This window comes from Salvia hispanica, chromosome 4 (assembly GCF_029641045.1).
Source record: "Salvia hispanica isolate PSC_SH4W2 chromosome 4, Shi_PSC_v1, whole genome shotgun sequence".
Lineage (NCBI taxonomy): Eukaryota > Viridiplantae > Streptophyta > Magnoliopsida > Lamiales > Lamiaceae > Salvia > Salvia hispanica.
Genome location: NC_142695.1, coordinates 3,043,170 through 3,104,117, shown reverse-complemented (window position 1 = coordinate 3,104,117; position 60,948 = coordinate 3,043,170). Strand labels below are relative to the sequence as shown.

Here is a 60,948-nt window from a genome sequence, read left to right as displayed (position 1 = left end):
CATATCAATTTCAATTATTGCCCATAAGTTTTGCTCCTATATTATTTCATATCATAATCACCTATAAATCTACGTACTTATTATATATGGTGTGTTTCTTTCTCTATCTATCAATTTTTAGGATGACATATAAAAATGAATCGAATTAAACCAAAATACTTATTAGGATTCTTCGAATTTTCGCATGGATTGATTTTTTTTTTTTTTTTTTTGTCGCATTGATTTTTTCATAAAACAAAAAAATCTAATCATATATAATAGTACTACTATATAATATTATTTAAACAAAATTTTATCCAGAAAATATTTTAGTTAAATATTATGTCCATATATTTTGAATCTTCGAATTTCTTTTGGATATTTTTTAATATTTCAATTTTTTGTGTGGATTTGAATTTACGCCTATTTCCGAATGGCTTGAATTTGAAAGTCAGATCTTTAGACAGGTTTGGCAAAACTCTAATCCAAAATCCGGTAATATAAAGGCTATCTCATTTTTAATTAATCTTTGAAAGTCGAATTTTATTATATTATTTTTTGAAATGCGATATATAAATAATCGGATCATTGAAAGTCGAATTTATATTATTTTAAGTATTTTTAATCTTTTTAGATACAAGACATAAATTATATCGCGATAAAATATGAATAGTATTCTAGTGAATATATAAAATTTATTCGCATAATTATATTTGTGCTATCAAAATGAAGGCTACTTCATGTCCACTAGATTTTTCAGATTTTATTAATTGGACCACAAAAGTAGATATCACATGAGATATCTGTGAGTGATGGACCAAGGGAATTAATTTGCAGTCTTGCAGATATATTTGTGTGTTTATTTATTTTATTTTATCTAGTCGATCTCATATCATACTATCTCTGTCTTATTTGAGTTTTATCTTTTGAGTTCAGATACAATTTTTTGTTGATTTAGTAATCTTTCATGCTAGCCGTACAAAATTTTTAGATAAAGTTGAGATATTATGATTTGATTGTGGCCGGAAATCGTGATTATATTTGATAATCTGCATTATTTATTAAACTTCACAATTATGAATGTGATTATTCTAGTAAAATCTTTGTTCCTTTGTAGATGGTTAGGCAATGGACCTCGCTATATAGAAGAAGGTGAGATCTAGATTTTAGTATCTTAATTTTCTGTGTTGTCAACTCAAAAAAATTATTGTTATTATTGATTATTTCTATTTTTGTATAAGTGCACGTAGTAAAAGTAATAGTAGAGTACCTATTGCTATTATTATCACTAGTGTAGAAACTTACCTAGAGCCACATGCCACTATATACAACAAAAATAGGCACAAGAAAATCTTAAACATTGCTGTGAATTTTTGCAAGAATTTTTTTTGTTGAATATTTTCTCAATTTTTGAATTCATTAGATATACAATAAAAATCAAATACAATTGAAGAAGAAATGAAAGAGCTACAATTTCTTACCTCTATCACATACTCCATAGTGTAGCTAGGGCCAATTTAGATAGATTTTATGACTAAATTTGACTTATACACATAGCTAGGGATGTCAATCGGGCCAGTCCACCGGGTTTCAAGCCAACCCTATTCGGGTTGCGGGTCAATCGGGTGCAAGTTAATCGGGTTGTATTTTTCGGGTTATAAAAGTTCAACCCTAACCCTAAAAGCTCGGGTTTCGGGCTCGCCCAGCGGGCTAATCGGGTTGCTACCGATAAAATTAACATGCGATTAATCCAATAAATAATGGTGAAAATTAGTTATATTTATGAAGTGTAGTAAAATATTTAATTATGATATATTTGAGATATATGCTTAAACTCAAACATAAACACGATCATATACTAATATCTGAGATTTATGCAAAATAAAACATAAACATCAAGAAATTTTAAAGCAGTTTTTAGAAATCGAAATATATATTTTTAGTGAATTTGAAGTTTCTAATTTACATATCTATTATTATGTTAATAAAATTTAATATATAATTTATCTATTTAATATTTAAAATTGAAAGTAATTTTTTTAGTAATCTATACCATAAAATAACCAATGAAGTGTCGAATTAGAGTCAAACAAATAGAACGGTAGAAATTTTATCGGGTTTCTGGGCCAGCCCATCGGGTTTTCGGATCTGACCCTAACGGGTTGCGGACTAATCGGGTGCGGGCTAGTCGGGCTGTAATTTTTATCGGGTTAGAAATTTTCAACCCGAACACTATAAATTTGGCGGGTTATTCGGGCCGGCCCGTGGGCTACATCGACATCCGTGGAGATAGCTATAAATGATTTAGGGTCCTTTTGCAACATAGCCACATATTTATGAGAGTGATGAGTGAGTGACTATCGTCTATTGCCTCATGGTTGGTAGGTGAGGAGAGTACTAGAATCTCAGCCACTCACACGCCGCCACGTGTCGGAATGATTCCGGACATTTTTTGGATCCACCTGTGTTAAATTCGCATCTCCTTTCTCGATTCTCGGCATCTACTCTTGATCATCGCGCTATTAAATCAACGGCCCAGATTTCCCGTCTACCACTATAACATACTCCCACGCAACAGCTTCACAAAACCACCTTCCCTTGAGAAAAATGGAGGCCGCATTGGATTCTCCGCTGGAGGCGCTCGCCTTCAATTACCTGAGCTACGGCCTCCTCACCGCCGTCAACAGCATTTGGGCGTGGCTCGCCGTCGTCACCGCCGCCGTTAGCTTCTGGCGAATTAGGCTTTTATCGACTCCAATCGCCGCCGCCGCCGCCGTGCCGGAGATTGAATCGGAGGAGGAGGAGGAGGCGGCTCCGGCTAGATCGGCGCCGTTTGTGGCGGCGGAGGGGCAGGGGATCACGAAGATGAAATTCAGTTTGTATTATGCGGAGGAGGAGGTGAATTTTGGGGGGGATGACGGCGGCGGCGAGAGGGAGGAGTGCGGCGGCGGGGCGGCGGGGAGTGTGGGGTTTGGGGGGGATTGGGAAGGGGTGATTGCGATGAGAATGGGGGATATGGGGTGGTACAGGTGGCAGGATAGGACGGTGTTGAGCGGCAACGTGGTGCGGCTGTGGGAAGGGCGGAGGAGGAGGAGACACGCGGCGGCGGAGGCGGTGGATGGTGGCTTCGTGTGGTAGTGGGAAAATGATAAAAACTGTAAATATATTTTGTTTTTTGTGATTTAAATTAAATTAAATCAAATAAACTAGTATTTTGGTGTTACAGATTTGAAGAATTGTGAATTGCTAGTTAACGTTATCATAAAATATGAATAAAATAAATTAGTGAATATTTGATGCATACTTATTATGTGTAATAAAAAACAACTAACAAATTTAATCTGTCTAATAAATTTAATGGCGGTGTTATTCGTCTATTAATATGTTTTTACCAACATATTACACACTAACACGTTCATCCGTGGATAATTAATCCTGCTTTTCTTGTAGTTAATGTTTTGCATGGAGAGCAAGAGGATGATCAAATACTACTATTATCATGATTAAAGATTTGTATTAAGCTCAATTATCACGAAATCCACATTAGAGTTTAATCTTAGTTATCCAGTGACATATCAGAATTCATAGTTATGGTCGAGCGGGGCCCAGGATGACTCAAGTTCGAGCCAGACCCGTAATGTGTCGACTACGTCTGTTTGTTTGTCCTGATGTGATCTGGTTTGAGGGAGAGGTTTGTTGAGTACAAATTCATCCAACATCGGGAGTCTGAGGGAAGTTGGAATGTGTATATAATTCATGTCCAACCTCAATCAGTTCGAGGCCTTTTGGGAGTGACCCAAAAACAAAATCCGTGCGACTTAACCCAAAACGGACAATATCAAACTATTGTTGCAGTCGACAATGCGAACAAGTGCCACTTAAATTGAGAAATAGTAAGATAATTAATTAAAGTTGAAAAACGTTATATCAATAAATCACACGGTAAAACAATGTTTTTCTTAAATTTTCTTATGCATGAAAGATCCTAAATTGTAATCATAATAGTTGTGTCACTAAAATTGATTCGATGCACTGTACACATATAATAAGGATTAGAGAAAACTTGAATCATTTGAAATCTAGGCAATACTTGATTGGCAAAATATGGAATAATGTTATGCTATAACGTGTGATGTTAATTAACTATGAATTGAGTAATGTCTAGAAGCGGTGTACCAATAATTAGGGTGTGTATCAAGTAATGCCTATTAGGTAGGAGTAGGAAACATTTAATAGGAGTAACTTATTTTTCTTCACATACACATTAATCTACTATGGACATTAGGAGTATAAACGTTTTCAATCTATTGATTGAAGATATGACATAGTATCAATATTTATAAATTTATAAAGGAAGATCAAACAAAAAATTAACTATGATCAAATTAAATTATGCAATGCAAGGTGACTGCAAAAAAGCTCAAAATTCAGAAGATTGCCCAAGTGTCCATCGCAAAGTGTAATAGCATAAAATAACGTCAAGTCCGCTTAACTCCATTATGAGAAATATTCGATCGTGCAACTCATAACATATTCAACTAATTAGCATCCAAACAATGAGACACAATTAACTATTAGACCAACAAATTGATCGCAAAATAAGGAATCAATACATATGTATAAGATTCTAATGCATGATTATGACATGATAGGCTACACAAATTTCCAAAATTGAGATGGACTTTCTTCTATCTTTCCAGAACAAATAATTAAGTACTTTATCATCCATGATTTTCAAATGTCTAAAATGGGTTATTAGTGGGCCCATCTAATGTGGTAGACAGATCCAAAGCCCAAGCTTCAAAATTGAATTAAAATTTGTCAGAAGTAATATTGGATTGGGCTGGGCCTTTTTACCGATATTATTTTACGTAGTTTTAGTCCGTTAGTAAATCTGTCGAATAAGTATTCTTTTGTAATCAAAGGTATCTTCAATACGTCGATATATCCATTGGAAAAGCATATTTTTTATATTGATATGTATGTTAAAAGTAAGCGTTTTACCAACTGAATTGTGGTCGGTCACCATCGACTCGACTTCTTTATTCATAATTGGTAAGCATTACATCATTTAGAAAAATATAGAGAAATGACCTTTAACTTGACGTCATTCAAATTGAAAATGTGTCGGCATATTCATGAGTCTATCTTTGAGATTCTTGGTCAACTTTTACATTGTCATCAACTGTTAATGATTTGAGTGAGATCTAATATTTCACCTATCATCAATCTTAAACATTTTACATCCTATCCAATCAATTTATAGGCCTTTTTCCACCTCTCTACTAGTTGTAGTGGACCTAAGCTAGCATTTATTTTTTAGTTGAGAATGTAATGCAATCAAACTATATACCTTCTCTAATAAATTGGTACATACTCTATTACTATTGCATGTTATAATCAAACTCAATAACTTACCTAACTAAACAATAATGCTTCCGTGCCCGAGTAAAGCTTATATGGGTCTGAACTTGTCACGTATCAGTTTTGAAGTGTAGTCCTTCTGTCACGTCACAATGTGTGATTTGCAAGCTATTGCACATGATAGTAGATTTATCTAATGTACACTAATAAAAGCGATTGCGGATATTCATGAATACAAAAATGTTACAATCCTCAGTGTATAATTATTTATGAGATAAGTTAATTTTTTAAAAAAAAATAAAGGAATTTCCACATCAATTATGCATATATGAGAGTATGAATGAACATGGCAAATTATCTGGCATATATGTAAAGTATGGACCATTGTGGAATGCACATTATTTTATATCTTCAAATTAATTGGGGAAGGCTTTTTCTATAAATCAAATGGGACCCTTTGTCCCTATAATTATTTCCCCTTCAACGAATAATATCGTTAAACTCAAATGTGAATGATTTCATGACTTTTGATTGGCTGGAAATCAAGAAAAATAGTACAAACAAAGAAATTAAATGCCAACATAATTGGTTACAGGATGTAGCAATGCATTGTTGTATATTGACAGACTTGTCTCATGAACTTCCACATTCAAAATTAATTCAATTTACATATATAACCTTCGTAAAACAAACAACGTATGATCGATCATAATATGACTAAATAGCGCGATTTTTTTTCTATAACGTATGTTACAAAATTTTATCAGAATATAGCCATTGATAGTTTTTCTATTTGATATATAAAGCTATATATATCCCACAAAATCAGTAGTTGTTATGAACAAAAAATCATGAATATATTATAAATGACAATAACTTTTTGTTTCTTTTTTTTTCTTATATATAAGAATATTGAAGAGACAAACAGAAATATATTACAGCCTGTATTGCCACTCCCCACGTGACTGCTACATATGTTCCCATTAAAAATATTTTTCATTTTTAGTTTTAATATTTACAAATATATCTATTTATTATACACCATAAATTTATTTTTATATATTTATTGGAAATATAAGTTTCGACTTTAGAGTGGGCCTTGGTCCTTTTCAGAAATAAATGAAAGTGGCATGTGACAACCAAATTATCTCATTCTGTTGGATTTTGGTTGATAATTAAGATTAATAAACGTTTTTTTGTTTTTTTCATTAATTAATGAGGACAAAGTTTTATTTCTTTTTTCGTTCCTTGAACAATAATTTTAATTTGGATATTTTGCTGTTTTAGGATATTGTCATATATTGAGAATTTAAAACCTCCATTTTTGTCCTTTTTTGAATTAATTTCAACCAACTAATTAAATTTTTTTAAACCTTACTTGTGCTATACAAATTCGTAATTTGTGTTAAGTTAATCCATTTTTTCATTAAGAATGGGAAAATAGGAAAAATTAATCATTAATTACTTGTGCTATTACATGGTACAACTGGATCGTGATATAATGCAAACTTTATATATTGTACGAACTCCGAACGATGATCTGGATCGTTGAAATATGTCAACGGATGACAAAATAACAACAACAAAAAATATCAACACAACATTGCGTTGACACTGTGTTAACGCTTGCTGTTATTTTATCATCTGTTGACATTTTTAACAATTTAGATCATAATTTTAAATTTTTATAATATTTAGAATTTTCATTTGATTTATCCCTATCCCTTAGTACAACATGTATATATAGATATGAAAGTTTCTCAATTCATTTCACATTAAATGATGAGATGTGTATTTCTTAATGTGTGAGTTTGGTCTTCACAAAAATAGCTGATGATGTGTACCCATGAAAACAAATAAGCTCTCAAATTTTGGATCAACTTTAAATAGAGAATTTATAAAAAGGGTAGCTTAATTAATGGCTGGTAAATCTTGTTGTGTGGGATTTGAAAATCGACAAGTGTTTATAATCTATTGGCTGACAAATTATAGTTGTACTGCCACTGATTGCCCTCTCATGTTTTGCTGCAAATGTGAAAAATCTCATCAGCTCCTTCACATGAAATATTTAATTTACATATCTGCCCAAACTACCCACATTTATTCTATATAATGGCCATAGATTCAATACATAATTTAAGTTAGTAGAATGATTTACCGCCTAAAATGAACGAATAAAGAGATTAATTTTTTCTTTAATAATAGTAAAATTGTAATAATTTTTAAAACCAAAACAAGACCTTTAAAAAATTGTAACTAATAATCGCGTTTACGGTCAATCTTAAAGAAAAGATGATACGGATTAGATAGGACCAAGACCTGTCGCATATAATGATTCAAAAATCCCTATATACGAGTTAGGCAGCTCGGATCTCTCTCCATCATTTCCTTTTTCTTCAAAATAGTTCACCCATCAAATCAAAATGACATAGATTTATTTTTATTTAACAATTGTGCTAATTGGATCGTTATCTCACACTAAAACGATATGAGTTGGGTATATCATAGGAGTTGTTGAATATACTAATAATAAAAAATCTCATGGAGTATATAAATTAGACAACTTGGTTGTTTCTTTGTCAAAAATTAAGTCCTCTTGACGATTCGAGAGAGTCGACGACCACTGTTGTCCCAAACCACCTTACTTAGTAACACACTATTGCCTTAGAATCTGACTCACGGGTAAACCGTTGTGAGAAAATGAAATTTGATTAAATTTTTGTTATTTATATTAATTATCACATTGACTAGGATTGGAAAAAAATTGTGTATGACATTGGAGACAAAATACATTATCATCTATTCTTAGCTTTTATAATATTTTTCAAATTTAAATCCATATATCTCAACTTCCTTTCTATACTATAATTTTCCCTCAAATCTAAATCATTGATAAAATTTACTATCAAAATTACAATATTCTCCTACTAATCAACTACTCCCTCCGTCCCAGAAAGATTGTCCCAGTTTATTTTTTGTACTCATTTTGCAAAAATAATAATAAATAGTTAAAGTAGAGAGAAAGTAAAGTAAAAGGGAGAATAATGTAGAGAATAGTCTTACCTACATTATTCTTTCTCTTATTTCCTCTCTTTCAACTTTACCTATTTATTATTATTTTTATAAAACGAGGGAGTATTTTTCGAAGTTTCAAAATTTACTAATTTCGTGATTTTTCAGGCCATATGTCTCCATCTTAAACACCAAAACTTAACACTAATTAGGAATTGTCTCCCTATTAGTGTTATTATAGTAATGATAGGATTAATCATCACCTTAGACCTGCAGGCCCCACACTTAATAAGAAGATTAATTAAGCTAACTTCATCTCACTAATCACCCACACTTGTATAAAAACATCCCTTCCCCATTCCCCTCTTCAATTCACCACCTTCTCCAATTCAGTGCCCTAATTTCACCACAATCTCGCCGCCGACTAAAATGCCGACGCCGACGCCTCCTCTCCTCCTCTCTCTCCTCCTCACGCTCCTAATTTCATCCGCCGCCGCCTCGCCGAAGCACGATCTGGTGCGGCGCTCGTGCGTCCACGCGAGCTACCCGGACGTGTGCCTCCGCACGCTCTCGTCGTCGTCGTCGTCCGGCGCGGCCGCGACGCCGCGGGATCTGGCGCAGGCGGCGGTGCGGGTGAGCCTGGCGCACGTGCGGAAGGCGGCGGAGTACCTGGCGGCGCTGAGGGGGAGCGTCGCGCGGCGGGAGCAGGGCGCGCTGAGCGACTGCGTGGAGCAGATGGCGGACACGGTGGACGAGCTGCGGAAGACGATGGCGGCGCTGCGGCAGCTCCGGCGCGGCGGCGGCGCCGAATTCCGCTGGCAGATGAGCAACGCGGAGACGTGGGTGAGCGCGGCGCTGACGGACGAGGAGACGTGCCTGGACGGATTCAAGGAGATCGACGGCGAGGTGAGGGCGGATGTGAGGAAGAAGGTCACGAATGTGGCGAGGGTTACCAGCAACGCGCTCTATCTCATCAACCTCCTCGACGATTAATCGATTGATTCGTCGATTGATTAGTCGATTAGTCTCTCTCTCCTTCTCCCTCTCTGCATACATAATCCAGATCTAGTTTAATCGTTGGTGTTTTCTGCGTTTTTGTGCATATTGCTGTTGCTCATGAATTTCTCGTGAAGCTGGTTATGAATATATATAAATATTTATGCTCTACAGCAATTTGATGAAAAATGCGTAGTAATTTGTGAGATTTTGAAAAAAAAATTAGGAAAAAAGTGAACACAATGTTAATGACTTATCTAAAGAAAAATGTGGAAATGCTATTGGTGTGTTGAGAATTTTGGAATACAAAAAAAATGTTGAGATTTGGACTAATAATAGAGTTTTAGTGTTCGAGGTAAAAGTCCGAGTTTGAGTCCATTCTGACACAGCCTCTAACGAACATATCATGAAGAAGCCAACTAACAGCTTGGTCTCAACGATAAAGTTTCTAAAACATGAACTCGCTATAAGCAAGTTTTGACAAGAAATCGGCTGCAAAGCTACCTATGCTTCTCTATGCACATTACAAATCACAACGAACTCAAAATCATAGAGCAACTCATCATACACCTTTGTCGAGCAATTGTTCATGAAAATATAACTTTCTAATTTTAGCTTTAAAAAGCCACGCTAAAAGATTTTCTGACCAAATTAACCCTATAATATTTCATTATACTAGTATCATTCAAACTTTATGGTTAATTTGGTTAAAAATTGTAAAGTTGATACATATTTCTTTTGCAATTAGTTGAGATATTCTAGTATGAAAAGCTAGATCCGACAATAGTTATGTTGGTTGATGGAATATGTCGGCCAATTGAAAGTGAATATACTAAAAACTGGTGATCACGTGATTAGCCTAGTTAAATAGTGGTGTGATTTGTATGCTTCATTGCTTTGTGACTTCACTACAAAATTCTCCTAGTAGTCCTTGTGTATGACCTGTGTTTGTCTCCTATTTGTGATAGAAGATTTGCGTGGTGCATCCGCAATTATTGATTGGAGGATCAAGTTAGCACATTTTACTAATCGCACCAAAAACAATGAAAATTAATGTGTACGATATTGTTTACCTTTATGGATCCAGTATATAATAAATAAAAGAGTAAAGGCCAAAATTGGTCCTGAACATATGGCCATTTTATGTTTTTAGTCATAAACATTATCTTTTGGATTTTTTGGTCCTGCACATATGTAAATTTGATCATTTTGGTCCTCCGTCAATATTTTCGTTAAAAACTAACGGTCAATGGGTTTAATCCAAATTTTGACCAAATTAAACTTTTAATTCTGATTTTTTACTCCATAATTAATTCCCTAATTATTTTTATAATCTTACCTCAAAAATTAACTAGCCAAACTGACTCTCTGTCTCGGAAAAGCCTTCGAAATCATCGACCTCTTCATCATCATCGCAGTTTTCGTCGTCTTTGCGGCCGTGAATTTGGGGAAACACGATTTTATTGGCAGTATCGTCGTGGTCAGTGACATTTTTGTCGTCGTCCTCTTCCCGCTGGACCTCCTTCTGCTGCAGACGGGCTTCCTTGAGAATTTTAGCGCTAACGGCCGAGGGGACGAGCTTGTCCTCCAGCTGGTGGTGCTTCGGCGACTTGCTCCGCTTCTTGCCGGTGGAGAATGCGTCGGAGCCCAAGGGCAAGAACGGCTCCGGATTCGTGATTCGCGAGCGTTCCCGTTTCTTCGACATTGTTGCTGTTGATTCATAAAACTCCACCGCAACAATGTAGCAAGCAACTATGCAAGATACTCTCCACCTTTCCACCGCCGCCGTCAACCCCCTCCCCCTCCCCAATCCCAATTTCCCCTCCATTCCCCGCCACAAACACCTCCAATTTCCCCTCCTCCTTCAACCAAAACCATCTCCCTCCCTCCCCCAATCAAGTCCCCTGCTAATCCCATTCCTCCGCCGACGCCGCACACCTCCCAAATCCAAGAAATCATCCTCTACCTCGACTCCCTCGGCGTCGACTCCTTCCACTGCCTCCACTCCCACCCTCCCCTCCTCTCCACCCCCGTCTCCCAAATCCAATCCACCGGCCTCACCATCCCCGACCTCCGCCGCATCTTCCCCATGTGCTCCGACCTCCTTATCCTCCCAATCTCCCCTTCAATTTCAAATACCCCTTCGCCGGTTTCACAAAATTGAAAAAATTGATGATGAGTTTAGAATATTTATAAAAAGAATTAGGGAATTAATTAAGAAGTAAAAAATTAAAATTAAAAGTTTAATTTGGTCAAAATTTGGATTAAACTCGTTGACCGTTAGTTTTTAACGGAAATGTTGACGGAGGACCAAAATGATCAAATTTACATATGTGCAGGACCAAAAAATTCAAAAGATAATGTTTAGGACCAAAAACGTAAAATGGTCATATGTTCAGGACCAATTTTGGCTTTTACTCTAAATAAAATTATTTAAATATATAAATTTCATAACCAGCCTAAAAATCAAAGATTAAAAATATTAACAAAAAAAAAAGTTCAAAGATTACCTAACATAAACTTAACAATAAAATTGTTTAACAATAGTTTGACATCATGGAGTCGAAGTGTCATAAACTTATGAAGAGCTTGTGAAGTTTTAATTTAATCTTTTAATTCGAACTTAGAGGATGCGCAACGATGCTCTTGGCAAGAGCATCGTTCGTGCCGTCGGCAAGAGCACGGCTGTGCTCGCCGTGTGCTCTTGCCGACGGCACGGCTGTGCTCTTAGCGAAGAGCACCACCGTGCCGACAGCAAGAGCACGAGCAGCCGACGCGGCATGCCCTAGTTGACCAACATTGATTTATCATATTTTTTTAATTTTTATTTTCTAAAATTTCAAAAAAATCTGAAAAATTCAGATTTAATAAAAAAAATATTTTCCCAATTTCCAATAAAATATATAGTATATGTTTTCTCCACACTTTTAATTTATTTTTTCAATTATCTTTACCCCAAAATTCACACTTGCATCTATAAATACCCTTATTTCAACACAAAAAATCACACTACATCAAACAACTCTCTCACTCTCAATTTTTATGATTTTAATTATGTAATTTTTAATTTTGTAGGATTTTAATTGTGTAATTTTTAATTTTTTTGTAATTTGTAATAATATTACAAGTATTTTGAATGCATTTTAATACGTGGAAATATTTTTAGTAATTGAAGTATTTAAATTGAATAATAGAATGGTGAGACTCTTGAGCATGCTCTTGCGGAAGAACATGGATGTGGGTATTGTGCTCTTGCGGAAGAGTATAGAGTAAAAAATGAATAAAAGTGGGTCTGAACCTACATCCAAGAACAATCCAAGAGCATGGACACCCTTAAGTTGTTTAGACTCTTCATCATCTACTAAAAAAATTATGCAAAATGATATAAACAAAACACATATATAGGCATTCTTCTCATATCCTAGAATTATCTACTCTTTTCTTTTATAATTTATATATCTTCGTTTTTCTCTATAAAAATCTAATATGTTGTTAAATAATTATAGAGAATTTTACTATAAAATATCATAAATTTAGATGGTATCTAGATATTTCTATCATAGATACTTTCATCTTGGTTAATTAATGATAGAGTATTTCTTATTCTAGAATCAAGTTTATTCTCTTGTATAATGTCGATTCACCTTTTTTCCTCCATCATTCGTAGTTTCGTCTCGTATTCCACCAGTGTGTTAATTGGTTTACACATTTTTAACTTCTCTAGAATCTCTTTTGCATAACTTGTGTGATGAATTTTCATCTTCTAGTTGCTTCACTTGCACACCGAGGCTGTATGTTATGATCTTCTTGAATTCCATGAACATGTTTAGCTTATTTCGTGTAAAAATGAGATCATCCACATACAAAATACACTATTAAAATATCTTTTTCTAATGCTCGCTAATTTATCTTTGTAACAAAAAAGAAAATATGTTTTTCTTTACTTTTTCACATGGAACGCATGTTCATAAGGACATTTGGTGAAACCATCATCTTCAAGGTACTTCTCGATCCTGGTATTATGCGCCCTAGGTGTTTGCATTAGCTCGTGCAACACTTTCTACGATTGCAAGACTTTATCTTCTTGAATATTCACCAAGTAGTCATCGCGTTGCTTAATGTAGACTTCTTTATCAATAAATTCATTCAAGCAGACCGACCTCACATCCATTTGACAAATCTTCCATCTATTTTTAGCTGCAAGAGAGAGTATTTATAGTTTCTAAACGAGCGACGAAAGCAAATACCTTATCATAGTCGACTAGCTATATCCTTCGGTAGTGTCACTAGCTCCCACTTAAATTGCGATTGTTTTGAAAAGAGAGCGTGGATTGCCTTTTTCATGTGATTGTGTGATCAATTAGGAACACTAGAAACAAAACTGACTTTCAAGGTTTTATAACCAATTTGGTGACAGAGAAGAAACTGATCTACCGATGCTTAGAAACTTGGATATAGGTTAATGCCCTATTTTTCTTTTTGGGCCAAACGCATGATGAGTTAAGATGTACAAGTGGACAAGAGATATGAACACAAAGATTCAGAATATGCGAACTTGATATACAGATTGTTGGGAGGAGTGACCAAATTCTAAGGGGTTGTGGATAAATAGACCTCCATAATTTACAAGAATATGCTAGGAGCACAATATACTAGAACCTAATGTGATAATGAGAAGCGATAATAGGAAATAATAACACCAAGATTTTACGTGGAAAGCTCTCTTCAATGTGAAGAGACCACGAGAACCACCGGTCTACCAAATCTACTATCACCAATGAAAAAATACAAACAAGAAGTTTACAATTATGTTTAATCCTTAACAACACAATGAAGGTACTGAATAATCAACACAACTTTAACATATGAAATAAACATATGAAGAAACTGCAACATGTTAAAAAATTCATAACTGAAGATCTAACCGTTCAAATTCAATTTCCTTTGATCAAAGATTCAAAATGAAGTTTCACAAGTCTTCTACCTCTAGTCAATATTTCAAGTCGATCGGACAACGCTTGAACTTACAATTGACAAAAAAACCGAGACTGCACAGTGCAGAAACTTATAGAACCCTCTTTAGTCTTTTCTCTATTCTTTCCTTCTACACGTTTTTCTCTCTTGTTTCAATATGATGGCTCCTACACTCATGTTAGGTACTTATAAGTTATACTTTGACTTATTTAAGTAAATAAATGGGTCAATAACATACTACCTCTCTCCCCTGAAAATTTGATACAGTTTACTATTTCGGTCCGTCCCTGAAAATTTGATACACTTCACTTTTACCATTTTTGACAGTGGACCACATATTGCACTGACTCATTCCTACTCACATTTTATAATAAAACTAAAAACTAATACTTTAAAAGTAGGACCCACATCCCACCAACTTTTTCAACTCACTTTCCATTATATTTCTTAAAACCTGTATCGGGTCAAAGTGTAACAAATTTTGGGGGACGGAGGTAGTATGATTCTTTTTTCACAAGTTGGGAGCCCTAACCCAACATAGATATCTAGTTTTGTGATGTATTTTTGTTGATTGTTCCTTCCTCTCGCCTTGCCTTTTATTTGTGGCGCGTTATTAAGTCCGGGGTTATTTATGTGTTTTTGTTATTGGGGGCGAATGTGCTAGTCTTTGTGGTTGCTAATGTGTTTTATTGATTGATTGTCGAACAATTTTCATGCTATTATTAGTCAGTTTTTTAATGGGTTTTATATATTTAACTTGTTTGACCGCCTTTTGGTTTGAAATTATTTTGTGTAAAAAAAATGTTACTAAATCCACTCAAGATATTACTCCCTCCGTCTTCTATTATGAGTCACACTTTGACCAGGCATAGGTTTTAAGAAATGTAAAGAAAAGTTAGTTGAAAAAGTTAGTGGAATGTAGGACCCATTTTTTTATATTGGTTTTATAATAAAATGTGAGTGAATTGAGTTAGTGGAATGTGTGACCTACTTACTATTTATGGTAAAAATGAAGTGTGACTTTTAATTGGGGACGGATTGAAATGAAAAAGTGTGACTCTTAATCGGGGACGGAGAGGGTATTAATGTAGTTTTGTATTATTGATACAAAACTAAAACTCTGAAAAAAATTCGAAATTGAAGTACATATGTCAATAAATTAGCGCTTCTATATAATTATCATAGTTTCTGTAAATAAATTATTTCTTTATAAATTTACTTCAAATCTAAATAGGATTAGACGCAGTGTGCAATAAATTTATAAAAAAATATCTCTAAAATGTTTAATTTACATGGCATGTAATCAAAATTTAATTTAAGATTCAATAAATTATATTCCAAAATCCAATAAACCCAATTCAACACTTACCGCTGTCTCTCTCCCAACCCTCTAAACCCTAATCGCCGCCGTCTCTCTTTCCGGCGACCGATTATGGAAATTGTGGATATGGAGTCCTCGCCGGCGCCGGATTTCTCCGAGGACTTCTCCTCCTCCGTGCTCTCCCAGTTCGGCGACTCCACAATCGAGCACCACCTCCGCGTCTGCGCCACCATCGGCGCCATGTCGCAGGAGCTCCGGGAGCAGCGCCTCCCCCTCACCCCAATCACCTACTTCGGCGCCACCTGCTCCTCCCTCGACCGCCTCGCGTCGAGCATCGACTCCTCCGGCTCCATCCTCGACGCGCTGCTCACGATTCTGTCCCTCGTCGTCGCCCGATTGCCGCCAGCTGTTTTGAAATCGAAGCACAGTTATCTCTCCGAGCTGCTGATTAAGATCCTCGGATTGAAAACCGTGGGAGTTGAGGGGGTTGTGCCTGGATTGAAATTCGTCGCGCGATTGGTGATTGTGAGTGAGAAGGAGTCGTGGGAAGACGTCGCGGAGCTTTACGGTGTTTTGATTGGCTACATGACTGATGATCGCTTCAAGGTCCGGGAGAGTTCTATCTTTTATTCAATTTGTGATTAATTTAATTGTTTTGGTGGTTTGGAGTTTGATGTTTTGGGAATAATTCATTCTTAATTTGATTATCAGTATTGATAAATGTGGTATGGAAACATAGGGGTAAAGTATGATGTTAGTTATTTTCTGATTTGGGATGACAAATTGATTGTTTATGATTGAGAATTGATATATTTTGTTCGGGGCAATGGTTGGACGGTAAATGCAGGCAAGGAGACGGTCGCATTTATGCCTACGTGATGTCTTGAAGCATTTCCAGTCAGCGCCCTCACTTTCTCCGTTGCTAGCATTTGCAAGTGAAGCCATAACGAATGTCTTTGTGAGGTTTCTTCTGCTTGCCGGAGGATCAAATGAAAATGTTTCAGAAGTTTCCGGAACAGCACGGAATGTTCTTAGAATTCTGGATGCTCTAAAAATTTGTCTTCCCTATATGTCATCAAAATCCACCGCGAACATACTGGAGCGTTTCAAATCTCTCTTGACGCTCAAACAGCGCGTTGTCACTACACCTATAACAGATGGTTTAAAAGCCCTCTGTCTCCACCCGGGTTCAGAAATATCCGCTGAAACACTTCTTGATCTGTTATGCTCTCTAGCGAGCTCAGGCTCTCCAGAGGACTCATCTGCTGATACCATGACTCTAACGATTCGCTTGCTAGACATTGGGATGAAAAGAGTTTACTCGCTGAACAGGCAAATATGTGTCATTAAGCTTCCTCTTGTTTTCAATGCACTAAAAGGTTAAACTTTTCCTCGTTCTATTCTTTACTCTTGTTATTGTCATGTCTACCAAATTCTATATGCTAACATTTCTATTCGCTACCTTGCTCAGATTTTTTGACTTCTGGACATGAGGAGTCTTTGGTAGCAGCTGTGACAACATTGAAGAGCTTAATACATTCGTGTATAGATGAGACCATGATCAAACAGGGTGTTGAACAGATTACAGCCAGTGCCAGTTCTGTCATCAGGAAATCTGGCCCAACTTTAATAGAAAAAATCTGTGCAACAATTGAGAGCCTGCTTGATTATCATTATGAAGCAGTCTGGGATATGTCATTTCAGATTGTTTCTACCATGTTTGAAAAATTAGGTAGTTACACTTGGGCCATCCTGTTTTAACCACATTAATAGTCTGAACAATTCATATGGACTTTGTTTATGCTGATTTCACAATTATTATGTGGTACACTCTCCTATTTTGGATCCTTGAGGCATATAGAGTTGCTTCACTCCATGATGCATTAACCACTCAAATCCACCATAGGAAATTGAAGTTATCTGTTTTTGCCCCTGTAATTTGATTGAAAGAGGATTGGCCTTGCAGGTAAGAATTCTGTTTACTTTATGGAGGGAACACTCAAGAGTTTAGCTGATATGCAAAAATTGCCGGATGGAGACTTTGGTTTCAAGAAAGAGGTAATATAACACCACAATCTGTAACCAGAATTTCCTGATCATGTTGGCAGTGTTTGTGATACGCTCTTCTATGGGCAGATTTCTGACTGTTCTTTGTATTGTTCAGTTTGTTAGTCACGTTTTGAATCTACATTCCTACATACGCGATTTATATTCTCCCTTGTCTGCGTTTAATAATGTCTATTGAGGTTCTGCTTATATTAGTTTATTTATGCTGAAGTTGTTCAACGTAGTCATTACTCTTTATTTGTCACTGGTTTGCAGTCTTGAATTTCATAAAAGATTACCCCTTTTCTTGTTAATAAATTGTGAGTTACCAAATTGATTTTTGCAGTTGCATGAGTGTGTGGGAACTGCTCTTGGCGCTATGGGACCCGAGAACTTTTTGAGTCTTCTACCTCTTAATTTGGGTGTTCCAGATCTATCTGAGAGCAATCTATGGCTGTTTCCAATCCTGAAACAGTATATTGTTGGTGCTCGTTTGAATTTCTTTACCGAATCAATCTTACCCATGGCTACAGAGATGAAGCGGAAGTCAGCAATGGTAAAACACCTTCCAGATTACTCTATTTGATGTTTTTAAGTGAAAATGTGCGGAAATAATAAATACCTTGAAAGTTGTTTTTAGCTCTACATTAGTTGATGAGATGATCTTTGGTTTGTACTAATAGCATAATCTCATTGAATAAGGAAATGAAAAGGGTATTAGTTAGATCTTAGTTGATTAATGGGGACTGCCATCAAATATTTGGGAGTTTGGACATAGATACAGATAATTTGTTAGTTATAATATAACGCATAAATCATTTATCTGAAGAGATTGAGGTTGTAATGACCTATATCCAATTTTGTAACTATGGATATATGTAACTTTTGTATCGTATTGTTTCTATATTGTTTTGTTGAATTTTTATTGCGAGTGCTGAACAAACTGTTGATATTTTTACCCAGCTTGAAAAGGAAGGAAAACTACAGTCAGCTAGGAGTGTGGATGGGATTGTGTACTCCTTGTGGTCACTGCTACCATCCTTTTGCAACTATCCTGTTGACACTGCTGCAAGTTTCAAGAGTCTAGAGGGAGCGTTATGCACAGCTCTCCAGGAAGAACATGAACTTCGTGGTATAATATGCTCCAGCTTGCAAAATCTTGTTCAGCAGAATAAGAGAATTCTGGAAGGGAAGGGGAATACGATTGATAGTGAAATAAGTCTTGCAGAACAGCAGGCTGCTGCCTTGTATACTGAAAATATTGCTACATCTAACTTGAATACATTGAAATCCTCGGATCTGTTGCGTGTTCTTGCTGGAGTCTATTTCAAATGCTCTAAAGATACTGCAGGCATTTTGCAGGTAATTAGTAGTATAGCATTTCTTACCATTTTCCATTCCATTTTCATCGTAATTTTTTGCTCTTATAAATGTAATGATCCTAAACTCTAAAACCCGGCCAATGTTACTTCCACGTATGCAAATCTCAATTTAGTCTCACATATTTGCATATTATCCATATGGAATTCTATTAGATTAAAGGAAAACAAATGTTAGGAAGGATAGCTTCAGTTAAGTAGTTTCTATTTTTTCCATTTTCTAAATAAGCGACTAAATCAAAGATTGTGAACCAAAAAATAACATGTTCTCAGCTTGTCGTAGTTAGTTTCTCAGTTTGTGTATTCTTGCAGACTACGATCCGTGAACTTGCTTCAATATTGGATAAGGAGGTGGTCTCGTCATTTTTCAAACAATCCATGAAAAAGCTTGTGAAGGTTACCTTGGAAGCCAACAAATCAAAGAATGAAAAGAATTCCAATCTCATGCAGATAGATGATTCTGGAAACGATGGCTCACTGTCTGCTGTTAGGTTAGTTGCTTGTGTGTATCTGATGTTTTAACTATATCCATCACAACTTCTGGAAGCTTCCCTGCTTAAGCTTAATGTTACATGTTACATGTACAGGGTACAGTTGTTTGATGTTGCAGTTTCCCTTTTACCCGGATTAGGTCCCAAGGAAATTGATATTCTATTTGAGCAAATGAAACATGCATTGAAGGTTCACCTTGTTCTTGTTTTTATCATGTCATGGGAGATAATTCATTCTTTAGATCTAATAGAATACCCAACTAAATACATTTTGTTGGCAGGATGCTGATAGTTTGATCCAAAAGAAGGCCTATAGAGTACTATCTTTGATATTACAGGTACTTGGTTTTCGAAGTTAATAAATTAGCCTATTTGTGTTTTCCTGTTATTATTTTCATCATTGTTATAAAATTATTACTAGTATTTCTAATTTAATTGATCAACATGTTTTTGTACAGTACTCCGATGACTTTATTTCAAGAAAACTAGATGAAGTGCTCTCTTTGATGGTTGAAGTGCTGCCCTCTTGCCATTTTGCTGCAAAACGTCACAGACTTGACTGCTTATATTTTGTGATCGTTCACATTTCTAAGGTAATTGCAAAATTTATTATATTCCAGCGGCAGTGGCCAATCTTGTGCATTAGGTAATGGAATATTTCATTTTGATTTTTTTTTTCTTGCGTATCTCTACAGGAAGGATATGAACAGAGGAGGCGTGACATTACTGCTTCTTTCCTTACAGAAATTATACTAGCACTAAAAGAGGTATGGTGTGTCATTTATCAATTTGACTTTATGTTATTTTTTTCTACAGTCTACACCGACACTCGGTTGTTTTATCGTTGTACTTTTGTTGTGAGGTCTCTGTCTGACTAGTTAATATTTGCTAGACTAACAAGAAAACAAGAAATAGAGCATATGATGTTCTTGTCCAAATTGGTCATGCCTGTGAAGATGAGGAGAAATGTGGCAAGGAGACACTGCAACAATTTTTCGCCATGGTAAAGTGCTATTGAATTAAGGGATTTTTCTTATCTAATTCAGTTTTATAATTATTTCTTTTTCCCTATGCATAGGTTGCTGGAGGTTTGGCAGGGGAGACTCCTCATATGATCAGTGCCGCTATGACAGGCTTAGCCCGTTTGGCTTATGAGTTCTCCGACCTTGTTTCTGCTGCTTATAACGTTCTTCCATCCACATTCCTTCTCCTGCAAAGAAAGAACAAAGAAATCACTAAGGTAATGCCTCACTCCTTTGAGATGGTACACTACTTCCTCATTTTGTCAGTACTTGCTATCGTTTGTCTGACTTTGTTTCAATTTTTGCAGGCTAATTTGGGTTTGCTGAAGGTATTAGTTGCCAAATCACAAGCTGAAGCTCTGCAGGGTCACCTACGCGGCATGGTCGAAGGCATGCTTAACTGGAAAGATAGCAGCAAAAACCATTTCAAAGCTAAAGTGAGTTTCTTGACTTGTAATGGTGGTGATTTGGGGTATGTGAACTTATGTGAAGATTTGAATTATTTCTGTAGGTTAAACAGCTGCTTGAAATGCTTGTGAAGAAATGTGGTATGGATGCTGTCAAGCAAGTCATGCCCGACGAGCATATGAAGTTGCTAACTAATATCCGAAAGGTATTTATCATTACGGATCGTGATTTTTCCCTTTATCGTTATCAGATAATAATACGCACTTTTTACCTGTCCTGTTATTCGTATGCAGCTGAATGAGCGGAAAGAGAAGAAACAGACCGACAAATCTTCAGAAGATAGGTCTGTAGTATCGAGGGCAACTACAACCAGGATGAGCCGATGGAATCATACGAAAATCTTTTCTGATTTTGACGATGAAGATACAAGAATGAGTGGTGGTGACTTTAAAAACGAAAAGAGTGTTTCTGGTCAGCAGAGCAAGTACTCCGCTGGGCAGCAATCCCGAGCTACTCAGCTAAGGTCAGACGGTCTATATATCTTTCAACTGGTTCATAAGTATGATGCGATTATTGTTTTTCGTCTAACTGTAAAACATAACATGACCAGATCAAAGAAAGCACGAAAAGCAGCAAAGCAATTGGAAGAAGACACGTTCGATCAATTAGACGACGAGCCCCTCGACATGCTGGATGGTCAGAAGATGAGGACTGCACTTCGTTCATCAGCCCCAGCAAAGGCGAAGTCTGATTCAGACGATGAACCGTCCATAGATGATGAAGGCCGCATGATCATTCACGAGGAAGGCAAGTACAGTAAGTCGGACAGGAAACATAAACGAGAGGCGTCCTCGGACGGAGACGGGGCAGATGGAAGGAGCCGCGCTGGAAGCCACGTGTCTGGAAACACGCAGAAGACACAGAAGCGGATGAAGACATCGTCAGAGTCCGGGTGGGCATACACAGGCAAGGAGTATGCGAGTAAGAAGGCCGGCGGTGATGTGAAGAGGAAGGACAAGCTCGAGCCTTACGCGTATTGGCCACTTGACCGGAAGATGGTGAGTAGGAGGCCGGAGCATCGGGCATCCGCCAGAAGTGGTATGGCGAGGGTGGTGAAGCTGACGAAGAAGATGGAAGGGAAGAGCGTATCGCACGCCCTTTCGATGAAGGGAGCAGTGTTGAAGAGGAAGAAGAAAGGTGGGAAGTAGACATGGATGTTATTTTGTATTAACAGATGAGAAATTCACAGTTTTGCTAGTAGTATATTGAAAGAGTTGCGTACGTGTAGTGTGCTTTTTTTTTGGCTCCTTGTACTGAAATTTGTTGGCTTTTTTGAGGTTTACTATTTTCCCTCAAATATTATTATTTTTATTGGAAAAAAAAATATTTGAATCCAATCATTGAAAACAGTCGCCTTAAATAAGTTTCATTGGTTTTTAATTTGGTTAAGGGGTTAAATTAAAAGTCTTTTTATGGTAGTACATTAGTTTCTTCGTTATTTCTCAGATGGTGTTAATTTTTCGTTTTTGCACTTTAAATCCTACTATAGAAATGTTGAAAATCAAGTGCAATTTGCAAAGAATGATGGGAGATTAGGATTCTAATTTACAATGAACTCAAATTAGTTGTAACTGATGAATTAGTGTACCTTTTGTTGTTATTCATCTCAATTTGAATTCACTTTTAAAAATACAAAAACAATTTTGTTAAATAGAAAGGAAATAATGAATAATAACAAGTTGTCTTGGTGGTGTAGTCGGTTATCACGCTAGTCTCACACACTAGAGGTCCCCGGTTCGAACCCGGGCTCAGACATTTTTAATTTTTATTGTTCGATTTTTTCGACAACAAAAAAAATTCCTCAACTTAATGGTGCAACAACTTAACTACTCATCTCACTCATATTCTATGATTTTATGACTTGAAAGCTTAGTCATTTTACTAACACGCTTTGATGGTTTTTTTCGATGAGTTTTATAAACTTCATCGAGCCAATGCTGATAAATACTCATTTGACTGATTTTTTTTACGATTGTATGACGTGAAGCTGATAACTACTCATTTGACTGATTTTTTTTACGATTGTATGACGTGAAGCTAATAACTACTCATTTGACTGATTTTTTTTACGATTGTATGACGTGAATCTACGTATCTTCTACTATCCACACGATGACGTGATTGAGAACCCGAAGGTGTGAAATGTAAAGAATCCCATCCAAATAACTCTTATTCTCAAAATTACTCGTGTAGAAGTACATCAACCAACGACTGTGTTGTAGCCACCCACAATAAATTATGTGACATAAAGATGAAGATGATGATAAAGTGGCTCTAGTATAAAGAAATAAAGTCGATGTGTAAATAGACATTACTTGAGTGTACATTCAGCACTAATGTGACAATATTTCCGTCACATGATAATATTTCTATTCAAAATTTATTCCCACTTTATTACTATTCACATGCTAATATCATTTCAGTTCCAACTCACACACACCAACAATCACAAGAAAACAGTTAATTGCAGATGCAGAATCCTATTCAATCAGATAAATACTGGCATCAAATTCTAATCAAAACTTAATCATACAAGATTGAAATCTCTGTTTTGGTAGCTAATTTTGATCAAAATCAAGGGTTAGTAGTTACAGAAGAGATTGTTTTCTGTATCCAGTCAATGCGAAAGATTAACACAGCTACAATTTGGAGGATCACTAACACTTCTTTCCTCCGTTCGATCATCGTTCAGTACTTATGTAGTAGATAGAACCCATCTACACAAAGAAAACAAATACATCAGATGAGTTTAGAGATTCCTAAACCTTATAGAGATCCGTACAAGATTAGAATTCCCCGGTTTTGGTAGAAATGGGGTAGGGAGGCAGGGGTGTAGTTTGAACTTTTCGGGTGTCTAGTTATTGGGAAAGTTTTCAAGAATTGAAGTGAAAACAAGTACTGTATTAAATTCCATACCTCCACCTCCATCGTGGTTCGATTTAGAATTAAGCACCATTAAATCTACTTGAATGGAGCGAACAGAATTGAGGAATTATGGCCACCAAACCCGAAAGAATTAGACAGAGCAACCTTAACATCAAGTCTTTCTTTTGTTGGTCCAACGAGTACATTTGTGTCCTGGATAACGAACAGGTTATCAATATAGACGTATGGCTTTAAAAAACAGTAATGTGGCATGAAATGTCTTAACTAGAAACATTATTTGGTGATCTTAAAAGCTAAGCAGATTCATGTGGCCAATAAAGGGCCTGAATAAAAAAATCAAACAATTCTACAAGTGCACTTGTCACTACAGAAATATGCTGAAAATAATGGTAGATGGACTCGACGTCCAATCATGCATATTATCAGCTTGTATCTTGAGCATTTAATGTGAACATTATATATGTCCACATGCTCCTCATCTATGAAGTTATAGCTAGCAACCAAAGTTTTCAGCCACAATTCAGCATGCTATATAATAATGACTACCAAACACATTTATTTGAATTACACTGAGAGATTAACAAAATCAGAACATGAAAAGAAAATAAATTTTCTCAATTTATGTATTAACTTCGAAGATTAAGAGTGAACAACATACCACACTGTCATCTGGATTTTCAAGATTGACATTTGGATGAACCCAGCCAGTTCGTATTGCCTACAAGAAGACAACATGTACTTTAAGTAAGGACAAAGTATGCATACCCTTATTCATATCAAATTAGAAAATAAAATAGAGTGCACATCCACAGAATAAAGAATCACAAAGCATGAACTTTTAAGAATTGAAAATACTAACATAATAATAGAGAGTCAGGCACAGGAACTATAATTATGAATCAATTCACTAAAGAATAAAGTGTAGTAAGGAAAGACTTGTTAATATAAACGTGATTAGAGATAATCAACAAATGAGAACCAACGACTATAAACTCGAAAGACAAGAAACTGACCAGCCGAGCATGAAAGCCTAAAACTTAAGCATCCAATTATTTTAAAATTCAAAATTATCCTTCATAAAATAAATGAGTAAATACGTCCCCCACCCCGCCCCATGTGCGCCTGCCCCTAATTGGCCCATTATGATAATTATTTTCTGAACGTACAAACTAATGATATCTACAACGCACCTGCACAGTTGCAACAGCCTCCACAGCACCAGCTGCACCAAGTAGATGCCCTATCATAGATTTTGTAGAGTTCACCTTCAACTGAAAAATATCCGAATTAGGAACAAACTGCAGAGGAAACCTTCGGCACTAAAAACATAGTATGAAATGAGAGGAAACGTTTAGAGTAAACCTCGGGGTTCTGCCCAAAGCAATGTAAAAGAGCTTGATATTCCTTCAGATCACCAGCTGGAGTAGAGGTTGCATGTGCATTTATATAATTGACGTCTTCCTTAGAAACTCCTGACTGGGCCAGAGCCTTCTCTATGCAGAGAATTATACCAGTTCCTGTTTTTGCATATGAGCAAAGGGGACAACATCAAAGGAATTTAAAATGAATTTTGCAAGAAAGCAACCAAGGGGTTACTGCTCGTAATGTTGAAAAGGCTAATGCAAACACATAGAAACCTCACAGATCTACCAAAAATCAATTATATATAGCATTGAGCAGAACTATTTTTGGCCATAAAACAGATCATAGTTAAACTCATAGTTCACTGGTTATTGTTCCAAAAGTGGCCGGATTTGAATTAAACCGAGTGCTTAGACTTTTATATGTCCTATACTTAAAGGGTTCAATTTAGATTCTTTTGTTCTTATATTATAAGTACTTTCTTTCTTTGTTGGAGCATTGGAGTCCAGAGGTTTAGAGGACACTAAAGAAATATAAAATAAAAAACAAAAAATAACACTATTGACAATTTTTCCTACCTTTTGAGATGGCAAATCAACAAAGAATTCCTGTTTTCCCACAAACTAAATTTTGGTAAGTTTCATAATTTTACTAGAATGGAGCAAAAAGTCATAAAAGATAACTAGGTTATGGAGTCGGCAGGAAGATCAGATCAGATTGCGGCCATTCTTGCAGCAAAGAGACCTGCCCTAAACTTAGCATCACATATACATGTTAATTTAGGTACAAGAAAGATGGATGCACCTTCTGGATGAGGTTCTGTCATGTGATAAGCATCACAAGTGAAGCTTCCACCAAGAAACTCAGCATAGATAGTTGCCCCTCTTTGCTGATGATTCATAAATAATTTGAAAGATTACAATTTAAGTAAACCAGGAAAGTCATCAGCATATAAATATAAAGTTTGTACTAATTGGATTTTCTTGACACCTTAGCATGCTCAAGTTCTTCAAGAAGTAATACTCCAGCCCCTTCTCCCATAACAAATCCATCACGGCCCTGTTAAAGACCAGAATTAAGTAGCATGGGAAGTGATAGTTAGGGTGTGCTATAAATGAATTATGCTACGAACATGTAACTTAAAAACCGGGTTATTTTCATCTTCGCATCAAAGTCCTCATTTGATGGTTATTTTATCTATAGTTCTTTCAACTGTTAATATTATAAATCTAAACTGCCCAGAAATATGAACTAGAACCAGGATCATAAATAATGAACAGAGCACTATGTGACAAAAATGCCAATATTTAGATATTGTAAGTACCCACCAGACAGAATACAATGTTAAGTGGATAATATAGCCGGTTCAATAATAAGTATATGAGTTAATGTATAATTGAAGGAATTTTGACACGTTCACAAGCACAAAGTCATCAACAGTAATACTGTGTTGCCATCTACTTTTACCTATTAAGCACAGATTTTATACTAGAGATCTTAGACAGTTCTTTAATAACAGTGATAACACTGGATTTTGAAAATATAATAGTTGATTTAAAGCAGGATTAGACTCCTAACAAATAATGATAGTGGTAGGAACATGCAGCATATGGACATTTTCAGTCAGTCAAACATGAAATATGTGGGGGCATCTAAACTTCCTCCAAACTTCCAATAAAATTCCTCCAATTAAGGTCGGAAACAATGAAGAGCATTACATTATCCCAGGGGCGTGAGGCTTTGGCGGGATCAGCGTTCCTCTGTGACAGTGCTCTGCATGCGACAAAGCCTCCCAATCCTGCACCAGAGTCTATGATCAGAAAATGAAGGGAAGACCATATGAAACCTAAGTAATAAATAATCTAGTACCAATTGGGATGATTGCAGCATCTGATCCCCCACACAGCATCACATCCTGTAAATTCTCAGCAAGAATCAGCATGCAATATATAGGTGTACATTTTGATATTTGTTAATTGATTCTTCTAAGATCATGGAACAAAATGGAAGTGAAATTGAAACACTAGGTTAACTCTGAAGCTTCAAAGAAGAATGCAATACTTACAGCTTCACCCCTGATGATGTGGTTTGCCGCATTTAATATACAAAAGTTGCTTGTTGCACAAGCAGTAGATATTGAGTAGTTAGGACCCATCCACCCTAGATCCATGGCAAGCATGGCAGAACCCATGTTTGTAGTTGCAAACGGTACACAAAATGGATTCATCTTTCTATATGAGACTCGTAGAGCTTCAATGGCATCATGAAAGACCTGGTCCAAAAACAAAAACGAGGATTCAGATTTATATCTACATAATATGACGAGAAAGCAGAAATTCCCGATTAAGACAATTGGAAACTGCTAATCCACTTGTGAACTACTCCACAATTTACAGAGACTCTGAACTAATGTAAGAGACTCACTTTTATGCAAAGAATCTGATGCTTGAAAATGGTATAACAATGTAACTTCATAGAGAAAGTGCTAATGATGTCTAACCATAGTCATAGACTCATGGTAACAGAAGCGAATGGGATTAGTATCAGAAATAACATACAGTCACATTTCTGTGTACTCTACTTCCCCTAAACCCTCTTCTATTAATACTTATGCAAAGAACAAATTTTTCATACCTTCATGCCACCCATAGCCGAACCAATCAGCACACCACATTTTGATTTGTTTAACTCATCCATGACATCTTCCGTAATTCCTCCATCAGCCAAAGCCTTCTTGCCAGCTGTCAGCATGTAAAGCATGAACCTATCCATTCGCTTGGAAAGTTTGGGAGCAACCAAGCCATCAGTTGAGAATGACTTTATCTCCCCAGCAATTCTCTAAAATTTAATATTGTGTCAAAATCACTTTAAGTCAGAAACTGAGTCCAATAACCTTAAAAAATGATACTAGTAAGAAAATAACAAGCATAACATACTGTTGGAAACTGGGAACAATCAAAAGCCTCAATCACACTAATGCCACTGGCTCCTTCAAGCAGGTTATCGTAGAAGATGTCTGGATCATGACCAAGTGGTGTCTCCACACCCATACCTGTCACAACCACCCTTCTTTGCTTGGTTGGAAGTTTTGTCTTGGGTGCATCTTCCATGATAGGATGTATGGCTATTGCCATTGCTTCTCCTAAATTCAACCGGGTAGTTAGAGAAAGCAGCAAAGACTTTTACAGTCTAGCAAGTGCATTCCAAATTTCCATTAATCCAAAATCACAGTAACTGGAAGCAGTCAATAAGGTCATAACAAAATTACCCATTTAAACAAGAAAGACTAATTCCTGAAAAGTATCAAATGGGGCGAGAAAGCAATTAGGAAAAATCAACCATTTAGGGCGTAAATGTCAAATCTACCCAAAACCCAAGCTCACCTACCTTCTGTAAACTATTAACCCTTCTACAAACTATCATCCCATTTATGTCTCTGATACGGATGGGCCATACACTAACCATAGAAACGAAATTCAAAAGACACCAACTCTGCCAGATTTTATGTACCAAAATTTGCGGTTTAAGTCCAGGGAAGCTGTTGAATTGCTTCATTCATTAACAAAATCATCAAATTGCAGCTCAAAGAACAAACTAGTGAACATGTATCAAGCCAATTATTGAGGCTCAGTGAATGAATCTCAATCTAAATTGCATCGAAAATTGACCGAAAACAGAAACATTGAATCAAAATCGGAGCCACAAACTAGCAATCAGTATCCGAATGAGGGAAAATCACCAGAGCGAACGGCGGAACGGTGCGATTTCCGGCGCGTGCGGTCATCCTTGGATCCGAAACCGAAGAAAAATTCGGAAGCAGAGGCGGATTCGCAGAAGCGATCGCAGGGCTCGAAGGCGAGGCAGGAGGTCATGAGATTGCGAATGCCGACGGCCTTCCTGCGGCGGCGCACCGCCCACTTGCTGAGGCGCGAGGGGTAAGAGGAGAGCATGGAAACAGAGGAGGAGGAAGAGTCGTTTCCACAAGCAACTGACATGCATGCAGCCATCAGCCACGAGCACACCGCCGATGACGCCGCCATCCCGCCCCAGAAATGCGTGGATGGATGGTGAATGAGTGAGTGAGTGTCAAAATTGGCGCTTCGGAGAAATCTATAGAGGTATCAATCAATAATCAATGATAATAAATAAAAATGGAGTCTGTGAATAGCAGAGGCGAAGGCGACTGGTGTGGGAGTGGGGCGACCACCAAAATCAGGGTGGTGAAAATCACGAAGAGGGCTCTCTGATTCAATCTCAGTGAGAGAGAGAGAAAGAGAGAGAGAAGAGAGAATATTTATGTTTGCAGAAGACAAATTTTCAATAAATATTTATTTATTTATTATTATTATATTCAAGGGAGAAATATCTGTGTTTTACGTCCAAACAAAATTTTGCAACCAGGTGGACTGTTTTTTTTCACTATTTATTTAAGTTTTTCTTTCCTACTACTCTTTTTATGATTTAAAACTTTACTTTTAACTCCATGTGATTTATCCATCCGTTTCAGATAATTTGTCTCAGTTTAATTGGACATGAATTTTAAAAAATATAATAAAAAATAAATTAAAAAAAGTTAATGGAATTTACTCCCTTCGTCCACCATTAGGAGTCTCATTTCTTAGCGGCACCGGTTTTAAGAAATGTTAAGAAAAGTGGGTGAAAAAAAGTTGGTAGAATAGGAGTCCCACTTGTATATATTAGTTTTAAATGAAATGTGAGCGGAATGAGTTAGGTGAAGGTGGGACCCTATTACCATTTATGGTAAAAAGTGAACCGGGACTCCTATTCACGTACAGACTAAAATGGAAAAACGGGACTCCTATTCGCGGACGGAGGGAGTATATCCTATTTTTATATATTAGTTTAATAATAAAATGTGAATAGAAATAAGTTAGTGGAATATGAGATTTACTACCAAAAATGGTAAAAAAATAAAATGGGAAAACTATATAAAACGGACTGAAATAAAAAAAATGGGAGATGGAGAGAGTAATATATTTAATTGACAAAGGAAGAGTATATTATTTTTGTGGGTATCAAAAATTAATTTAGTACTTTAGCCATACTAAGGTAACTAATTCATGGAGTATTCTTTTTGAGCTGTCCATTTTGAATTAAATATTATTTTATAAATATGTAAATTATTTATATAGGTAAATCTTACTTTTATCTGTTTTCTAAAAGTAGAAATTTTGAAAACAAAATAAGATCTAATGCAAAAATGAGAAAGGAAGAGGAAAAATGTACTTAGAACCTGACCTGTGTGGTTTATTTTCTAAAATAGACAGTTCTTATTTTTAGGAACTAAAAAAAGTAGTACTATTTTAAAATTAATGCTCCATCCATCTTAACATATTAAATCGTCTATATTTTTTTATCAAAATTTTTAATTTTTTCTTAGTACACTCTCTATTTTGAATTTTCTTATTTCTCAAATCTCTTTACCTGGGGACTGCATACACGTGTTAATATCTGAATCACTATATTATCCCTTTTCTTCAAGTTGGGTGTCTCTATATATTCAGAATGTGAATAGACTAGTTTAAAACATTAGCTTAAAAAATGTAACTACTTATTTATACTTAATAGTCATTTGCAAACTTTTTATGTGAAATTGAGGTTGAAGTTTAACCATGAACATAAAAATTGATAAAAATTGATCTAACTGATTTAAAATCAGTTGTGAAAAATATCATTTTATGCCGTAGATTTCATCATCAATCGTTTGAAACTACAACTCGCATTATCGTGTAACTTTAACTCCGCCCCGCTAACTCTTTACATAATTTTGGGGACAATCGACATCTGAGGATTAAATTGACGGCATTGCAAGTTAATACTGATAATAGGCTTTGGAAAATCTCAATTAATTATGGATTTCAAAATTGACTCTAAATTGTAATTGCCCCAAAATCTAGGTACTAAATTGCAAATTATTCTTGTAATTAAAACATTCCACGTGTGAGCGTATAAAAGTACAAATATTTTCTTGAAAAATTAATTTCATGAAAGACTTTTTTTTCCTTCTTGAAACAGTATTTTATTAAGCTAAACAGCTTGAAAGGACATAGCTAGCCCTCACCTAACCTATTTCAAACATATACTCCATACGAATTTTTTAAGAGGAAAATATAACAATTTCATGCAATAGAACAAAAAAGTTTAAAATAATATTATAGGAAAAATAGCATAAAAAAATCACGAAATTTGGTCAAATTCTGATCTATCCATCATAACTTAAAAAAATGACCGATTAATTGTCCGTATGAAGATACTCTGAATTATTCCATGGATTTGATTGAATTTGGAGTAAAATGGGCGTGACATGGACGCCAAGAACGTGATTTCAGTCCTATTAAATCATAACTTTATCAATCATGAAGAAGAAAAAGAAGGAGGAGGAACACAATTTTAGGCTTAGTAATTTTTTGTAAAAGACAGGAGTGGAACGACGTCGTTTAATAATTTATACCACATGATATATTCTCAGCGTGACACGCTCAACTTTCCTCATATTCAAATTCATGAGATAATTTAGAAAATTGTCAAAGTTATAATTTAATCAGTCATTTTTTAAATTTATGGGATAGACCAAAATTTGACTAAAATTTACTCCGTATGATTTTTTTGCTATCCATATATTACATCAGTTGCAAAAAAAATTAACTAGTTATTTGGTTAATTAATTAATCCGTTTATTTAACGTAGTTTTGGCAAAATTATGCATGATTTGCCTTGAGTGATATGTTAAATTTATAAAATATAGAATTGAGTATTGAAATGTAATATAATCAAATAAAATATAATTATTTAATCCATCAAAATAAATAATAAAGTAATTCGAATTTTTTTTCCTATCATGTAAACGCCATAAATTTTGGGTGACTATGATAAATGACCTATTTTTAGTAGAGTTGCAACACTAGTACTATAACCATGACAAATTCGTAGTATTTTGTATAAATTGTATTTAGCAAAAGTGTGTAGAGATACGCGTTAAGAAGCTAGGTTATAGTCTAAACCTCATTAATACCTTAGAAAATTGCAATAAATCAAAATTAATTACACGTTAACTAAGGAGCTAGAGTTATCGAACTTCAAGCTCCTATATTTTAAATGTTTACACGCTTTACAATTATCTTCAAAAAAGCAATAAATAACTAAGAAAAAGTATAGTAACTACGAAAATTAGATCTGCTATTTGAGTGCACGCATGCATGGCAAACGGTGTGATAATGATACTATTATACTCTGCATTTTTTTGGAAAATAAATACAATAATCTATTCTCTTTGTAATAACGACTACTTTAAAACATTCTTCTTTTATAATACTCCCTCCGTCCTTCGATAGTAGAGACATTTCTTTTCAACACGAGATTTAAGAAATTGTGTTAAAAGTGAGTTAAGTAAAGGAAGAATAAAGTAAAAAATGAAAAAAGGTAAAAAGATGAAGAGAGAATAAAGTAAGAAATTGTAAAATAAGAGAGAATAAAAGTTGGTGCTTTTTATCAAAGAAAATAACTCAGTTACAGTGAGACAACTAAAAAAATAAATACGACTCAGCTACAGAGGATGGTGGGAGTATAGACCACTCTTAATTATCCAAAATTTCATTATTCCCCTATATAATTTGTTATAAAAATACTACTTTCTCCGTTTGCGAATGGGATGGGGATCCTCTACTGTGCACAAGTGCACAACACAACAACCCCTACATTGTGAGGAACAACATGAGCTGCTGTGCACTTGTGCACAACAAAGGATCCCACCCTTGCGAATGTGAGTCTCATTTCTTTTCTACACGGGTTTTAAGAATGTTACTCCCTCAATCTTGAAATAGGAGTTTTATTTAGTTATGACACGAGTTTTAAAAAATGTAAAGAAAAGTATGTTGAATAAGTTAGTGGAATATTTAGGTGAAATGTGGGGCCTACTTACCATTTATGGTAGGAGTGAAATAAGACTCTTATTGTGGGACGAACCGAAATGACAAAACATGACTCTTATTGTGGGAGAAGTGAGTAAGAATAATGGATGAAAAAAGTTAGTGGTATATGAGTCTCACTTATATTTATTAGTTAGTTGAATGTGTGACGCATTACAATTTATAGTATAAATGAACCAAAACACTTTTTTACGGATGTATCAAAAAGAAAATCGAGATAACTATTCCCGCATGGGAGTATTAATTACAGTATCCCTATGTTGAGTTCGTGTAGCTGCCCCCTGTGCAGGCACTAGGCACGCACGTTCACACTTTAACATGATTTCTCATTTTTTAAAGGTCGGCTGCCTATATAAATGCCTACCACGTAGAAATGACAATAAATTGGATTTATTTGTTTTAAATAATGGTGAAAATAATTTGTTTATTTTTTGAAAATAAAATAAAATAAGTGGTGCAACATATAATTAAACCCCTGATAATTAATAGTAGTACTGTACTACTTCTTTAATCCCATAAAAACTTGCAGAAATCTTGCATACGAGTTTAATAAATCTAATAGTGTTCGTATAATTAATAGAAACGGTTCAATTTTAGTATTGGTTGCATTGTAAATGGACACAAAAGCCAACATTATAGCCTTATAGGTGTTGTGTGACGTGTGTTATAAAAAAAATATTGTAAATAAAAGTATTATTGGAACAATTTGTGGTGGTGTAACATTCAACAAAAATAGAGAAATGAAGAAATCTAAATATGCATTGTACTTTTAGGATGGGTGACAAAAAGGTGTGGATGTTTCTATGTGATGGTGTATAAAATTGATAGGAATGACACCCATTCGTCATAATTGAACTATACTAGCGATTAATATATTATAATTATGAATTAATAAGTCTTCACTGAAAGTTAATAAACGTTAATTGAAATTAAAAATATATTTCTTCTGTCTAAAAAAAATATGTGCACTTCTCATTTTAGTTTGTTCCAAAAAAATGTGGACGCTTCCATTTACGTAAGTTGCCTGTAACTAATTACACATATACAACAATTTATTAACAACTTATACTACTTTGATCCACTATTACAACTCATTAAACACTAATAATAATGTAGGTCATATCATCCACTAACACTATTTTAACTACTCTTCTCCTCATCTCTCTTACTTTATCAATTGTATATTAATTCTCGTGTCATTTCAAATGCTCATATTTTTATTGAACGAGAGATTAAATAATATAATAATAACATAATTTTTACTATTATAATTGTAATTGTAATTATATTTATTTATTATTTTGAAATTAAGTAAGTATGATTCATATATTAAAAATAATTAATTAATAATAGTAGAAATATTATTATTATTATTATTATTATTATTATATAAATTTATACTCCATTCTGTTAAATATCTAAAATGTAATAATCTTAAAATTAGGAAAATGAATAGACTTAAGAAAAGTTGGATTCATAGTCCTAGATCTTATTTAAAAGATTTTTGATTACTTACCCAGATTTATTAAAAATCAAAACAATAATATGAATTTTAAAAAAATCTTATACTTCCCATACTAATTCCTAACAACCCAACATCGGGGTAATTATACCATTCATACAAAATATTTCGTCATTGTTTCAATTTAGTACAATAAATTTTAAGCTTACATGTTTCATACAAAAAATTTATTTAGTGTTCCAAATTGATACATGCAGTCAAATCCCTCTAACATCATTACTTTTCTTCTTTTTTCTACTTTTTTCTTTCTATTCAATCCCAAATCTTCATCCATTTTAATATCAGAATCAGAATCAGACTTCCCTAAATCTCCCTCCATTTTATATCTATAAACAAAAAAAAAAAAAACACAAGAATATAAGCATAAAATTATTCTGGACTCAATATCTTTCTTATTTTTAAAGTAGAAGATATTAATACGAAACTTCTATTCCTCAATGGCTCTATCAGTATTAAATATTAATGCGTATGAGGAATACTCTTTTCATTTCTACCATTTGCACTCTATCATTGCAGCACTACCTCCTCTCTTGCTCACACACATACAAAGCAGCCCACCAATCTCTATCTCTCCCTTTCTTCTAGACAAAATTTTTTATCACATCCAATTAAGTTTTTGCAAAGCTTTTGTAAAAGTTTTATAACTATGCATTGATAGATGGTGCGCAATAAAAAGAAAGGGAAGATCCATGAATCTAGAGAGAGAAAAGAACGATCTTGAGTTCTTTGGAGTTCTTCAAAGTGATTTCTAGCAATACACAATTAATCTTCTTCTTGCTTCTCACAGTGATAATTTACAATAAATTAATTTGAGAGTGAATAGAAAGAAAAAAGGAAGAGAAGTAACAATGTAAGAGACATTTGACGTAATGTGTAATGTATCAATTTGGAACACTAAGTAAAATTTTTGTATGAAATACGTAAACTTAAAAATTTTTGTATTAAATTGAAACAATAGTGAAACATTTTGTATATACTACGTATTTACCCCCAACATTAGTAATTGCAACGAAAGATATGGATTAGAATGTTTTTATTTTATCTACTCCATATTAACGATTGTGGTCGAAAATATTGATTACTTCCACTAATTTAGTAATTTATCTTATTTAGTAACTGTACAAATTTAGTGTAAATATAACTTTATTATATTATTCATTCATATGGATATACTCTTTGTGCCACGAAAATAAAATGCTAATTTTTTTGCAATGTCCCATCAAAAATATAATATTCTTAAAATAGAAATAACTCTATCTCTACTTTTTTATTTTTTTATTTTTACTCTCATTCTATTAACTTACGAAATAACACTTCATAGACTTTATGTTGATTTCCAATATTTGGGATGGATGAATATTTATTTATTTATTCATTGTTAAAACGTTGCAATCATTGTCTGCTGTTATTAGTTCCGTGCTTAAATTCTGACCCTCAAATTGACTTATTGACATAACTCAAATCAATCAAATCATTTGAGAAACATTTTAAAGAGGAAACCACACCATATAAAAAAAGGAAAAATAGCTATAAAAGAATACAGTAAATGCAAAAAAATTATACTCTCTACATTCCAAGTGCATAATTAATTTCTTTTCGGGATAAAATTAAAAAAATATTAAATTAAATTGAGAGAATAAAATAATAAAAGATAAAATAGGAAAAAAAAAAGAGAATAAAACAAGAAAAGATTAGATATTTTATTTTAAGCTAAAAATGATACCACTAGCACAAACAAAAATAAATAAAAATCAATCCTTGTCGGAGAACGAATGAAATATTTTATTACTATAATATCTATCAAATAAATCACAATTAATTAATACATCAAACTAAACAATAGATCAACTTAATTTTTTTATCAATCTATCCCATCACATAAGTTGAACACCATAAATTTTGGGAGACAATGAGTCAATGATACGTGACCTGATTTTTGTAGAGGTACAAACAACATTGAGTACTAACAAATTAATAAATAATTATAACCACGATAAATTCGTACTCGGTAGTATAAAAAATGGAGATACACAATAAGCTAGAGGTTAAAGTCTAAACCTCATTAATAGCCTTGAAAATAAATACAATTAATTATACGTTAACTATGAGCTAGAGTTATCGAACTAATACAAAAATAGATTAAACTTAGATGATCGATATGCAAGTAAACCTATTGTGTAGTGTTTAATTTATGGCTAATCAATACATCCACCGGAAATAGTGAATAAAACATTTTACATACCTTCACCTTCGTATCATTAACAATTTGATTTGAGTTATTATACTATCCACTTTTATTATACTATAAACTACCAATTTATCTAAATTTTATATTCCCTCCATCCCATATTTATGGGATGAAGGGAGTACTATAATTATTATATAAAAGCCTTTATTATAATTGGAATCCCTTAAAGTTTTAAATACTATATATTTTAGAGAACATAGTCACTACTTGCACCGGTTCCTGCCGATTGCTAATGTAATTTTTTTTTAATAGTATGAAAATAAAAAGTAATTAGGAGTACTATTTAATAGTAATTCCCTATTTTACTTTTTTCATAATTCTATTGCAATCTCATTTAATACGACAACCCGAAGCCCGTATTAAAAAATCACTACGGGCTTGGAAGGCCCAAGTTGTATGAATTACACTACTTAACCCTAACGCTAGAAGGTCAATGAAAATCTCCAATTTAGGAGAATAAAATTGAATTCAGTTCGAAAAATGGAGCTAGATGCCAATATGGCACTAGTTAAATTATTTAAATTAATCTAGAATTTTCTATACTTTCAATAAAGAAGCTTTGATTTCTATGCTCTTTCTGTATATATACATAACACATTGGATGCAATATATTCAATGGTGTTTGCAATTAATCAATATAAACATCCTCATAGACAAAAATTAATATCAGAAACTTTAGTGTGATAAATTTACATAATTCAAAAAATTTGTAACTTTTAAGATCATTTTTAAAGATGGTAAGAAATATCAGAAACTTTCTGAAAGCGGACGAAGATCAACTCTTTCGGTGAGTACAGCAGCAGTGCTGGTTCGCACGAGCTCCCCGAAGCTGAGGAAGTGGCCCCGCTACCACGAACAGACTATCGCCGTCGTCGTCGCCCGATGGGGCAGCAGGCTGCGCAGCGGATGGGGAGGGGAAGCGGCAGCGGCAGCGGGTCCTACGAGGTCGAGTCAGAGGTCCCAGGAGGAGACAATGACGACAGCCTCGCCCGCGCGCAGCAAACGAAGACCCTGATGCAGATCACTTTGAAGTGGTATAACACGCACGATCCAGTCTTGAGAAGGCTGTGCAAGGAGATGGTCGACCAATGTCGGCGCGATTTAAGGATGCCACCCATTGATGATGATGGCGCCGAGATCGAGGGCGGGGACGTCGGAGGTGGCAGCGGCACGGGCGACGGGGACGAGGACGAGGAGGAGGAGGAGGAGTGAGAGCCGAGGGGTATTATGTAATTTTATTTTTAAACTTTGTTTTTGTTTTAAATTATGTAATTTTTTTTAATTATGTAATTTTTTTTAATGTAATTTTCGTATTTCCCGTTCGTATTCGTGTCGAATTTTAATTCCGTGAATTTAAATTTTAATTGTGATTTAATTTAATTGTGGGAAGGGCTAGTGGAAGGGCTAGTGGGAAGGGCTAGTGCAGTGGGAAGGGCTAGTGATGTGGCAGTGGAATGGAAAGAGCTAGTGCTGACGTGGCATGGGAAGGGCTAGTGGAGGGGCGAGTGGGAGGGGCGCCACCGGAGACACCCTTAGAGCATCTCCAACGGCGGACGTCGCGGTAGGACGTCGTGGAAGTCCTACCCGACGTCCGCCATAGTGGAGCAAAAGGTCGGACACGCCCGTCGGATGGGCTCGGACGTCCTCGCGACGTCCTACCTGACGTCTGCCATTGTGGAGGGGGTCGGACGTCCCGGTCGGACGTCCGAGTTAAAATTTATTTTATTTTTTTGTAAAACTCTATAAATACGACTCTATATATACGGCTCGTTAAATTTCGTAAATTTGAAACGTATAAATTGAATAATTGTGATTTTATTTTATTGCGGGAAGTGTTAGAGTTTGTATACTAGAAATCACGTTTCGAGTGATTGAATACTGTAAAACTCTTATTTTATTTTCCAATAAATAAAACAGATTATTTTTGTCATAATGTTGTTATGTTTTACATTTAATGGATGTTAATGCATGTTTAAATGTATGATTTAACTTAACAAAGTCTAAGTCTTTGTTTTAGTAGATCGATTGTGGGCGTCGTCCACTTTAAGGTAACACGGTCAGTTCTAAACAAAGAAAAAGATGAATTTCACAACCTAGTTGGAATTTGACTATCCATCGAGAAAGGTTGCAATGTCAGTCCGCATATTTCTAAGCCTTACTGAAATAAGATGACATTGGTGTGGTATAACACTGAATGGATCTAACAGCAAGACTTTCCCTTAGGCTATCTACTGAAAGGCGAGGTCTTAATAAATATTTATTTCTTAATCAATGTAGGTTAGCATTGAGCATACGGTATTGATTATGCACTACTTTGACTTGTCAAATGGTGCGGGTTTTTCGTAACCCAATTATCCTGATATATTGGGTAGTGGTGATCAATATCTAGCGGTGCTAGGATTGCTATTATATTGAATCGTGCACGAGCTGAGTCTCGTTTGATAATGTCCTCAAGAGGAGCGCGAAACAAGGTTTTATTATTCGGAACCTAGCTAGTTGGAGTTTGATTACTATATGAATAATAAATAAGCGTTTCATGTTAAGTCCACTCTTGGAATTAATAAGAAGTTAATTAATTAAGTCAATAGCAGACATTAATTAATTAATGGACATTTTAATCTTAAGCGCAGGAAATGAAAGTTAAACGGAAACCCGGATTACTTGTAATTTCGGATTTGGATGGGGAGAGTTCAATATTACTTCTGTAGTGGCTGCTCGTAATATTCCAATTATAACTTATATTAAATTGTGGGTTCAATTTAATTAGTAAAAAGTAAATTGGATGAGCCCATATCCAAAACCTTCCATAGATCCCTGTCTGGGCCCAAAAGGAACTTAATATAAATAGGAGAATAAAGGAGACAGAAATAACATAGTTTTCATTACTGAAATTTTCGAAAATATCAGCCCCTCTAGCTGTAGGAATTTTCGAATTCTACTCTCATTCCCAAAAGGATTTCTCCCGTCTTCTTTATTTAAGTCCTAGTATTCTAGTAAGATCAGCCCACATTGATATTGGGATACAGTTTGGGAACCAGAGAGAAGATTTGTGGTCTAGTACTCAAAGCATCACGTGGAGAAGAAGCTAGCCATCTTCAATTCTTTGGAGAATTAATTAGGTATTTTTCTGCTCCATAGAAAAGCATGTTTTAGGTTTCAATATTCTTAAAGCATGATTAATTCAAGTTATGAGCATGATACATGTGATAATTACGCGAATAGGTTTTGTCTAAATAATCTGCTAAATAGATCTGATTATTATGTGATTGATTTATGTGAGCACTTCCGCTGCCAGTTCCAACAGGAAGTTCTAGTGGAAGTCTTACATTGTGCAGTGGGATGGGAAGTTCTAGTGGGAAGTCCTAGTGACGTGGCAGAAAGTTTTTTTGGGAAGTTCTAATGAAAGTCCTAGTGGGAAGGGCGCTATCGAAGATGCTCTAAGCTGAGACGTAGGAAAAAAAACTAAGGGTGCTAATTAATTGGAACATACTAAAACAAAAATTGGTGGAGGCAGAGAGTTTTTACAATTTATACAATTACTTTACGTTACTAATGACGTGGACTCTATGCTTACAATTTAGGAGTAGTACTTATTTTTAGTATTTACAATTTATACAATTACTTTACATTATTAATGACGTGGACTCTACAATTTAGGAGTAGTACTTATTTTTAGTTTTTACCCTAAATTTTACTGCAAACCTAAGCCTAAATTGGAATCGGCCCAATTTGTGGAAATTACGAAACCCCTCTTAAATACAAGTCGATCAAAGGAAAACCCCAAATTTGGTGTAGAAATTTGATTACAGTTCAAAAAATGGAGCTCGATGCCAAGATTACTGGTAAAAAAGCTAAATCAGAAAGCAACAATTCGTCGGAGCTGTTTGCTTCCTGTTCATTCTCCGATCTCGGCCTCCACCCCGCGCTATGCGACCAGCTCAAAGGTAGAATTCACGTTTCTGCAATTTTTTAACTTAACAAATTGCTTAAATCATTTGAATTTTTAATGGTTATTAGAGAGGCTGGGATTCGAGGCGCCGACGCTGGTTCAGGCTCAGGCGATTCCCGTCGTGCTTTCCGGCCGACGTGTGTAGGTTTTTGAGTTTTTTTTTTTCCCTTTCTAAATTTGGGCGTTTTTTTGATTGATTGGTGTTTATTGTTGTTTGGGAAAATTAGGCTTGTGAATGCTGCTACCGGCACTGGCAAAACAGTGGCCTATCTAGCTCCAATAATTCATATGTTGCAGAGTTATGATGAAAGGATTGAGCGTGCAGATGGCACCTTTGGTATGACTTTATTTTTGTTCAATTTGTGGGGGTTCTGATTCTATTTTAAAGGACTATGTTGTTTTAGGCTTTTAAAGTTTTTAACTTGCTAAAATTGGTAGTATAATTTGATTAGTTAAGTTTTAAGCTCTTATTTTAAAGGACTATGTTGTTTTAGGCTTTTGCTGAAACCGATAACTGAAATTTACGGTGTTCGCGTCGGTTCCGGTTTGACATTTTGCTCCAAGTCGGTTATCGGTTATCGGTTATCGATAACCGATAACCGATAACCGACCGACAACCGAAATTAAATTCAATTTTAATTTGAATTATATTTTTAATTAATACTAGAAAATTAATAATTTACTTTCAAACTTTATCACAATAGAAGAAATTGTATTTACTTCCGAATTTTGTCAAAGTCTCATATTGCAACTATCAGTCAAAGTTTGTCAAAAAAGTTTATTTTAATTTGTGTTACTATCAGTTATACTTATAATAATTCAAAGTCCATAAATTGTCTAAAGTCTAAACATTATTTTAAAAATAAGATCGGTTAAAGACAATAAAGTTTTATTGCTTAAGCATTGCTACTATTTTAAAAATAGGATAACTCTTCACTTTTTATTGGAGAAAAGTTTTTAAGCTTTAGAGCATTTAAAGTTTTAAGTCTTTTAAAGTGTCTTAACAATTTATGTATTGCTTGTATAACCGATAACCGACCGGTTCTAATCGAGTCGGTTAATTAAGTAACCGAACTTGAGATCGAGTCGGTTCCGATTAGTTTTTTGACCAAATTTGAGAGCTGGTTAACCGACAAGTCGGTTCGGTTATTAACCGAACCGATCGACGAACCACCCCTAACTTAGACCATCGATGGAATGTGCAAATCTTTACAAGCGCACAATCGGTGGCTCATACTCCACTACTCTTCATACCACACCTTAGTTTCAATTGTGCAAATTGTTACAAATTGTTCTCCTTCTTTAATCCTCTTCTTACCACAACTTATTTTCTCGACTTGTGCCTCAAGAGAAACAAAAACCTCCATTTTAGATAACTATAAGAATTTTATAGTGGCATACTTATAATAGACACTAGTAAGCTCCCCTCTTGTGCATTCTCATGGAGTGTAACCATCAATCTTGCACATTAACAAACAAATGAAAAGTAAAATTGCTCAAGTATTTGATGATCCTATCATGTTTAATATACTTCCTCATCATCACTCTTGTAGCCAGTATGTTTCTTACATGTGCCATTCCACTCGTCACATTTATTGAGAATCCAGCTTGCTGTGAAGATTGAGACAACAACGAGCAAAGATGGTTGAAAGCGGAGCAACTCATAAGAAACCAGGGAGAGCTCAAGAATGAAGAATGACATGTGCTTGACCAGGGAAAAAAATCTCACATTAGTCACATTTATATGTGTGTTCGCTTCAACAAAACTAAATACTATATGACAAACATTTTTGTCGGACTGAGCAACCTTGAGAAAGCGCTTCATGAACACGTATGGCGTGGGATGCCAAATATCAAACTTTAAGGTATCAAGTATTATCCTCTCGTGCAAATAAAATACAAACAATCATTTTGTCACGACCGCACTTTGCTAAGGATAGCGAAAGCGGGTAAATCGCGATTAATGGGGGATTAAAGAAACGGGGAAAGAAACGGGGAAAGAACTTGTGAATATGCCCGAAGGCCAAGTCGATCATATCATAGAATAGAAGTCAAATGTACCATTACATGGTCTTAGAACTAGAATAAACATGACATTGATAAATCAGAGTTCGAAGGTGAGATTCTAAGATGTCTCACTTCACAAAAGAGCAGCGGAATAAGTCCATACTAGACGAGTTCGTGTATGAAGACACGAATCGTGAAAAGATCCACTTGATTATTTAGTAGCATCGACTCCGATCATTTCTCCATCCTCTTGACGTTCAACCTGCACATTTATAAATACATGCAGGGCTGAGTACAGGAGTACTCAGTGGACACATGCCGAAAACAAAACATACAATATATAGTTGCCATCCATCCACAGTATCGCACGGGGGTTTTTCTTAAAAGGCCCGAGCATACTAAATTCTCTGTGATCTTAAAAGTCTGACTGCAGTCTAAGTTCTTTTGGATCCTCGCCTTATCTGAGAATCGTGTACCGTGAAGGTGGCCACCTTCAGCGGACACATCGCCGGCCAACAGCTGATGGCTCTCGGCTCTCGTGCACATTATTCCGAACAGGATTTGCGGTCCTATTGGGAACCGAATTCGTTAAACTCGGGCTGGCATCGCCAAAACCCACGGGCTATTACCCCAACAGATAGGCCTCAAAACAAACATTTTATGGCATGACAACAACTTTAAAATAATCAATGCTTTATTTTGAGAAAATGATTTTTCATAACTTCAAAAGTATTTGCTTTATATCTACACTATAGTGCTGGATATTAAAAGAAAGCCCACCTGATATGCTTATGTCTCAACTCAATTACTCGCTTTGGCCTCACTTGCCCTCGAGCAATTTATCCCTTGAAAATAAATAGCGTAGCACGCTAATTAATACTTGAATTATTTCTCTTTAGAAAGAATGCATGCATCATATTGGATATCACCTATATCTCAGTCTCGGCCTATAGGATTTTTCTTAATCCTACCTCGGCTTTACTACTCTGCAGAGTTTATTTATTCTCTTTATTAACTTGGAGAAATTCTATTTTCTCTAACTTAAATATTCGGGCACTTATTAACAAGAATAGGAATTCTTGGAAAGTCTCTTCAAAAACCATTCTCTTCGGATTTTTCTTAAGGCCGCCCATGGCGTCGCGGGGTGACGCCGGTCGGCTTTCGCGTCTCCCACTTTACTACTTTATTTCCCGGAGTCTAAATAAATCATTCGAAAATTAATTCCTCGACCTTCGAGCTCCATCTCAAAATCCTTAATTTAATTCCAACTTCCCATAATTAAATCCTTGGCCCAATCTACTAATTTCTTAGCCCGCTAATTAAATGCTAGAGCCCAACACTCCCTACTAGCTTAGAATGGCCCAATTGCTTGATTTAATTATTAGAGCCCAATCCTCTTATTATTCAAGGATCCAACAAGTGAAAAAAAAATAGAGTGGCCCACTTCCAAAATTTAGAAATGGGGAAGCCCACATTATACTCCCTCACCCATCGGTCAACTCTCTCTCTCCCTCTCCCACATTTCTCCAAAAACAAGAATTGGGAAAAACTAGATCGGAGGAGGAATGGCGGTGCTTCCTCCACTCTCCGCTCGCGACTTCTCCGGCGAGTCGCCATCTCCGGCGTCACCGGAGCTCCCTCCTTCTTTTCTTAAAATCCTTTCTCTTCTCATCATTTATCTCCACAATAAATCCCCAAATCAAAATCAAAATCCCTAACTTCAAAGTCAGAGGCGACGCCTTTGCTCTCCGGCGAAACCGCGCCGCCAGGCTCGCCGAGATTTCGGAGTCCCGCCAGCGCCGACTCTCGCGCACGTTCGCCACTTCGCTACGCGAGCGGCGACCCTTCTTCACCGTCGTTCCCCGTCATTTGCCGCCGCCGCCGCCTTGCAGCGCAGCTTTCCGGCGAGAGGGGGCGTGGGGAGGCATCGCCTTCTCCTCCCTCTCTCAGCCGCGGCCTGCAGCTTCTTCGCATGAGCTTCCGGACTCTGTCGACACTCGCCCGTCGGCCGGCCGCCTCGCCCCTGCAGCCGCCGTGATCCGCAGCTTCTCCGCGGAAGTTCTTCGGCTCCGTCGACACTCGCCGTCGCCCGGCAGCCCCTCCGCCTAAGCTAAGTCTCCTCCCCCCCCTTCTACTCAATTTCTAACAATAACAACGAAAGCTTTGGGGCTCTCTAGCGCTTATTGATTCGAAACTTGGCTGTATTCAATCACTGGGAGGAGCTTGCTATTGTTTTTGCTACACTTAGTCTTTTTTATGATTGTCATACTTGTGGTTTACTGATTTGGGAGTATCTCATACTTGACTAAGCATTGGTACCCTCTGTTGATGCTTGGTTCTTTATGCTTGCTACTGTTATGACTATTCTATTGAGCTTCTATGAATCTAAGTTATTGGCTATCTATTTGGTTGATCTACATGATGCGATGGAGATGGGTGTTGAGGTTGTTTACCTTACTTGTTGAACTTGTATCGGTGGTGGCTGTCCATGCCGTCACCACTCGCTGCCCTCTCCCTCCTCCCTCGCTGCTCTTCGCGCTTGGTGTTGTGTGGAATTTGTGGTGATGGAATGTGGTGGTGGAGGAGGTGAAGAGAGGCTGCTTATATGGTGCTAATCTATTGAAAGCTAGGTTTGAGACTTGGAGCCAAAGGCTCCTATTTTGGGCTTGCTAGCTCTCTCACTTTCGAGCTTGATGATTGTGAGATTCTTGCCGTTTTGGTGCAATTTTTGGATGACATCCTTGGCTGTATTTTCAGCCTTGTTCTTGGTGTAAGGAGGGATCTTGCTTACTCCCTTTTAGGCCTAGATGATGACTTCATCCCTTGTCTACTATTGTCTCTATTGCTCTATGTGGAGAATTGGGGATGTCTCGGTTCTTGGGCATATTTTTTCGATTCCAAGGCAGCAATGTGATGTCTTGATCATCACTTATACCTTATTGGTGAAAGCCAAAATCCTTGCTCTTTTATTGGAATCTTTCTAACCTCTTTGGTGGCTATTTCTTTGTAGGTTTCTTTGGTGTAGCTTGGCTATCAAGGTGGTGTAGAAGTCGAGAGAGAGGAAGAGATGATCTTCCTCAAGATCCTCATGATCCTCTTCTTGGAAAGATCCAAATGTTGGTTTGGAAACCATAGTCATACTTTCCATTTTCATGTAATTTAGAGTCTCTAGAGAAGAGTTGTAATATAAGAGTGTATTGTCACTTTCACTTATGTAAGCACTATGTGAATAAATTCTTCGACATTCTTGTGTAATTTGTTCCTCAATTATTTATCTAATAAAAGCATAGCTTTACTTTTATCCTTGACACAAAACTTCTTTGCACTTTATTTTATCCAACGAAAAATACTTGCATTATTCCAAATTCGAAAATTACAACCACGTCTACGATTACACATCTTCCAGACGAAATTAATTAAGCTAATAAATCCGATTTATCCCGAAGGAAAGGATCGAAATTCCGGGGCGTCACACATTTGATATAGAATATGTTCCAATAGTTCAACTTGTCACAGTGTCAAGGAATCATGAATTACCATCTCAACTACTCCTTTTTTCAGAGAGTATTTTGTTTCTGATATCTGATACAGATTCGAAGAATGATCCCTTATTTCCTCATACTTGACTGCTATCAACATATTAGTTGATATAGTGGATAGTGGATATTAGTTGTTACTTCACGATCATTCGTTTTGTTTGTGGACTCTACACGCATTTTTGTTTATCGATCATTTTCGTTCCTAGAATTTCATTCCCTACCAAACATGACTCTATTAGTTATTGTATACTTGGGTTAACATGTAGTTATAGGCATGAATCTCAATTCTTAGATAGCATCTTTTTTATATCTTTAAACATATTTGTTATCAGAGGTTCAAGCTACTCTTCAACTTTATATGAACATTCTTTAAGCTCTCCGATGAAATGCATTAATTCTGATGAAGATGATATTTTAAAACGCCATCACCGGTGAAATGCATCAATTCTGATGAGCCATGCATATGAGGCTGTCAGAGGCAATATGAAACTATGCAAAAAAAAAATAAAAAAAAATTGTCATTTCATATTTATCTTTGTTTTATTCCACCCTAATTTCATCATATCATGCTTAAAATAGAGTAGTACTTTTTAATGGAGTGAATTACATATTCAGGACCTATACTTATCACGACGCACGTTTGTGGTCCCTATACTTGCAAAATATCATTTGCGGTCCTTATACTTGTACTTATGCACATTTTAAGGTTCTTTTCACTTTTTGACTTTTTTTTGACGAAAATACCCCATAGGATAAAGAGCAAATTTATTCACTATTTTCTCTCTTTACACCTTCTTCCTTTTTCATCTGACTATAACAAAATTAGAACTGAAATTATGGATTTGTTAATCTTATTTCCTTGTATTTTGTTAAGCTTTTTGAACATTTAATCATATGATGATAAATTTTACATTTTCACGTCATTTTCCTTGATCACACTAGAGTATTTGTGATTATGCTTCGAATGTGGAGTATTTTAATTAAAGATCCCGTAAATAAAAGATTAAAAATTTGAATGACGAATTTCAACAAATGAATATATGAATCTAATTAATTGTAAAGTGAGGAATAATAAGCGATAAATGGATTGGATGAAATTATGGTAATTTTGGTTGTATGTATTTAGCAAGTGGGCGGCGCCCGACGACTTATGTGGGTTCTCATATCAGAAACTTATCTTCGCAATCTAACAAAATAATGTAAAATAAACTTCTTAGTTGAACATTTGATTTGTCTTATTTCCTTGATCAAATATATTCCATCTCAAATTTTCTTATAATTATACAAGTCATTTATAGAAAGAGGAAAGAGGAAAAAGGAAGAAGAAAGAAAAATGAGAGAAAATAGTGTATAAATTTGCCCTTCATTCATTTTGGGGTATTTTTGTCTTAAAAAATGTCAAAAATGAAAATAACCTTAAAACGTGCATAAGTACAAATATAGAGATTGCAAATGATATTTTGCAAGTATAGGGACTACAAACGTGCATCGTGATAAATATAAGTCCTAAATATATAATTCACTCCTTTTTAATATACATAAATTTATTCAACATATTTGAGTATTTTTTAAAGATCAAAGTATAGCACAACATGATCATATAATTATGTATGTTAATGTTGAAATTTGGATATCAATAACATGGCCCAAATTATTGATTGAAATTTTTTACCAAGTTTGAATAGTTTTTGAATGTTATATTTGTAACTTAGGAGATTCTTTTAGAGTGGCCTTTTTGGTATTGCTGATGTAAATTCTATTTTTAATCTGGCAATGCTTGTCTATGAATTTATATTTTTGATAATAAATCTATATATGCTTAGTATTTACTATTTATTTTGTCTATTGATCAGCTCTAGTAACTTGATAAGTGCCTTTTTTTTCCCGACCACATCTTGAATGAATAAATATTAAATATGGCTAAATTGATAGTTGCTTAATTTTGTGCCATAAATATATAAGACTTGGTACCATATCATTTCATTGAAAGCAAAGCCTTCATTTTAATGAGCACGTAACACCAAGTAACAATAATTTTACCGAGCATTTGACGAGCAACATTAGAAGTCAAACATTAGACGTGTTTAAACTTTTTAGACTTAAAATACCTTCCATTATTTTAGTTATTTTCTTTTTGAACTTTTTAGACTTAAAATACCTTCCATTAAATTAAATTGCAACCCAAACCCAAACCCAAACCCAGACCCAGACCCGTAGGGGAACCGGGCTTGCAAGCCCAAGTTGTGTGAATTGCGAAAATCCAAACCCCTCTTAAACCTAACCCAATTCGATCAAAGGAAATCCCCAATTTTTGGTGTAGAAAATTGATTACAGTTCAAAAAATGGAGCTTGATGCCAAGATTACTGGTAAAAAAGCTAAATCAGAAAGCAAGAATTCATCGGAGCTGTTTGCTTCTTGTTCATTCTCCGATCTCGGCCTCCACCCCGCGCTATGCGACCAGCTCAAAGGTAGAACTCGCGTTTCTGCATTTTTTTAACTTAACAAAATTGCTTTAAACATTTGAATTCTTATGCGTGTGTGCTTTTAATGATTATAAGAGAGGCTGGGATTCGAGGCGCCGACGCTGGTTCAAGCTCAGGCGATTCCCGTCGTGCTTTCCGGCCGACATGTGTAGGTTTTTTAATTTGTTTTTTTGCCTAATTTTGGTAGTTTTTTTAGTTGATATGTTTTTATTTGTTGTTTGGGGAAATTAGGCTTGTGAATGTTGCTACAGGCACTGGCAAAACAGTGGCTTATCTAGCTCCAATAATTCATATGTTGCAGAGTTATGATGAAAGGATTGAGCGTGCAGATGGCACCTTTGGTATGATTTTATTTTTTGTTCAATTGGTGGGAGTTCTGATTCTATTTTAAAGGACTATGTTGTTTTAGGTTTTAAAGTTTTTAACTTGCTGAAATTAGTAGTATAATTTGATTAGTTAAGTTTTAAGCTCTTACTTCCTGGGGTTTGAGCTCTATGTCTTCGTTTTGTGTTTTGTTTGACCTTGTATGGGTGCATGTCCATCGTGTAGATTCGTGTAGTTCTTATGTCTATTTATAAAAAAGTTGTTCTGACGAATAGCATCTTCAACATCAGCGTTGGTCCTTGTACCAACGTGGGAATTATGCATGCAGGTGTATGAGATTTTGCAGAAGTTGCTACACCGTTTTCATTGGATTGTTCCTGGATATTTCATGGGTGGGGAAAATCGGGGAAAGGAGAAAGCTAGGTTAAGGAAAGTTATATACTTCTACTATATTGTTGCATTGTTATGTTTGGAAGTGTTTTACTTTTACATTGATGCGACTTTGTGCTGATGATTTTCAATCTGATTGACATTTCGTTGCATATTTGTTGTCAACATAGTTAGTATTATCTTCATCTGATTCAAGATAAAGATTATGTTTTAAAGCATAAAGCCATGCTAAATATTCTGCTTCGCCCTGATTGATGTTCCGAGCAATCCTTCATATAAATACGAAATCATTTTGTTAGTTTATCTGGAGTGCTCGTGCCCTGCACCCTGAAATTGTGTGGTTAAACTTGTCAAGATTATGCAACTATTCCTTACTGTTTCTTTGATTGGGTTGTTTCCAGGTGTAACTATCCTTGTTGCAACCGCTAGACGTCTCTTGGACCACTTGAAGAATACTTCATCTTTTGTGCACAAAATCCTTCGCTGGATAATATTTGATGGAGCTGATAGGTATTGCAGACTCGTCTTGTATTAGCACACTTGCTTTGTATAATTCTTAAATATCTAATGGGCTTTTAGGGATGTTAATCGGGCTAACCCATTCAGGTTCGAGCCAACCCATTCGAGTTGCTAAGCTATTTAGGTGCGGGCTATTCGGGTTATGAATTTTTCGGGTCATAAATTTTCAGTCCTAGCCCTAACCCGCCGAGTTTCGGGCTAATCCATTGGGCTATTCGGGCCTAACACTTCAAAAATAGTCTCTTATATTTAAATTTTCCACTATAAAATGATTTTCAGTATTCTTATTAGTTTTAAAATCATATAAAATCTTTAAATTTTCATAGTGTTTTTCAATTGGAGAGAAGTCTTTCATCTCAATCAACTACAACATTAACAAAGATAAATCAAAATTAAATCAATCAATTTGAACTAAAGCTTGTGTTCGTATCTATTTTGGCATTGTTCATAATTAATTATTTATGAAGATTAAAAATCATGTTTTACACGAATCATTATTAAAATAATAAATATATTGAGATTTTGATGGGTTAGTTCTTAAGTTTGTCTTGATTGGTGGTAAGCAGTAGGGCAGATGATGAGATGATGGAATAATGAGTCGAAGTAGAATTTGGAAGTTGATAGTGTGGGATCGAACGGAAAAGTGTAGAATGAAGATGACTAATGATTGTGCCACATGAAATTCAAAAATACAAAAAACCCTCAAAATTTAATATTTTTAATTAAAAGTTGCAACCCGTCAGGCCGACCCGCACCTGTTCGGGCCAACCCATTTAACCCGCCAACTCATTTGGGCCAACCCGTTTAGCCCGTTTTGTGTTCGGGTTATAAAATTATAGCCCTAACCAACTAATTTTACCGGGATATTCGAGTCGACCCACGGGTTTCGGGTTGGATTGATATCCCTAGTTGTTTTATAGTGGTAATTTTAATCGAATAAACACATACATGCAATGGAATACAGAGTTTCCATCTCATCTATGAATGAGGAAAATATGAACGTGGAATGTGCAAATCTTTACAAGCGCACCATCGGTGGTTGTTACAAATTGTTCTCATTCACTAATACTCTTCTTACCACAACATATTTTCTCGACCTCAAGTGAAACAACAGCCTCCATTTTAGATAACTTTAAGAATTTTATAGTGGCATACTTATAATAGACACTATTAAGCTCCTCTCTTGTCCATTCATATGGAGTGTAACCATCAATCTTGCACGTTAACAAACAAATGAAAAGTAAAATTGCTTAGTATTTAATGATCCTATCATGTTTAATTTACTTTCTCACATGAGATCATCACTCTTGTAGCCGATATGTTTCTCACATGTACCATTCCACTCGTCACAATTATTGATAATCCAGTTTGCTGTGAAAATTGAGGCAGCAGCGAGCAAAGATGGTTGGAAGCAGAACATCTCATAAGAAACCAGAGAGAGCTCGAGAATCAAGAATGACATGTGCTCGACCCAGGTAAAAAAATCTCACATTAGTCACATTTATATGTGTGTTCGCTTCAACAAACTATATACAATTTGACAAACCTTTTTGTCGGACTGAGCAACCTTGAGAAAACACTTCATGAACACATATTGCGTGGGATGCCAAATATCAAATTTTAATATACAAACAATCATTTGATATAGAATATGTTCTCTATAGTTCAACCTTGTCACATACTCACAGTGCCAAGGAATCATGAATTACATCTTAGCTACTCCTTGTTTGAGTATGCTGTTTCTGATATCTGATACAGATTCAAGGAACGATCCCTTATTTCCTCATACTTGGCTGCTATCAACATATTAGTTGATATAGTGGATAGTGGATACTCCCTCCGTCCCACATAATTTTACCTAGTATTCCATTTTGGACCGTCCCACATAATTTTACCCATTTCACCTTTACCATTTTTGGTAGTGGACATCATATTCCACTAACTCATTCATACTCACATTTTATTATAAAACTAATACTTTAAAAGTAGGACCCACGTCCCACCAACTATTTCAACTCACTTTCCATTATATTTATTAAACCCGTGTCAGGTCAAAGTGTGTAAAATTATGTGGGACGGAGGGAGTATTAGTTAACTCTTAAGTTGGGACGGAGAGAGTGTGATATAGTGGATATTAGTTGCAGTTCTAATTTAAGATATTATTCTTAGTTGAGAGAATCGATACCATCTCCATCGTCTTTCTCGTATGGAAAAATAGTTTTTGTGAATCTAGGGTTTTTGATCTGTGTTATCCTAATTCCAAGTAATTAGTATTTATTTTGGATTGACGATTGTATAAGTAAATGGAGAAAAAGACGGCACTGATATTGACAACTGGCCCGAGGAGGAAGACGAGCGGCGGCAGTAGAGAATGCCGAGGAACCAAAAGTGGAATTGAAGCATTCTTTGAAAAGTAAGTAAACCCTATCATTTGTTATATCTATGTTGTCACTTCACGCTCATTCGTTTTGTTTGTGGACTCTACACGCATTTTTGTTTATTGATCATTTTCGCTCATAGAATTTCATGCCCTACCAAACATGGCTCTATTAGTTATTGTATATTTGGGTTAACATGTAGGTATAAGCATGAATCATAGCATTTTGTTACTCCCTCCGGCCCACATTAGGAGGTAGATATAGTTATGGCTCGGATTTTATGAAAGAGTTGAAGTGTGTAATAAATGAAGTGAGATGGTGGAAGGTGGATTCCTTTTGCTAGATAAGCCACTGTTTTGCCAGTGCCGGTAGCAGCATTCACAAGCCTAATTTCCCCAAACAACAAATAAAAACATATCAATAAAAAAATTACCAAAATTAGACAAAAAACAAATTCAAAAACCTACACATGTTGGCCGGATAGCACGACGGGAATCGCCTGAGCTTGAACCAGCATCGGCGCCTTGAATCCCAGCCTCTCAAACAACCATTAAAAGCACACACGCATAAGAATTCAAATGTTTAAAGCAATTTGTTAAGTTAAAAAAATGCAGAAACGTGAAAAATTCTACCTTTGAGCTGGTCGCATAGCGCGGGGTGGAGGCCGAGATCGGAGAATGAACAGGAAGCAAACAGCTCCGACGAATTCTTGCTTTCTGATTTAGCTTTTTTACCAGTAGTCTCGGCATCAAGCTCCATTTTTTGAACTGAAATCAAATTTCTACTCCAAAATTGGGGATTTCCTTTGATCGAGTTGTGTTAGGTTTAAGAGGGGTTTGGAATTTCGCAATTCGCACAACTTGGGCTTGCAAGCCCGGTTCCCATACGGGTTTGGGTTTGGGTTTGGGTTTGAGTTTGCAATTAAATTAAATGGAACGTATTTTAGAGCACCCGCAATACCGTCCTCGCCACCAGCATGCGGCTAGGCGGTCAGCTAGGGCAGTATTGTGACCGCCGAGCCAAAAAGAGGAGAGTGAAATGTCCATGCTCACGGACATGACTGAGAGGCGCTAGGCGGTCGCTCGACGCTGAGCCGTCCAAAAATAATTTTTTTTTTTTAAATTTATTGTTTCAACTTTGTTTTGACGGAATAAAGTAATTGAGTAATCAAAACAAATAAAACGATGAGACACAAATTTACGTGGTTAGCGGCAAACAATGTAGATTCAATGCATACTAACAAACTCTACATCATTTTATTTACAAACAACATACTATCCCTACTCATCATTTTATTTTAAACTTGTACCACACTTATACCGTTTTAATAATATGGACCCTACTCACTAACTAGCATTATTTCCACTATCTTTTCTCTCTCTTCTCTCTTACTTTTCTCCTTATTTATTAAAACTCGTGTCAAACTCAAAGTTCATACTATTTGGAAACAGAAGGGATAATAACTAGTTGTCATCACACGAAAATTGATCTTAGCCTGTTTATTTTTCAGATCGGATGGACCATTAGATTTTCATATTTATTAATTTTGTGTTGATTTTTTGTTATGTATCAAATCTTGAAATAGTTATTAATGTTCATTTTTTCTAAAGTTACATTCTTCTTTGTCATAAACCCAACAAGTTACATTCTTTTTTTATATCATGTGTAATCCAAGAAATGAGTTATCTTACTTGGGATAGAGGAAGTACTACAATTATGAGCTTTAGCGAGAGAGAGAAAATATTTATAATAATATGAGAGAAAGTTTTTTCCAAAAAAAGGAAGTGTGACATCTTTTGTGGACAAACCAAAAAATAAAAGTGTGACATCAATTATAGGACGCTGGAAGTAATAAATAGTAAAAATAGAGAGAAAGTAGAGTAAGAGAAAATATAATGTAGATTAAACACTCTTCTACATTATTTTCTCTATTACTTTAGTTATACTTCACTTAAACTATTTAATAGTATCATTTTTCAAAACATGTGGAGAAAAGAAGTGTCTCTTAAGAGCATCTCCAATGGCGGACGTCGCGGACGTCCGCCGTAGTGAAGACGAAGGGCGGACACGCCCGTCCCATATGTCCGTCGGATGGGCTCGGACGTCCGCCACTGTGGCGAGGGTCGAACGTCCTGGTCGGACGTCCGAGTAATTTTGATTTTTTTTTAAACTCTATAAATAGGGCTCGTTGAACTTCATTTCATTCACACCACTTGTGTTGACGTTGATGTGATTGCTTTTTTTTTTATTGACTATGTAATTATTTTTTTTGAATAATGTATGTTTTTTTTAATGAAATATTCGCTTCCCCGTTCGTATTCGTGATGAAATTTTAATTCCGTAAATAGAATAATTATGAATTTTAATTTTATTGCCGGGAAGTCCTAGTGGATGTCCTAGTGGGAATTCCTAGTGCATGGGAAGTCCTAGTGATGTGGCAGTAAAATGAGAAGTCCTAGTGATGACGTGGCAGAAAGTTTTTGTGGGAAGTCCTAGTGGGAAGGGCGCCACCGGAGATGCTCTTAGAGCATCTCCGACGGCGGACGTCGTGGAAGTCCTACCCGACGTCCGCCGTAGTGGAGCAAAAGGTCGCTCGCGCCCGTCGGATGGGCTCGGACGTCCTCGCGACGTCCTACCTGACGTCCGCCATTGTGGAGGGGGTCGGACGTCCGAGTTAAATTTTTTTTTTTTTTTGTAAAACTCTATAAATACGACTCTATATATACGGCTCGTTAAATTTCGTAAATTTGAAACGTATAAATTGAATAATTGTGATTTTATTTTATTGCGGGAAGTTCTAGTGGGAAGTCCTAGTGACGTGGCAGGAAGTTTTTGTGGGAAGTTCTAGTGGGAAGGGCGCCACCGGAGCGGCGGACGTCGTGGAAGTCCTACCCGACGTCCGCCGTAGTGGAGCAAAAGGTCGCTCGCGCCCGTCGGATGGGCTCGGACGTCCTCGCGACGTCCTACCTGACGTCCGCCATTGTGGAGGGGGTCGGACGTCCGAGTTAAATTTTTTTTTTTTTTTTGTAAAACTCTATAAATACGACTCTATATATACGGCTCGTTAAATTTCGTAAATTTGAAACGTATAAATTGAATAATTGTGATTTTATTTTATTGCGGGAAGTTCTAGTGGGAAGTCCTAGTGACGTGGCAGGAAGTTTTTGTGAGAAGTTCTAGTGGGAAGGGCGCCACCGAAGATGCTCTAAGCTGAGACGTAGGAAAAAAAAAAGATGCTCTAAGCTGAGACGTAGGAAAAAAAACTAAGGGTGCTAATTAATTGGAACATACTAAAACAAAAATTGGTGGAGGCAGAGAGTTTTTACAATTTATACAATTACTTTACATTACTAATGACGTGGACTCCATGCTTACAATTTAGGAGTAGTACTTATTTTTAGTATTTACAATTTATACAATTACTTTACACTACTAATGATGTGGGCTCTACAATTTAGGAGTAGTACTTATTTTTAGTTTTTACCCTAAATTTTACTGCAAACCTATGCCTAAATTGGAATCGGCCCAATTTGTGGAAATTACGAAACCCCTCTTATGTAACAAGAACCAAATAACTATGCAACCGAAACATATCCTTCGTACTTCGATAATATAGGAGGTTCTGGTTCTAGATTACCGGATTATTAGATTATGTTTTTCATTTTGTTATTGTAATTGTCGTTTGTCTTTATTTTAATTTTATGTCGTTGTAATGTAATTTCCATTTGTAGGATCAATTGTGGTGTGTTATGTAAAATATGAGTACTTTTATTATTAAATATTGTACTATTATTTAATTTATTGTATTATAATATTACAATTCATACTCAATAAAATAATTAATACTAATAAAATAAATACTATATCAATTAACTTGTTGAACAAAATATTGATGAAACCGTCTATATCCTAAAACAAATAAATAGACTGCATTAAACATATGATAATTAATTAGCCCATGTTGTAATAAATTAGCCCATATGATAATTAATTAGCCCATCTCAAATTCAAAAACAAATACATATGTTTAATTAGCCCATGTCATTAAACCTAATTTTCTCTCAATTCCATCGCCGTCATCTTCTTCTATCTCCCCCTTCTTCAATCTTTCCCTTCTCTGAATTTTCCCCTTCTCCCTCCTCAGTATTTTCGATTTCATCTCCAAATTCTTCAACCATCTACAACTCTCTATAATCCTATAATCAGGTAAGTAGTTTCTTCATCTAATTCTTCTTCTCCAATTTTCCATTTCTGCATCCCTCGGCTCTCGATCTTCTTCGAATATCATCAAAAGGAAGGACTCAATTGCAATTTCTGGTAAGTTTTTCGTCGAGCTACAGTGCTACTGCAAAGATGGAGGAGTACTGTTCACAAACGCAAAAAAAGGACAGATTTGGATGCGTTTTTTAGTATGGTTGGGGGTTGTTTTGACTGCAAAATTGCGTTATGCAGCATCGTTTTGGTGTAGAAATTTGATTACAGTTCAAAAAATGGAGCTCGATGCCAAGATTACTGGTAAAAAAGCTAAATCAGAAAGCAACAATTCGTCGGAGCTGTTTGCTTCCTGTTCATTCTCCGATCTCGGCCTCCACCCCGCGCTATGCGACCAGCTCAAAGGTAGAATTAGCTCAAAGGTAGAATTCACGTTTCTGCAATTTTTTAACTTAACAAATTGCTTAAATCATTTGAATTTTTAATGGTTATTAGAGAGGCTGACATTCGAGGCGCCCACGCTGGTTCAGGCTCAGGCGATTCCCGTCGTGCTTTCCGGCCGACATGTGTAGGTTTTTGAGTTTTTTTTTTCCCTTTCTAAATTTGGGTGTTTTTTTGATTGATTGGTGTTTATTGTTGTTTGGGAAAATTAGGCTTGTGAATGCTGCCACCGGCACTGGCAAGACAGTGGCCTATCTAGCTCCAATAATTCATATGTTGCAGAGTTATGATGAAAGGATTGAGCGTGCAGATGGCACCTTTGGTATGACTTTATTTTTGTTCAATTTGTGGGGGTTCTGATTCTATTTTAAAGGACTATGTTGTTTTAGGCTTTTAAAGTTTTTAACTTGCTGAAATTGGTAGTATAATTTGATTAGTTAAGTTTTAAGCTCTTACTTCCTGGGGTTCGAGCTCCGTGTCTTCGTTTTGTGTTTTGCTTGACCTTGTATGGGTGCATGTCCGTCGTGTAGATTCGTGTAGTTCTTATGTCTATTTGTGGAAATGTTGTTCTGACGAATAGCATCTTCAATATCAGCGTTGGTCCTTGTACCAACGCGGGAATTATGCATGCAGGTGTATGAGATTTTGCAGAAGTTGCTACACCGTTTTCATTGGATTGTTCCTGGATATATCATGGGTGGGGAAAATCGGGGAAAGGAGAAAGCAAGGTTAAGAAAAGGTATAAACTTCTATATTGTTGCGATGTTATGTTTGGAAATGTTTTACTTTTTTATTGATGGGACTTTGTGCCGATGATTTTCAATCCGATTGGCATTTCGTTGCATATTGATACTACTATTCCTCACTGTTTTTTTTGATTGAGTTGTTTCCAGGTGTAACTATCCTTGTTGCAACCGCTGGACGTCTCTTGGACCACTTGAAGAATACTTCATCTTTTGTGCACAAAAACCTTCGCTGGATAATATTTGATGAAGCTGACAGGTATTGCAGACTCGTCTTGTATTCGCACACTTGCTTTGTAGTATAATTCTTAAATATCTAATGTGCTTTTTACCTGGCAGGATTCTAGAATTAGGGTATGGCAAAGACATTGAAGAGATACTTGGTTGTCTGGGAACAGGGAACCTTAAATCTGGCAGCAAGGATATCTCAGCCGTGAATTCTGGAGTTCAGAAGCAGAATTTGCTTTTATCGGCTACACTGAATGATAAAGTAAATCATCTTGCAAATGTTAGTCTAGAAAATCCAGTGATGATTGGTCTATATGACAATATGTCAGGAAGTAGAACTCGTAATCTTTCTCTTGAATCAGAGGAGGTTGATATAGTAAAAGAATCCAGAAAAACCATAGATACTTCAAATGAGGAATACAAGCTTCCGACTCAGTTAGTACAGAAGTACATTAAAGGTATGGACGAAATTCCTGGATTGTTGATCAACAACCTTACCATCTACCATCTTTAGATTCTCATAGTCCATCTCTTTACAGTGCCATGTGGTTCTCGGCTTGTGGTGCTCCTTTCCGTATTAAAGCATCTATTTGAGACCGGAGCTTCGCAAAAGGTAAGTCTACGCTCAAGTGTTAAATATCTTCCAGCCGAGTTTAATATGCACTAAACCTTAGCCACATCATTAAATTGTTCTTTCTGTTTGTAGGTTGTGGTGTTTTTTTCGACTTGTGATGCTGTAGATTTCCATTATTCTCTTCTTGGCGAATTCAAATGGACCGCATTACAAAAAAAGACAGAAGTTAGTCAGAAATTTTTGGGGTGCAAAATGTTGAGGCTGCATGGCAACATGAATCAGGAGGATCGTAAAACAACATTCCAGTCATTCAAAACCGATAAATCAGCTCTTCTGTTTTCTACAGATGTTTCTGCTAGAGGCCTGGATTTCCCCAAAGTCAGATGCATTATCCAATATGATTCCCCAGGCGAGGCAACTGAGTATGTTCACAGGTAAACCGTTTCTTCCTTCTCCTGTAATTCCAGTTAAGAATTATGCCTACATTCTTCACACATTGACTCGAACTATATATAATAATGAGCTTTTAGTGATACTTCCTCCATCCCCGTAATGAGCTTACTTATCCATGCTGTTTTGTCACCGATATACAGGGTTGGGAGAACTGCCAGGTTGGGTGAGAAAGGAGATTCTTTACTTTTCCTACAACCAACTGAAATAGATTATTTGAAAGATCTCGAAAAACACGGGGTGATGCTGACAGAGTATCCCCTCCTAAAATTACTGAGTAGCTTTCCTGTGTACAATATGAAGCAGCCAGCCAGCAGGTTTGTTTCAATAGAGATGCACCCGATGTTGATTGCTTTGCAGAGAGCCTTGGAGTCCTTCGTTGCAACGGAGGTATGATTTTAGTCCTTTTGTCTCAAGCTTCAGATATCTTCTCTCTCATTTGCATGACAGTGATTGAGCCGATACTAACATGGCTTTCTTGTTTGTTATCAGCCGAAGATAAGCAAATTAGCCAAGGAGGCATTTTCGTCATGGGTTCGGGCATACACAGCCCATCGTGGTGAGCTGAAGCAGATCTTTATGGTTAAGAAACTTCATCTGGGGCATGTGGCAAAAAGTTTTGCTTTGAAAGATCAGCCTTCGCTGGTCAACAGATCAATCCAGAAGCAGCTGAAGAAAAGGAAGAGGAATGATCAACGGAACGATAAACAGAGAGTGAAATCGAAGAAGAGGGCTATCGTTAAATCTTGACCTCTCGATACTGGACGATATTCAACGGAATGACATAACATTTTTTGCTCGGGGTAGCGACGGAGCTAGCTCCAGCGGGTGCTTCGCCAGTGCTGGACCACGGCGAAGCGAGGTGGGGTTGGGCGGAGAGGAGCAAGACTGGAGCTTTTGGGAGTTTCATACATTTTGTATCGATGGAGGAAAAAAGAAACAACAGATAACAACTTTAATTTCCTTATTTAATACTATTAATTAATTTTGTAACCCATGATAATGAAAAATGGCGTGTAATTGAAGGGCAAATATCATTCTATACTTTATTTTTTCTTTATATTAGCTTCTTACTTAATGCTTTCTCCTTCCCTAAATAGGTAACTTTTAAATTGACACGAGTTTTAATACATAATTAGTCTAAGAAAGAGATTAAAAGAAAAAGTGATTAGAGTATTTTATTGTTAGGAGAGATTAGAAAATGAGACCCATTTGAAAAAAAATTCTTAAATAGAATTGGTATAATTTTAAGTGACATGCCAGTGACAAATATAGTCTATTTTTAAACGAAGAAGGAAATATTATTTTTAATTTGAATTGGTGTTTTGCCAGCCCAATTATTGTTAAGAAAGATCTACATTGCAAAAAATACACCACACCTAAAATTAAAATGTGGTCAAGTTATACGATCCCTTATTTGGCTATGCTAGAAGCAATTGTTCATTGTGAATGGCCATTAAGGGAAGATCTTGTATGGAGATACTTTAATATAAACTACAGTTACTTCTTTTTTTACTTCTTCTATCATATGATCTTTCATAATTGATAATTAGAAGTACAGATACTTTATTTGCACATGAATTGATCTATTAATTAATTAGTTAGTTATTAACTTAATGCTTGATTAAAAATCATTTAATTAAAAAATTAATAACTATATATGTTGACTTTGTTGGAAAAAAAAATGAAGATGA

At 35.8% G+C, this 60,948-nt stretch overlaps 8 protein-coding genes and 1 non-coding gene across 11 annotated transcripts; 7 read left to right on the top strand and 2 right to left on the bottom strand.

The window, feature by feature from the left end:
- The first annotated feature begins 2,304 nt into the window (after nucleotides 1–2,304).
- Nucleotides 2,305–3,202, top strand: LOC125197190 (uncharacterized). Its single transcript, XM_048095901.2, has one exon. The coding sequence runs from the start codon at nucleotides 2,587–2,589 to the stop codon at nucleotides 3,115–3,117; it is 531 nt and encodes a 176-aa protein (XP_047951858.2). The 5' UTR covers nucleotides 2,305–2,586; the 3' UTR covers nucleotides 3,118–3,202.
- Nucleotides 3,203–8,722: 5,520 nt separating this feature from the next.
- Nucleotides 8,723–9,540, top strand: LOC125192778 (Plant invertase/pectin methylesterase inhibitor superfamily protein). Its single transcript, XM_048090428.2, has one exon. The coding sequence runs from the start codon at nucleotides 8,785–8,787 to the stop codon at nucleotides 9,346–9,348; it is 564 nt and encodes a 187-aa protein (XP_047946385.2). The 5' UTR covers nucleotides 8,723–8,784; the 3' UTR covers nucleotides 9,349–9,540.
- A 6,129-nt stretch (nucleotides 9,541–15,669) lies between these two features.
- Nucleotides 15,670–22,389, top strand: LOC125194155 (ARM repeat superfamily protein). The gene is made up of 17 exons (XM_048092217.2): nucleotides 15,670–16,252; nucleotides 16,494–17,025; nucleotides 17,118–17,378; nucleotides 17,613–17,704; nucleotides 18,039–18,248; nucleotides 18,656–19,054; nucleotides 19,384–19,562; nucleotides 19,659–19,752; nucleotides 19,844–19,900; nucleotides 20,021–20,155; nucleotides 20,258–20,329; nucleotides 20,455–20,565; nucleotides 20,641–20,802; nucleotides 20,893–21,021; nucleotides 21,096–21,197; nucleotides 21,286–21,515; nucleotides 21,603–22,389. The coding sequence occupies exons 1-17, from the start codon at nucleotides 15,758–15,760 to the stop codon at nucleotides 22,198–22,200; spliced, it is 3,858 nt and encodes a 1,285-aa protein (XP_047948174.2). The 5' UTR covers nucleotides 15,670–15,757; the 3' UTR covers nucleotides 22,201–22,389.
- Nucleotides 22,390–22,733: 344 nt separating this feature from the next.
- On the top strand, nucleotides 22,734–22,807 carry TRNAV-CAC (transfer RNA valine (anticodon CAC)). Its single transcript has one exon. It is a non-coding gene; the product is annotated as a tRNA-Val (tRNA).
- Nucleotides 22,808–23,516: 709 nt separating this feature from the next.
- On the bottom strand, nucleotides 23,517–29,597 carry LOC125196886 (3-oxoacyl-[acyl-carrier-protein] synthase II, chloroplastic). The gene is made up of 13 exons (XM_089056395.1): nucleotides 29,040–29,597; nucleotides 28,237–28,442; nucleotides 27,935–28,138; nucleotides 27,366–27,572; nucleotides 27,170–27,215; nucleotides 27,019–27,098; nucleotides 26,291–26,359; nucleotides 26,105–26,189; nucleotides 25,301–25,455; nucleotides 25,129–25,209; nucleotides 24,597–24,656; nucleotides 23,969–24,130; nucleotides 23,517–23,769 (listed from the first exon to the last, which is right to left on the bottom strand). The coding sequence occupies exons 1-12, from the start codon at nucleotides 29,338–29,340 to the stop codon at nucleotides 24,014–24,016; spliced, it is 1,611 nt and encodes a 536-aa protein (XP_088912521.1). The 5' UTR covers nucleotides 29,341–29,597; the 3' UTR covers nucleotides 23,517–23,769; nucleotides 23,969–24,013.
- An 11,210-nt stretch (nucleotides 29,598–40,807) lies between these two features.
- LOC148927077 (DEAD-box ATP-dependent RNA helicase 17-like) lies at nucleotides 40,808–41,379 on the top strand. The gene is made up of 3 exons (XM_089069793.1): nucleotides 40,808–40,960; nucleotides 41,034–41,106; nucleotides 41,193–41,379. Exons 1-3 carry the CDS (start codon nucleotides 40,834–40,836, stop codon nucleotides 41,338–41,340), a joined length of 348 nt encoding a protein of 115 aa, XP_088925919.1. The 5' UTR covers nucleotides 40,808–40,833; the 3' UTR covers nucleotides 41,341–41,379.
- Nucleotides 41,380–42,487: 1,108 nt separating this feature from the next.
- LOC148927076 (cyclin-B2-1-like) lies at nucleotides 42,488–46,611 on the bottom strand. The gene is made up of 3 exons (XM_089070293.1): nucleotides 46,510–46,611; nucleotides 42,753–42,847; nucleotides 42,488–42,677 (listed from the first exon to the last, which is right to left on the bottom strand). The coding sequence occupies exons 1-3, from the start codon at nucleotides 46,609–46,611 to the stop codon at nucleotides 42,488–42,490; spliced, it is 387 nt and encodes a 128-aa protein (XP_088926419.1).
- Nucleotides 46,612–48,826: 2,215 nt separating this feature from the next.
- On the top strand, nucleotides 48,827–49,758 carry LOC125194435 (DEAD-box ATP-dependent RNA helicase 17-like). The gene is made up of 4 exons (XM_089057438.1): nucleotides 48,827–48,980; nucleotides 49,071–49,143; nucleotides 49,227–49,336; nucleotides 49,648–49,758. Exons 1-4 carry the CDS (start codon nucleotides 48,854–48,856, stop codon nucleotides 49,653–49,655), a joined length of 318 nt encoding a protein of 105 aa, XP_088913564.1. The 5' UTR covers nucleotides 48,827–48,853; the 3' UTR covers nucleotides 49,656–49,758.
- A 6,901-nt stretch (nucleotides 49,759–56,659) lies between these two features.
- On the top strand, nucleotides 56,660–60,314 carry LOC125194434 (DEAD-box ATP-dependent RNA helicase 17). 3 transcript variants are annotated; one of them, XM_048092637.2, is made up of 11 exons: nucleotides 56,660–56,923; nucleotides 57,059–57,223; nucleotides 57,314–57,386; nucleotides 57,472–57,581; nucleotides 57,855–57,998; nucleotides 58,153–58,261; nucleotides 58,342–58,688; nucleotides 58,770–58,843; nucleotides 58,937–59,238; nucleotides 59,398–59,644; nucleotides 59,747–60,314. In XM_048092637.2, exons 2-11 carry the CDS (start codon nucleotides 57,097–57,099, stop codon nucleotides 60,002–60,004), a joined length of 1,791 nt encoding a protein of 596 aa, XP_047948594.2. In that variant the 5' UTR covers nucleotides 56,660–56,923; nucleotides 57,059–57,096; the 3' UTR covers nucleotides 60,005–60,314. The 3 variants fall into 3 exon arrangements, with proteins under 3 accessions (XP_047948594.2, XP_047948593.2, XP_088913563.1); XM_048092636.2 differs by having other exon boundaries at nucleotides 56,660–57,223; XM_089057437.1 differs by having other exon boundaries at nucleotides 56,660–57,240.
- Nucleotides 60,315–60,948: the final 634 nt, after the last annotated feature.

Bases quoted from the DNA above. Each gene is read 5' to 3' on its own strand.
- LOC125197190 (XM_048095901.2), top strand. From the start codon at position 2,587: ATGGAGGCCGCATTGGATTCTCCGCTGGAGGCGCTCGCCTTCAATTAC.
- LOC125192778 (XM_048090428.2), top strand. From the start codon at position 8,785: ATGCCGACGCCGACGCCTCCTCTCCTCCTCTCTCTCCTCCTCACGCTC.
- LOC125194155 (XM_048092217.2), top strand. From the start codon at position 15,758: ATGGAAATTGTGGATATGGAGTCCTCGCCGGCGCCGGATTTCTCCGAG. The intron at 17,379-17,612 runs GTAGTTACACTT...TTGGCCTTGCAG, and splicing joins TACCATGTTTGAAAAATTAG to GTAAGAATTCTGTTTACTTT. The intron at 21,198-21,285 runs GTATTTATCATT...ATTCGTATGCAG, and splicing joins TGCTAACTAATATCCGAAAG to CTGAATGAGCGGAAAGAGAA.
- LOC125196886 (XM_089056395.1), bottom strand. From the start codon at position 29,340: ATGGCGGCGTCATCGGCGGTGTGCTCGTGGCTGATGGCTGCATGCATG. The intron at 26,190-26,290 runs GTGTCAAGAAAA...ATGAATCATCAG, and splicing joins AAGAACTTGAGCATGCTAAG to CAAAGAGGGGCAACTATCTA. The intron at 24,131-24,596 runs GTATGTTGTTCA...TTCGTTATCCAG, and splicing joins AAAATCCAGATGACAGTGTG to GACACAAATGTACTCGTTGG.
- LOC148927077 (XM_089069793.1), top strand. From the start codon at position 40,834: ATGGAGCTCGATGCCAAGATTACTGGTAAAAAAGCTAAATCAGAAAGC. The intron at 40,961-41,033 runs GTAGAATTCACG...AATGGTTATTAG, and splicing joins GCTATGCGACCAGCTCAAAG to AGAGGCTGGGATTCGAGGCG. The intron at 41,107-41,192 runs GTAGGTTTTTGA...TGGGAAAATTAG, and splicing joins GTGCTTTCCGGCCGACGTGT to GCTTGTGAATGCTGCTACCG.
- LOC148927076 (XM_089070293.1), bottom strand. From the start codon at position 46,611: ATGTTGATAGCAGTCAAGTATGAGGAAATAAGGGATCATTCTTCGAAT. The intron at 42,848-46,509 runs GTAATTCATGAT...TATTTGCACGAG, and splicing joins AAAAAGGAGTAGTTGAGATG to AGGATAATACTTGATACCTT. The intron at 42,678-42,752 runs TGTTTGTCATAT...ATTTTTTTCCCT, and splicing joins GTTGCTCAGTCCGACAAAAA to GGTCAAGCACATGTCATTCT.
- LOC125194435 (XM_089057438.1), top strand. From the start codon at position 48,854: ATGGAGCTTGATGCCAAGATTACTGGTAAAAAAGCTAAATCAGAAAGC. The intron at 48,981-49,070 runs GTAGAACTCGCG...AATGATTATAAG, and splicing joins GCTATGCGACCAGCTCAAAG to AGAGGCTGGGATTCGAGGCG. The intron at 49,144-49,226 runs GTAGGTTTTTTA...TGGGGAAATTAG, and splicing joins GTGCTTTCCGGCCGACATGT to GCTTGTGAATGTTGCTACAG.
- LOC125194434 (XM_048092636.2), top strand. From the start codon at position 57,004: ATGCGTTTTTTAGTATGGTTGGGGGTTGTTTTGACTGCAAAATTGCGT. The intron at 57,582-57,854 runs GTATGACTTTAT...CTTCAATATCAG, and splicing joins GCGTGCAGATGGCACCTTTG to CGTTGGTCCTTGTACCAACG. The intron at 57,999-58,152 runs GTATAAACTTCT...AGTTGTTTCCAG, and splicing joins GAAAGCAAGGTTAAGAAAAG to GTGTAACTATCCTTGTTGCA.